Source organism: Chiloscyllium punctatum, chromosome 38, assembly GCF_047496795.1.
Source record: "Chiloscyllium punctatum isolate Juve2018m chromosome 38, sChiPun1.3, whole genome shotgun sequence".
NCBI classification, from domain to species: Eukaryota; Metazoa; Chordata; class Chondrichthyes; order Orectolobiformes; family Hemiscylliidae; genus Chiloscyllium; species Chiloscyllium punctatum.
The window spans coordinates 47,367,322-47,428,269 of NC_092776.1; the positions used below are offsets into that span (position 1 = coordinate 47,367,322).

Sequence of the window (60,948 nt, forward strand, 5' to 3'; positions counted from 1 at the left end):
CTTTCGGAGCGACGCTCCTTCATCAGGTGATAGTCACCTGATGAAGGAGCGTCGCTCCAAAAGCTCATGTGCTTCCAATTAAACCTGTTGGACTATAACCTGGTGTTGTGTGATTTTTAACCTTGAAAACAAAGGTCTTGTTGAAGGGTGGTGAGAGCTGGTCTTTGTAGGGAGAGTTCACCATGTCAGCATTAGCATGCGAGGGACTAGCTGGGATGGATTAGCATCAGAGTAAGTTAGGAAGGGCTTTTGGGTTCATGCATTGTAAAGAGACAGTGACAAGTGCCTTAATGAGCTTTTGGAGGAATCAAGGGGAGATACCAAGGCATAAAGTTCACCAAGGAGGAAGAAACCGATAACAAACTCGCATTCCTGGATGTCACAGTAGAAAGAAAGGACAACGGAGAACTACAAACCTCTGTATACAGAAAACCGACAAACACTGACCAAATACTTAACTACACCAGCAACCATCCCAACACACACAAACAAAGCTGTATCAGAACACTATTCCAACGAGCCACCACACATTGCAGCACAGATGAACTTCGGAAAACAGAGGAGAACCACCTATACAAGGTATAAAGAACAGATACTCAAAAAAAATACAGTGCGCAGATTCCTCAAGAACAAACCACGACAAGCAGACCAAACACAACCAGAAACCCTAACCACCTTACCATACATCAAAGAAGTTTCAGAAATGATAGCCAGACTACTGAGACCCCTCGGAATTCAGTACAACCCATGGACAAAACCAACGTCATCTACAAAATTCCATGCAAGGACTGCCACAAACACTACGTAGGACAAACAGGAAGAACATTAGCCACCAGGATACACGAACATCAGCTAGCCACAAAAAGACACGACCCTCTCTCCCTCGTAGCCCTACACACGGTTGAAAAAAAACACCATTTCGACTGGGACAACACATCTATCCTGGGACAGGCTAAGCAAAGACATGTCAGAGAATTCCTAGAGGCCTGGCACTCCAACCACAACGCCATAAACAAACACATAGATCTAGATGCCATCCATCAACCCCTCAGAAAATGAACAGGAAATGACATCACCACAAACCCCAGGAACCCCATTCAGGAGAAAGATATGAATAGAAAGCAGGAGACAACAGCTTTGCTTCACTTGGAGGTCGCCACTGATGATGTTACCTTGCCAGGTAATGAAACGTCTGGATATCAAACCTACAGCTCAGCGAGCAAACCTACACCCCCATCCCACAAAGGAAATCCTCAGTTTATATGTGGGATAGTCAGGTTGTCTAAATGTAAATGTAAACTTAGAAGGAGTTTTCATGATCTATATCAGAAATACATAGTGTTCTAATTGGGCTGGGCATTTCAACAATGGCAGCCCATACTAATGGAGTCCCATAGGAGTTGGTCAATTTGTTAATGATTTGGATGAAGAAAGTGAATGTACCAAGGCCGAGTTTGTAGGTGACACAACAATTGGTGGGTAGGCAAGTGGTGAGGATGACACAAGGAGTCTGCACAGTGATATAGACAGGTTAAGCAAGTGTGAAAAAACTGTAGATGGAAAACAAAGTGGCAGGAAGAACAGAGGAGCTGAATATTAATTAAATGGAAAGAAAAACATTACTGAAAGCTAAAAAACAGAGGGTTTTAGGTGGCCTTATGCATGAATCACAAAAAAAGACTAGCGTCCGAATTCAGTCGGTAATACAGAGAGCAAATTAAGTGCTGACCTTTATTTCAAAGGGTATGGAGCATAAAAGGGGCAGGGCTGGGGGTGGGGGGATGGGTCCTAATGAACTAATCATCCCACACTGGAGTTTGGATGAATAAAAGGTGATGTTACTGATCCATACAAGATTCTTTGGTGACTTCATAGGGTATATGCAGAAAATTTGTTACCCCTTGTAGGTAAGTCTAGGAACAAAGGGCATATTCTCAGAATTAGGGGTCCCACATTTGAGACAGAGAAGAACAAGAATTTATTCTCTGAAAGGGCAGAGAATCTATGGAATTCTTTCAGCAGATGGCTGCTGAAATCAGATTGTTAAGTATATTCAAGGCTGAGATAGACAAGTTTTAATCATTAAGGGAATCAAGGGTTATGGGGAAAAGGCAAGAAAGTGGAGTTGAGGATTATCTGATCAGCTATGATCACATTGGATGATGGTACAGACTCAGTGGACTGAATGTCTACTTTTTCTCTGACATCTTATTGTCTGAAACTAGCAAATGGAAAATGAGACATTTTTCTTTAATTTCATCTCTAACAGTAAGTTAATGGGCAACAGTACTTGAAGTGTTCTCAGTGCTAAAGTATTTGTTTCCTGCATAAAACTGGACAAGGTTATCAAAACTGAGCACCATTGTTCTAGCTGTTTGCTTTCTCACCCTTTCGGTATATTAAAATTGAGCCATTGCCAATTAAGGCCTCATCCAATTCTCTGTGCTGTGTCCTAACTTGTACCATGTCCACTTCAGTCCTTATCCCTTTTGCTCAGGAAATGCAATGTTTCACATACCCACAATATCTCGACTAAAAATGTTCTTGTGGTTTGAACATAGAAACTGAAACTCTGGTGATTGCTTTCATTTTGCATGTTCAGTTTCTATTAACACTGAGGAGTCAATAACCTGGAAATGAAACCATACTGAGTACTATTCTGGATCAACACAGCCAGTGAACTTTGAAAACAAAATCACCATATTTAACAATAATGATGAGGTACACATTCTTTTTCTAATGAATTATACTTAAGGGCTTTAATTCCCCAAAATCATTCACAATAGGTTACCAGTTGCCAAGCGAACAGGCATTTGGAGGGTGGTGGACAGGGGGTGAGAACTGACCTCCATTGGGCAGAGCCCATAGGCTCTGGATGGAGGTCAATGGATCAGAAAGGAAATTGGAAGGCAGGCAAGGGGAGGCAATGGCCCAGTGGCATTATCACTGGACGGTTGATCCAGAGACACAGGCAGCATTCTGAGAATCTAGTTTTGAATCCTGCCACGGCAGATGGTGGAATAAAAATATCTGGAATTAAAGATGACCATGAATCCATTGTAGGAAAAGCCCATCTGGTCCACTGATATCCTGTAGGGAAGGAAACTGTCATCCTTACCTGGCCTGGATGACACATGACCCACAGCAATGTGGTTGACTCTTAACTGCTCTCTGGGCAATAAATGGTGGCCTAACCAATGAGGCCTCATGCCATGAATGAAGTTAAGAAAAAAAGGGATGCCCCCAGTGAATGTTCTGCATAGGGAGTTCAGTAAGAGGGTAGGATGAGACTGTATAGGATGCTGCTTGTCAGATTGCCTTGTATCAAGAAGCCGTGACAATGGGCTGACTGAAAGGTGCCATGCAAGGCACAGCAGAAAGTTGTCAGTCAAGTAAGTCAAGGACAAGCAACAGAAAAAAGGAGAAGCTTTAAGCATAGCTGAGGGGCTGGAGCTGGGATTTGGAAAGATAGGGTGACCAAGTTGGATAATCTAAAGATAGCATGATAACAGAAGCAAAGGCTCCAGGAGAAATTTTTTATTTTAAAAGAAGAATAAAGTTGAGAGAAGAAGTTTATAAATGGTGAAGATATAGATTTCTGCCTTAACATGGATGGTCCAAATATCAGGAAGCGGGTGATCTTTTTCCACTGGCATCAAATCATTACAATCATGGAGCAAAACAAGGAAGTATTTACGAGGACTGAAGCTTCCCACCTATGCTGACAGTCATCTCCATGAAGGTGGAGAATTTCTGATCTTGGGCGTCCAACTTCTCCCAATTATCTGGATGGCCTGACCCTGCACTTCAAAGAAATACAATTGATGTTGTTCACACTCAAGCCTCTTCAGGTCCATCTGGATGTTTCCACTCCTCAATGTGTCCCCTACATGGACCTTCAGTGGCCTGTCCCTGGTCAGTTTAAAGGAGGACTCCAGGAGGATGATGCGATCAAGTGACTTTACAGAATCCAGGAGTATTGAAACCATGTCCTCTCCTTCAGCTTGCTTGTATTCATAAAACCTCTGTTGCCCCCAGAACCCTTACCATTACCTCAAAGACCCACTGCCATCTTCTTAGAACATCTGTATCTCTTCCCCCTATTTCCTAATGGACTTGTTCCATACAAATGTTCCATTACAACTGTTGCCTGATTCCTCACGTTGTGGTACCTAGATGTCATAACTGGCAGTGTCTCCTCAATTGCCAGATCAGCAAGTGTTTGTGGCTTTCCCCCCAAAATGTCTTACTCATTGACAAGTAGAATATCTGATCAGAAGGATAACCTTCCTCCTTCACAGAACCAAAGGAAAGTACATGGGAATCCTATGTCTGGGTTAGTTTGAAAAGTGGATTCCCCACGCCAACCCCGAGTCTCCCTCATGGATAATGCTAGTTTCAACTGCTTGACTGTTTTCTCCATGGTTTCTGCCATTACTTGATGCCTGTGCTATGAAATCCTGTCAACTACAATGAAATGTAACATGAGATTTTAACATGGCCCAAAGATCATGAATTAGGGATTCTCTATTCTACTGACAACAGGTCAGTACAAACATGAAAGGTTAAACAAGAAAGTATTTACTTGAAGTAAATCTGTGGTTGACATTTTTTGAGGAATCCTTTGTAGTTCTGCTCCTTCTATCCCAAATGCACCTTGTTTTCCAGAGACGGCCTGTTTGACTATTTTACTGATTGCATCTAGTTCTGGAGGTCCAGCCTGAACTGCTGGAGCTACCCTCCTTATTGCCCTCCCTCACAGTCGTCACTTGTTGATGGGAGTTTCATTACACAGTCCAGAAGAGTGGATTATTGGTCAGTGATCTCAGAGCAGCTACAGCTGGAAAATCAGGAAGTAATGATGAGGAAGACTCATTGGGTACGCATGATTAATGATGGTTCCTGTCAAATCCTGCCTTTTGGCCCCAAGGTCATCTCTGATTTTTCACAAACTTATTCCATGGAACATTCCTGACTCATGATCCAGCTTCCAATGGAGAATCCATCACTGTCGTCCTGCTTAGGCCTTCAGGCCAACACAGTATCAACCTCTCATTCTGGTCAGTGCACCACATCCCCATCACTGAATCCATTAACAGTCCTGAGCTTGCCTCTTCTGATTCTCTGCTTGCAGAAACCTCATTTGTCCAGCTGCACCAGCCCTGGGAGCAGAGCAAAAAACAGCGCAGCGATAGTGAACAGGTCCCAGTAATTACCATGACAGTCACAACTCCACCCCCACCGCCCCCTCCCCCCCCCCCCCTCCCCCCACCCCCACCCCCAGCCCCAGCTCACATCATGGCACTTAGTGTTCCTTGTAGACAATGTCTAATGACAGGATCAGCAGCTGCTGAAGGTATAGGCATGAGTGAGCTGGAGCCACGTGAGGTGGATCATTCATGTGACAGTGAGGCCGCTAACAGCTTCTGGTGTCGGGACTTGGTTGTCGATGTTAATGGGGTGATATATGAGTGAGCACTGATTACAATACTCACTGAGATGCTGCGTACATTTCCTGTCTCATGTCACTGTCAAGAAGCCTGCAGGAGTTCAGCGCCATATTGACAGAGGGGTTTCCGTGGGGTGTATGCCCCTGCACTGAAATGATCCGTGTCTCACAATCCCAGAGGGCACTGCCCCTGCTGCCCAATACCCGCTGCAGCCTGTAACTGAACAGCTGACCCGAGGGTCTGGCCTCCCTATGAGGATTCAGCAATACTTCCTGCTAAAGACAGAAAACCACCGTGACATCTCCAGAAAGATACCTCAGCGTTCACTGGGACTTGACTATAACACACGTTATTCTCAATCATCTAAACTCTGGCCATTTCAACATCACCAGAGCTGGGCCCTGTTTGAAATTGGATAAATGATCTTCAGGGGAGGGACAAGTGAACACGTGGAATGGTCCTGCCTGATTGGCGTTCACAAAAAAAGCAACCAATCAGCTGGAAGGGCTGAGCTCTGCCATGCCAGGATGAAGAGCAGAGGTTTCTGGCACTGCCCGGGATGGTCTTGGTGCAGGATGGGCTGTTACACAGGCCGTGCTGGATGTAACCGGAGAGGCAGCATGGCCCCATTACAGCATCACTGCTTCCCGATAGACCACCCACCCCCCATTCGTGTGACAGAGCCAGACTCTGTGCTCTGTCCAATCCTCATTCATAACAAACAGTAATCAGGGGAAGGCTCTTTTCATTGAGTGACACTGGAAACCTGAAACTGATGAATCACCTTTCAGTTTCATTTTCCTCAAATCTCTGCATTTCAGTAAAGATCACTGCATTCTGAATAATGTATGAGTTGTGGGTGGTGTGTATATATTTGTACCTTTGGAAACTGATCACCTTTCATTCTGATCATCCAGCTCCTCAGACAGCAGAAGGAAAAGTAAAGAAGCAGCCAGTGTATTCACTGAGATCACCATGGGGTAAGTGAGATCTTCATGTGCCCATACCGTGTACAGTATAATCAGCTGGAGCTCAGTGCTCTCCTTCTTGTCTCCAAATCATTGTGATGTGGGCTCGAATCATATTCCAATGATTTGGTCACACAATCCTATCCTTCTCTTAATGTAGTACTGAGGGAGTTCAACCCTGTCTGAGGTGCTGGCTTTCCGCTGAGACATAAAACAGAGACAATGAGAGATTCCCTGGTTGGGCTAGCATTTATTGTACACCTCTAATGGCTCTTAACAAGGTGGAGGTGGGCTGCCACCTTGAACCATCAGTTTATTTGGTGTAGATACACCCATAACCCCATTTAGGAGGGAGTTCCAGAATCTTCACCCAGCAAAACCATACTGCAGGAAACAGGCCTCACTCCTGCAAAAATGGAGCTGTCTGTTGCACTCTGACTTTAAATAGGTTTGGGTTTCCCATACGTGTGAATGGTGTAACCTAATAGACACACTAGCTTCTCCATCAAGAAGGAAACACTTTGGAGAAAGTAGAGCTGCAGGAGGAGGTGCAGGTTAAAGAGACCATTCATTGGGGCAGCTGGATGTGTTATGCACTGATTATCTCCTCCTTGATACTGGTCAGGATGATGGTCTGATTGTATTCCTGGAACATGAGATTGGAGTCTTGCACTCTGGGTGTGTGATCGTATGCCAGCTGGTGATGGAGAGGCTGTTGTGTCTATTAGCAGCACCAGTGGGAAGCGAAAGAGCTTTTAATAGGAGGAGCAGTGAGCAGCAGGAGGGTGAATGACAGCTCGGGTACCAGCCTAGCAGGTGCTGTGAGAGGAGCACCCATTGGGTAAAAACTGTTCAGGCTGGAGAGGAGGCACCCTGATTTATTGGCAGATCAGCAGACGGCTGGTTAGGCAAGGCCTCCCTCCCCAAGGTTACCAGCCAGCTGGAGTTGTGCCACAAAAGGTACAAAGGAGTGGGTAAACTTTAGCATTAAGGAAGGTGGTACTGCTGAGTGAGTGAGTGAGTGATGGGGAAGGGATAACTGGGACGAGGGGCTGCTGAGTGAGTGAGTGAGTGATGGGGAAGGGATAACTGGGACGAGGGGCTGCTGAGTGAGTGAGTGAGTGATGGGGAAGGGATAACTGGGACGAGGGGCTGCTGAGTGAGTGAGTGAGTGATGGGGAAGGGATAACTGGGACGAGGGGCTGCTGAGTGAAGCATTCTCTGGACTGGGAAGAGATGTCCTTTGATGTATCTATCAGCTAACAAATGCCTCCACTAGACATCGGCCAGAAGCTTCATCATTGCATTGTTTAAAAACATAGCTGGATGGCTTTTGTTTTCAAAAGTACCAATGAGAGACCAACAAAGACGGAGGAGAATTATGGGCACTGTTTGCATTCCATGATGCCAAACATGGCCCTTCAATTGGTGTTTGCCCTGATCAAACTATTTTAGACTGTAATACCTCCAAAAGAGTGGCCATGATCAGGTTAGTTTAAAAAGAAACCTCCAGTCAAGATACACAAAAAGATGGCAAATCTAAAGAGGACTGCCTGACTGGAAAGGTTTGGGATGCAGTGGTATAGCTACATGGCTTTTGATTGAGTTAAAATCTTGCCGATTTTGAAGGTTTATAAACAGGATACATTAGACAAGTAATATTAACTAATAATCATTTGTGGTTTCAACATTGAGAGACACCAGCAGAGTCCAATCGTGAGAATAAATGAAATCCTTTAGAATGATATAATATCATGTCATTCATAAATATCTTTAATCTGTCATCTAATTCTACCAAAGGCCAAGGTAAGAATTAATTCAAAGGACCAAAATAAAATGGAACATCTGCAGCTTCAGAAATAGAGATTGTAAAAGATTTTATTTTCTTGCAGGGACACACAGGAAGATTTGTTGAAAGTGAATCTCGATCAGCTTCAATGTCACTTCACATGGACTCCACAGGAAGAAACCATTAACTTGGATGATATGAAACACAGATTAGAAGATTCTATACTGCTTGGTGTGAAATATCAAGCCAGGTCTTACAACCATCTCGCCTTTATAAACTGTCTGCAAGGAAACTGTGAAGAGGCAATTCAGAATTTAAAGGAAGCTGAAAGGATTCTGAGGGAGAGACATGGAGAAGAATTTGAGGAAAGAATCTTGGGTCACCTATGGAAACTATGCCTGGGTTTATTACCACATGGACCGACTGGAGGAGGCTCAGTCCTACCTCGACAAGCTGGAGACAGTCTGTAAACTATTTCCTGAAGCCTCTCGGTTTACAGCAATGATACCTGAGGTTTACGGGGAGAAGGGCTGGTCACTGTTAACCACAGCCCCTCAATATTATGAAGAAGCAAAGGAATGTTTTACAAAGGCCCTGGAGGAAGATCCTGACAACATTGAGTGGAATGTTGGCTATGCCACTGCACTGTCCCGTCTGGAAGGACTTCCGGGTACCCAAGTGAGTCACAAACCCACTGAATCAATGAAACAGTTTAGACGTGTTCTGGAGCTAGATCCTGATCATGCTGAATCCATGGTGCTGTTAGCTTTAAAACTGCAAGAGTTCAATCAAAAGGAGGAAGCATCCACATTAGTTGAGCGAGCGCTACAGAAGTCCCCTGGTCAACCATATGTACTTCGATACGCAGCAAAGTTTTACAGGAAAGAAGGAGATGTAGAAAATGCTGTCAAGCTGTTAGAGAAAGCATTAAAAATTACACCAAGCTCATCATTTTTATACCATCAAATAGGTCAATGTTACATTGACAAACTATATGCACTGGGCACAGACCGATGCAGCAATGGGCCTGATGATCCTGCTTCTCAAGAGAAGGCCAGTTTGATTGAACAATGCAGACACTACTTCAGTGAGGCAGTTGCGCTCAAATCATCGTTTACAGCAGCAAAGCTGAAACTTGCAGACGTCCTCATCATAAATGAAGAAATTCATGAGGCTGAAACGATCTACAGCGACCTACTGAAATTGGAATATAGTTATCCAGAAGATAAGCAGTATATCACTTACAAGGCTGGGCAATTTCAACTGTATCAGAAAAGATCAGAACCAAATGCCATCACACATGTCCTGGAGGAGGGGTTTTCTATCAAAAGCAACTCAAAACAACAAAAACTCTGCCGCACCAGCTTGGAAAAGATCGCAAAGAGACGACTTCGAAATAACCCAGGTGACATAAAGGCTTTGTGCATTCTTGGGGCCATGTACCTGCTAGATGGGGAGGAGCCTGGAATTATGAAATGCTTTGTGAAGCTCAAACTCCAAGAGCTTTTCAATGAAGAATAAAGATCTACCGTCTTTGAATTACACCTTTCTACTGAGATCAACAATGACTTGCCAAGCAAACATTTGAAAGGGATGAATATTTTCTCAGAACTTCCGCTGGGGACCTTTTCATTTCTATTCTGCAAGCACTTCCTTTAAAATTAAGATATTATGCATGCATATATAACGCTTAAAGAATCATTCCAGTTAAAAATATTCCAAGTCCTGTTGCTTCTTAGTGGAATATTGCTCGCATGCGATCTAACCAAACATTATTTGATTTCTGCAACTTTAGAGGTTTAGTTGTGTGTGAGGAGAAACAAAATACAGTACAGTGGGTTTGGAATTTGAGTTGAGTGAATTGGATACAAATGCAATCATTATTCTGAATTTGAGAAGCTAACACAATAACAATAATGAATATGACACCAGATTGATTTTGTGCTATGAGGGCGGTTCAAAACATACCCTTTGATGTAAAAATCAGGCCAAGCATGTTTAAAGCCAGGCTAGTGGACTGGTGGAAATTTTGGCAGGGTTCCATTGTCTAGGAGGGGGAAAACATCGAGATTCTGGGATACTGGAGCCTTAACCCTTCAAAGTTGGGAACAGACTTCCTGGTCAAATGAATGTACAACTCTTCATCCTCCTGATATCCTGTTCCTCTTCAGAGCTGTTTCAGTGGGAAAAAAAAAGCAGTGCCCTCCTGCTCTAGATAGAGTTACCATCACAATCAGGGCTCGTGAATATCACCAAACCCCAGGCTCTGGATGTTATTGAGGATCCCACACAGCTTCACCCCATTTCCCGCAAGTCGCTTGGTTTAAACTCACCCCCATTGAGTTCTAGTGTGGTCTGGATCACAGTGAGTTTAACTGATACCCAAATATAGATGGAAATATGTGCTTTATCATGATGCTGAACACTTTATTATAGGAGCAGTACACTTTAGGTGAAAGCACCATTGGTCTCAGTGATAGTCTGAGCATGTGACTGCTCCTCTTTCGATGGTGATGATGGTGTGTTAACGATATCCAATCCAGCCTCTAGAGACTGGAATAAAACCCCTCTTCACTTGCTGCCTTTTCACAGAAAGGATCCCATTGGGTGAAAGAGTTCCCAAATGTGACAGTTGGGAGAGGGCCAACAATCACTGCAGACCCTTCAAATGAACCAACAGCTTAATTCTGTGTCCCTGAGGACTTACTGAGGGGTGATAGGACATCCCCTCCAGAATGTTCACTCAGATCTGAGCCTCTATCACTGGGAGTCTCCCTGTCCTGGAAGTTGTCAGCCTCACCAAGCCTTCAGCAAACCATCTGAGGCCCTGATTGGCCAATACAGAGCAGCTGGAACAATTCCTGAGGAAAGGCCATTTACTGCAGACTGTTGCTGTCTGGGAGAAGGGAAATGCAGGAATGGGGGGGGGTGGGGGGATGAATAGAAGATAGAAAAATGCATTTAAAAGAATATAACACAATGCTGCTGATATTGATTTGCCAAACAGAATGTTGTTGTAATTGTATTATCAGCAATTGCTTGCATTCCATTGTCGATGTGGGTGAATGAAAACAGTTAATCATGTTCACACTGCATTAACCCATAATGGGGATTAAATTAGAAAAAATCAGTTCTAGCAGTTTGTCATGTTTCCAGACAATTGTCGTCATTTGGAAAACTACCACAGTTCCTTCTGGTCAACACAGGGCAACTTGTCTAATTAGAGCCATCTTAGCCAAAGAGGACTCTGTAAAGGGACAAAAGCTGTGATGATCTAAAGGGTACAGAATCATTAAAACCTCACCATTACACACACTTATTCCATCAACACAAGTCCCACTTGTCAATGAGGCTCGTCTCCTGGAGCCTAGACTGCAATGATTTTCCACCAATGGAAATGGTTCCCAATTCTGTTTCTATCTTTGGCATTTCCTTAAAGACAAAGGGAAATTAACTGAAAATTTTTATTTCTCTCAGTAATAGATTCCCTGCTGCTGCTGAGGATTATGAAAATATAAAATTTGCACCAACTCCCAAATGGAAATAGAGAAGAATTTGACATAAAATTGAACCAATCTTCCTTCTTTTTCATTCAAAATATTAAAACAAAATGTTATCACATTATCAATGCCGCATAAAAGCAAATGCAGCAAACAGGTTGCCAAAAGGGGTGTGGAGTTCTCATCCATACTGATGGCTACTTCAGGTTTTTATGGGAAGTTTTGAGGAGATTTTACTACTTCCCTAGGTTTGGAAATCTGGGAAGTAGCTATGGTTGGCTGGTGGAGGATGAGGTTGGACAGTAGTGTGGTGTTGCATGTGGTTAAATAACCTACTACAGTCGCTGGTCTCTACATAAACAATCAAACTCTCAGTGAGAGACTGGTCTGAGTCCATTGCCTATGAGTTTGTGTCCAACCAGGGAGTCAATGTCTCCAGGATATAATTTCAGGTATCAGACAGACAGCAAGCACACCCCTAAGAAATCTAACAGCAGTGATTTTTAGGAAGACATACACTATTGAGCATATGTCCAAACATACCAGCAAGAGTTAAAGTTATTCACAATATGGTAACTATTCAACTCCTCAGCCAGTTAGTGTTTAGTTCTCAGGGCAATGGAATTCACTTGAAGCAAGAACACCCCAAATAGTTAGAGCCTCTTACCCTTATCTTTGTTTTAGTCATTCCCTCTCTTATTGTCAGGATTGACCGAATTGCATTACATTTTCATTTTAAATTCTCATTTCGTTTTTCACTTCAGTTTACTAAACTGAAGTATGCATCAAACAATTTATCCTTGGGGTTTAATGTCTTTCAGCCTTTGGAATCATTCTACATTCTTGGTCTTCATTACCATGGGGTGGAAGTGTTAACACAAAAATGTCATTCCCTACAAGACCAAATATCAGATGGACAGTCTTTGTGGATCTTTCCTTACTTGCCACGGTCTGGGTCACATGATTGCTGAAGGAAACTCCTTCTAACACTTCCGTTACCCTTTACCATTCTGTGATTGAGTTGATGTAGGTCTGCTCTCCCTGTCATACATTGTATGGCACTCACATGCATTTGCTGGTCTTGCTTTCAGTAAAATCGTTGCCTTCCTGTTCATCCTGAATGTTCTTTCAGGTTTTTGAACCATACAGGACAATAGAACATAGAACATAGAAATGTACAGCACAGAACAGGCCCTTTGGGTGTTTTTCTTTTCTCTGGGTTATATCTTTTGAGTTTTCACCCCTAAGGTAATTCTCCTGCCTAATACCAAAGCTGACAGAATGGCTGGAATTGTACCACTTTATTTGCCCCTTCCTGGAGGCATTCTTAATTTCACTGATGTCTAAATCTTTACATCTGAAATGGATAATTTTTTGTTAAGCGAAGATATGAAGGGATACAGGCCAAAGCCACAGATCTCATTGAATGGTGTAACAGGCTCGAGGGGCTGAATGGGCTACTCCTGTTCTAATGTTCCTATTTTTCCTGTGTTCCTCAGGCATTGACCAGATTATCCCACTTATTGTTTATCCATTTCTCCCACAGAGGGGCATGGTGGCTCAGGGGTTTGTCAGGGACCCGGGTTCAATTCCAGTCTGTGTGGAGTTTGAACGTTCTCCCTATGTCTTTGTGGGTTTCCTCTGGGCGTTCTGGTGTCCTCCCATGGTCCAAAGATGTGCAGGTTAGGTGAATTGGCTGTGCTAAATAGACCATAGTGTTCATGGATGTGTAAGTTAGGTGCATTATTCAGGGGTACATATAGGATAATACATTAGGGGAATGAGTGGGTTACCCTTCAGAGGGTCAGCATTGACTTGTTGGGCTGAAGGGCCTGTTTCTACACTGTAGGGATTCTTTGATTCCTTGAAAGTTAAAAAAAGGGGACAAACTGGGTTTGTGATGTCATTTCTGTTTTGATCTGGGGTGAGTTATCTCATGCGAGCACACGCCTCTCACCTCATTATCTTGTGAGTGAGATGATGAGTGCATCACTTGACTAATTGCCTGGAGACTGAGATGGAGAAATTGACAATGCCAGGACCTTTGGGTTTCCAAGGTCCTGCGTGTTCATGCATTTCAAGGCAAACAGTACAGCCTATGTCCTCTCTGAGCATTGAAAGGGTGTAGATCAGGAATTCCCCAAAAAGGAGATTCCTCAGGATTCAGTTCAATCCGGTGGCTCGTGTGAGGGATTGGTCTATGGATCACTCATGTCACATCCACATAGATGCTTTGACACATACATCATTTTTATGCCGGATTTTACTGTCTCTTCTGCTTTCGTGGTGATGTGGAGCAGATTTATGCATAACGATTGACATGTTCTCACTCTACATCTCCATCCGCCATGACCAGGGCCTCCAAGCCCTCCATTTCTTCCTCTCCCAACGTCCCCAACAGTAACCTTCCACTGACAGTCTTGTTCGTTTGGCTGAACTGGACGTCACCCTTAACAATTTCTCCTTCGAATCCTCCCACTTCCTCCAGACCAAAGGGGTAGCCATGGGCACACGTATGGGCCCCAGCTACGCCTGTCTCTTTGTTGGCTACATACAACAGTCCATCTTCTGTAATTACACCGGCACCACTCCCCACCTCTTCCTCCACTATGTTGACAACTGCATTGGCGCCACCTCGTGCTCCCGCAAAGAGGTTGAGCAATTCATCAACATCACTAACACATTCCACCCTGACCTTAAATTTACCTGGACTATCTCTGACACCTCCGTCCCTTTCCTGGACTTCTCCATCTCCATTAATGACAACCGACTTGACACCGACATTTTTTACAAACCCACCGACTCCCACAGCTACCTGAATTACACCTCTTCCCACCCTACCTCCTGCAAAAATGCCATCCAGTATTTCCAGTTCCTCCACCTCTGCCGTATCTGCTCCCAGGAGGAACAGTTCCAGCACAGAACACACCAGATGGCCTCCTTCTTTCGAGACCGCAATCTCCCTTCTCACGTGGTTAAAGATGCCCTCCAACGCATCTCGTCCACATCCCACACCTCCGCCCTCAGACCCCACCCCTCCAACCGTAACAAGGACAGAACCCCCCGGTGCTCACCTTCCACCCTACAAACCTTCGCATAAACCAAATCATCCGCCAACATTTCCGCCACCTCCAAACAGACCCCACCACCAGGGATATATTTCCTTTCTGCCTTCTGCAAAGACCGTTCCCACCGTGACTACCTGGTCAGGTCCACACCCCCCTACAACCCACCCTCCCATTCTGGCACTTTCCCCTGCCACCGCAGGAACTGTAAAACCTGCACCCACACCTCCTCTCTCACCTCCATCCAAGGTCCTAAAGGAGCCTTCCACATCCATCAAAGTTTTACCTGCACATCCACCAATATCATTTATTGTATCCGTTGCTCCCGAGGCAGTCTCCTCTACTTTGGGGAGACTGGGCACCTCCTAGCAGAGCGCTTTAGAGAACATCTCTGGGATGCCCGCACCAATCAACCACACTGCCCTGTGGCCCAACATTTCAACTCCCCCTCCCACTCAGCTGAGGACATGGAAGTCCTGGGCCTCCTTCACCGCCGCTCCCTCACCACCAGACGCCTGGATGAAGAACGCCTCATCTTCCGCCTCGGAACACTTCAACCCCAGGGCATCAATGTGGACTTCAACAGTTTCATCATTTCCCCTTCCCCCACCTCACCCCATTTCCAAACTTCCAGCTCAGCACTGTCCCCATGACTTGTCCTACCTGCCTATCTTCTTTTCCACCGATCCACTCCACCCTCCTCCCCCCCTCATCTATTGTACTCTATGCTACTTTCTCCTCACCCCCCATCCTCCTCTCATTTATCTCTCCACCCTTCAGGCACTCTGCCTGTATTCCTGATGAAGGGCTTTTGCCCGAAACGTCGATTTTACTGCTCCTTGGATGCTGCCTGAACTGCTGTGCTTTTCCAGCACCACTAATCCAGAATCTGGTTTCCAGCATCTGCAGTCATTGTTCAGGCAGTCTTAAAGCAGGTAGCAATAAGGTTATCTCTGGCCTCTCAGGCATTCTGAATTATTTCTTTGTCTTCCCCTGTCTTTCCCTCTTAGATCCTTCTTCTGATCGATGCTCTGAGGCTTAGTGTCATTCAAATCCTCAGTGGATTGCCCTTGCTCTCCCATTCCAACCATATCCAAGACATCCATTCTTTGTCAGCTCAAATTGTGAAATGCGCTGCATATCACAATGATGTCAGACACCCTGTCTGAGCTCTCCTGTTGGGCCCTGCAAGAATGGCCCAGGTGTTGAAATCTTGTCTTCAGGAGGTCTGTTCCACTATGGCCTGCCACAATGGCAGAGAATCTGAGGGAAATGTTACAGTATTTGGCTTTAAAGGATGCCTAAGCCCTCAGATCCTTAACAACCAAGCTCAATGTTCTGATCTCACATAGTGTTGCAACAATGTTCCTAAGGAGGTCATAGTCATGCTATGATAAGGATCTCTGAGTTATGTGTCCTTCCAAATACATGGTGGACGTGGTAGCTTAGTGGCTTGCATTGCTGCCTTAAAGCACCAAGAACCCATGTTTGATACAAACCTTTGTCAGATGTTTGCTGGAGTTTGCACCTTCTTCCGTGTCTGCATGGGAGTCCACTGGGTGCTCCGGTTTCCTCCCACAGTCCAAGATGTGCAGGTTGAGTGGCTAAACCATGCAAAATTTACCATAGTGTTCAGGGATGTGCAAGCTAGGTGGGTTGGCCATGGGAAATCTGGGATCTTGAGGGATAGAGTGGGGGAGTGCAGAGGTGAGTTTGTATGGCATGCTGTTTGGATGGTCAGTGTGGATTCAGTCGGCCAAATGACCACTTTCTCCACTTTTCTGTGATTTTGTGACAAGGAAACCATTTCAATTCTGTTGGAAGTAGAAATCTATCCCATGAAACATTCTCCACGTCATCAACCCCCTTCCACTTCACAGCTTACGTCCTTGTAGAATTAGTTTTCTGCGAGAGAATATGGCAGCAGTTTTCCAGTACTTGTTATAAATTGCTGGTGCCAATTGTTGGGGACATGAGGTTTTGCTTAATGAGCCTTGTCACAATAAGATTGGTCGAGTTCACATTACAAGGTGTCAGTGGGGAAAATATAATTCTTTGAATGCTCATAATTTGTTCTTTGCGTTCTTTGGCAATTCCTGACCTCTGGATCAAGTGAGAATTGATGGCAGATAGGTGTCATTGGTTAATGAGCGATGACATGGTTGCACCTTTGCCCCTTGTGGGGCCTCAAAAAATGTGTTGCATACTCCATTCCTGTAAAACAAGTGGCAGTAACTTACTCCTGGTATGGTCCCACTCATTTTGTGAAGTTATTGTGCAGTTGCTTCCAGATGATACATTTCCAACTTTCTGTTCCTGTGAGTGACTTGCAGGCTTTGCCTGTGACCTATGACTTTTCTTCCAGTCTTTATGTCCCCTTTCGGTGTGCTATCCCTGTTACTTTATTACTTTGCACCCAATCAGGTAACAACCTTTTCAGCTAAGCCTCTTTATATAACTGTGGGACTGAGTTATTATAAATTAGATTCTGCTTAATTTTGGTTATTTGTAAAACTATTTTTGCAAAGGAAAAATAACTATTTGGCTTGAGTCAAAACTAAAGGCATGCATTAATGGTTTTATGGCTGCTTTTATAACTTATGTTAATGTAACCCTTGTGCTAGAAATGTGAGAATGCTTTAAGGTAAAAGATACAAAGACCCAGCAATGTTTTACTCGATGATATGGAGGTGCCAGTGTTGGACTGGGTTGGAGATGCTGCCTGACCTGTTGCGCTTTTCCGGCAACACATTTTCAGCTTGGACTGGGATGGACAAGATCAGAAGTCACATGACACCAGGTTATAGTCCATCAGGTTTATTTGAAATCACAAGCTTTCGGAGTGCTGCTCATTCATTAGCTGATCCTAGCAGCATTCTGAAAGCTTGTGATTTCAAATAAACCTGTTGGACTATAATCTGGTGTCATGTGATGTCTGACCATGTATTTGATGGCTTAGCTTTGTAACTTTAAAATATGCAACAAACCTTTAAACATTAGGTTTTATGGTTATTTTGAGCTTTAGTTTGTTTTAGGAAGCTACATTTATTGTAGAGTCATCAAATCCGGTTCTTTGAGTTAAATGATATTAATAGGTTTTGAAGTGTATTAGATGCATCATTTATGGTTAATCACACTATACTCAAGTCATATTGTTCTACTTATCAATAAAGGTGGAAAATGTTGGTAGATTGATAAAGACAACCTGTTGCCAAAGGGATGATCTCAAAGTGGATAGCACATGAATGAATTGATCAGGAGACAATAGGAAGTGATATCAATAAGGTGACCTATATCTTCAAAGAAACTAGCTGGGAATTTGGTATACACATTTTAAGTAATCTGAGATTGATCATCTAATACCCATACATTGGCAATCTACTTAGAGTTAAGAATGTCTCTGACCTTACACAGGGCAAAATGGCTGACCAAGGTTATTAAATTATAATTCTAGATGTTTCATTGCACAAGAAAGGAAGAACAAAGACAGAAGGAGAACTCCAGTCAACACAATAGACCAATAGACATGTAACCAGTCAACAAATGTCTCCAGTTGGGATCATATCCCAATATGGATCAACTTATAGTTATGGACCGGACAAAATCTCCCACAAATATATCAAATAATTATCCTGGACCCTAGCTTTTATCTTATTTAAAGGCATATGTATGGTGCTGCGTTCCAGATGTAATTCAATTGGTCACACTACTAGGCTTTAAGCAAAACATACTTTATTCATACCATATAGTTAAAATACAAGCAAAAGACAGAAGAATTGGTCGAAATTTAACTCTAATGGAAAACTTATCAAAATAATCGATTATGTAAATACAAACAGCAACTGTTCCAATATAGTAACATCGCATATACACAGCCTTGGCAAAGGCAAATTCAGTAAAACAGATTATCCCACATGCAATTCTCGCTTGAGAGACAACCCCAGCTTTTCATTGTAACAGAGAGAGGAATAACAGCTTCCACATCCAGCTTCAAGACCCCAGCAACTGCTGAAAGCTAAGACTGAAATCCTTGTTCTGTGGGAGCCTGACTCCATCCATTCATGCTGTTTCTATTGTTTACTGGCTTGGAGCAGTCCACTCAGCATCTCTACCTCAGTCTCTCTTTATTAAAGAAAACAGGACAAAATACACCTCTTTAAGCGATAGCATCGTTATCTTACAAACCTCTATTTTTTGTAAGTGTAATTTTTTTGTACTTGTTTAGAGAAACTTAATCAATTTTGGAAGGCTTGTGTGAAAACATTCTTGTACGTTGAATGGGTCTTGAAACTAATCAGGGCTAGTAAACTGTAGATTGACCTATAAATCCCTTTGACAGATTCCTCTAAAATATCTCTCTGCATGCTGCACGTACTGAACATAGAATGGTGACACAAAAAGAGTCTTGGTTATTACCCAGAGCCTGATACCCGCAGCAAATAGAGAATTTTTCCATTAACACTGCTCCAAAACTTAACTGGATTTAAAATCCGGCCCAGCTACTATTTCTAATTGTTTTATAAAATTTCTATATTTTATATATATCTTTTGAGACTGTTTGATCAGTGCGATATATTCAAATTCCCCCAAACCCCTTTATTTTGTCTCTTTCCACACACAACAAAATGTCTAAGAATAAGGAAACAAATGCTACTGGGTGAATTCACCAGTGTGGTCAGCATTTCATGAACAAAGCATGAAAGTTTAGAATAACTGCAGCCAGATTACTGCATGAAAATTAAAAACACATGGATAAAATCCTTAATTGAAAAGTTCTAAGGAGAATGAAAGTAAGTGGGTACCAGAAGAATAGAGTATTAATTCCTCTTTAGTTTTATCTGGAAAGGTCACTGCTAAATTAAATGGAAGGACGTATTTCACTGGAATGGTTATTTCTGACCTCGATGGAAAGACATAATTCACAAAGAGCACTTGGATATTCTTCCTTGCCAGGATCAAACTCCAAGGCATTTTTCATGGTATTCAATAGCGTCATGATGCTTCCCATATACTTGAACCTGAGAAGACCAAAGGCCTTACTGTCTCTGGGATTCCAGCGAAATCAGTGTTCTGCTATCTGCTCCAAGATTCCTCGACACCTTTCCTTTTCCAGTGAATCATAGTTCACTTGCATTACTTCCTCAAAGTGGATGATAGCGTTTGGTTTGGATTTTTTTCACATTCAGCTCGAATAGCCCAACCTGTAAACGTATCGCTTGCTTCTGCTCGGGACGAATATCTTCCAATTTCAGTAGATCACTGTAGATCTTCTCTGCTTCTTGAAGCTCTTCATTTATTGAATATATTACTGCAAGATCCAGTTGTGGATTAATAAATGATTGCCTGAGCTTAACTGCTTTTTAAAAATAGTACTTGCATTGATTAATCAACTCCATTGGTAGAATTGTGAGGGTTATTTCTATTTGAAGCTTTGACCATGTGCAATAGCTTGCTTTTGTAACATAGACCTATTTGATGGTACAGGAAGGCAGCATTTGGGGTAATTGCAATTCTTTCCTCAGCAGCATTAATGATTTGTCTATATTACTGTCTTTTCTGTAAAACTTTGCTGCATAACGAAGTACATATGGATGACATGGGGACCTCTGCAACATTCACTCAACTAATATGGACGCTTCCTCCTCTTGATTGAACTCTTGCAGTTTTAAAGCTAACAGCACCATAGATTCAGCATGATCAGGATCTAGCTCCAGCACATGTCTAATTTTATTGAATCAGTGGATTTGTGACTCCGTGGGGTCCCAGAAAACCCTTCCAGACGGGACAGTGCAGTGGCATAGCCAACATTCCACTCAATGTTGTCAGGATCTTCCTCCAGGGCCTTTGTAAAACATTCCTTTGCCTCTTCATAATATTGAGCAGCTGTGGTCAACAGTGACCAGTCCTTCTCCCCGTAAACCTCAGGTATCATTGCTGTAAACCGAGAGGCTTCAGGAAATAGTTTACAGACTGTCTCCAGCTTGTCGAGGTAGGACTGAGCCTCCTCCAGTCGGTCCATGTGATAATAAACCCAGGCATAGTTTCCATAGGTGACCAAGATTCTTTCCTCAAATTCATCTTCATGTCTCTCCTTCAGAATCCTTTCAGCTTCCTTTAAATTCTGAATTGCCTCTTCACAGTTTCCTTGCAGACAGTTTATAAAGGCGAGATGGTTGTAAGACCTGGCTTGATATTTCACATCAAGTTGTATTGAATCTTCTAATCTTTGTTTCATATCATCCCAGTCGATGGTTTCTGTCTGTGGAGTTCACGTGAAGTGACATTGAAGCTGATCGAGATTCACTTTCAATGCATTCTTCTCTGTGTCATTGCAAGAAAATAAAATTAACCAAAAATTCATCTCTTTTCTCCCAACTTCTTTAGTGGTTGCTCCTGACTCCTGGGAATACTGATCATAGAAATCTTAGAAAGATCATCTCAACAAACAGCTCTGCATAACAAAGTCCTGGCTGTTCACACACTTCTCTCATTTTGCTTGCTGGTGTACTTACTATCTTCTCTGGCCATTTAATCTTCTTACTCAGTGTTCAGAAAAGCCTCAACCATATGAACTCTCAATGAGTTAAGGAAGTACAGTGGTACAAGTCAACAATCTGCCTCTCATTTACCCAGTGCCTCTGTGTCTCATGTTACATTCCATTCTGAAATGGAGTCCCCTCACTTAATCTACTCTGGCCATATAACCTTCTTACTCACCCCTCCTCCCTCATGCTAGTCCTGTATCTCTCTGTTAATCTGGACAATCAAGCTACTTTTCCACACAGACCTTGCTTCAAACATACCGAGAGAGAATGTATCTGCGAAACAGAAAGCTGATCAGAAAAAGCATTTCATTAACCAGTCAAAGAGGCTATTTTCCATGAACTGATTCTCATCCTGATGGAAACTTTCCACTATATCATTCTTGAGGTGATAGGAGACTGCTTTAGCTGGATATTAAAGATTGTATGCACTATTTAAATGTATGTGAAGCAGTTCAGAGGAGGGTCTCTCAACTGATACCTTGGATCAGGTGGTTATCTCCTGAGGAAAGATGCGTCAGGCTGGGCCTCCTTCCACTGGAGTTCAGAAGAATGGGAGGTGTTCTTATCAAGGTATGGGATCGGAGAGATTTGACAAGCCGGATGCTGGAAGGATGTCTCCCCTTAGGGCTCAAACTAAGATACACCTTTTTAGAAATGAATGTTCTCCCATTCATTTGCAGAAGGAGCATTTGCTTCTTCTGAATCATGAGCCTTTAGAATTTGATCACCCACAGAGCTGTCTGGGAAGTGGATGGGGGGAAGGTATCATCGAGTATCTTTTAAGGCAAAGACGTATATAGTTTTGACCAGCAGGGAGTAAATGGCTATTACAGGTAAATGGAAATTTGGATCGGAGACCCTAATTAGATCAGCTATAAATGGCAAAGTAGACTAAAGGAACTGAATGGAATACTTCTGTTCTTAACTTATATGCTCTTTGTTTGCACTAACATGTGGCAAATAATGTTTATAAACAAAATCAATGACTGTGTCCAACAAAAAAGAGTCTAACTATCTCCCTTTGATATTACTATCACTGAATCATTCACTATTAACATATCCAGAAGTTAGCATTAATGAGAAATGTAACTGGACCAACCATAGAAACTCTATGACTGCAGTGGCAATTAATTCACCTCCTGACTCCCCAAATACTGTCTGCCATCTGTAAGGCACAAGTCAGGAATACTTTCCAATCTGGTTGAGTGCGAGTTCCAATGATGCTCTGAACATTTGGGATAAAGCATCCCTCTTGATGGGCATTCCATCTAACAGTTTCAACATTCATACCCTCTGCCATTAGTACACAATGTGTACCATTTACAACATGTAGGGAAACGATACATCAAGGCTTCTTTAACAATCCCTTTCAAGCATGCAATCTGTTCCATCCAGAAGGATAATGGCATCAATAGCATTGGACCCCTCAAAATCACGCTAACTTAAAACTATACTGCCATTCCTTCCCTGTGGCCTAGCCAAAATCCTGGAACACCCTCCATAATAGCACTATGGGTGTAAAAGCACTATGGGTGTAACTACAGCACATAGCAGATAAAGAGGTGCTGTACCATCGCCACCACAATGGAAATTAAGAGGGGCAATAAATGTTTGCCCAGCCAATGATGCCAGCATCCCAAAAAGAAATCAAAATAACAATCCTAGCTCCGTGGAATTCAATTTCTCTGTAATGATTGCTGGCAGAAAACAAGCTCCTTATTCAATTGCCTCAATGTAAATTTAAGTACTATTGAAATTCTAACAATTCTACCTCATAACACAGATCGCCTGGAAACTTACTGAATTCCTTTCTTAACTTCAAATCAATTTCTAATGGTGAGTTGATTGATAAGAATGTGTGTCATTCTGTCTTACAGCGGATTTATGTTTTTCTGCCATGAATCACATGAAAATGCTTCCTGAATGTGCAAATGAGCCTGAAACTAGGAAAAGATACTCACAATTCAGAGGCAGGAGGGAGAACACTGAGTTCCAGCTGATTATAACATGCATGGTATGGACACATGAACATCTCACTTACCCCATTGTGATCTCGGAGGATACACCAGCTGTTTGTTTTTATTTCCTTCTATTGTCTGAGGAGCTGGATGATCAGAATAAAGGATACTCAGTTTCCAAAGCTACAAATATAAACACACCAACCACACCCTTCTCATCTGTCTGAGGAGCTGTATGTCCATACATATTTATATCTCTGATACACAGACACCAATCACACTCTTCACTTCTTTCAGATGCAGACTCCTTGATGTGACATGAGGCATGAAATGCACAACGACAGGGAATTGTAACTAAAAAGTGATTCAGCAATTGCAGGAATGCACCATGACAGCGTGGCACAGTGGCTAGCACTGCTGCCTTACAGCACCAGGGACCCAGGTTCGATTCTACCCTTAGGCATCTGTCTGTGTGGAGTTTGCATGTTCTCCCCGTGTCTGTGTGGGTTTCCTCTGGGTGCACAGGTTTCCTCCCATAATCCAAAGTCTGCGGGCCAGATGAATTGGTCATGCTAAATTTCCCATATTGTTCAGGGATGTGTAGGTTAGAGGAAAATGCAGAGTAATAGGGGAATGGGTCTGGATGTGGATTGTTGGGCCAAAGGGCCTATTTCCACACAGAAGGGGATTCGGTAAAGAAGGAGATTCATCAATTTCAGGCTTCCAGTGTCACTTAGATAAAAGAGCCTTCCCCTGATTACTGTTTGTTATGAATGAGGATTGGATAGAGCACAGAGTCTGGCTCTGTCACCCGAATGGGGGGGGTGGTCTATCGGGAAGCAGTGATGCTGTAATGGGGCCGTGCTGCCTCTCCGGTTACATCCAGCACGGCCTGTGTAACAGCCCATCCTGCACCAAGACCATCCCGGGCAGTGCCAGAAACCTCTGCTCTTCATCCTGGCATGGCAGAGCTCAGCCCTTCCAGCTGATTGGCTGCTTTTTTTGTGAACGTCAATCAGGCAGGACCATTCCACGTGTTCACTTGTCACTCCCTGAAGATCATTTATCCAATTTTAAACAGGGCCCAGCTCTGGTGATGTTGAAATGGCCAGAGTTTAGATGATTGAGAATAACGTGTGTTATAGTCACGTCCCAGTGAACACTGAGGTATCTTTCTGGAGATGTCACGGTGGTTTTCTGTCTTTAGCAGGAAGTATTGCTGAATCCTCATAGGGGGGCCAGACCCTCGGGTCAGCTGTTCAGTTACAGGCTGCAGCGGGTATTGGGCAGCAGGGGCAGTGCCCTCTGGGATTGTGAGACACGGATCATTTCAGTGCAGGGGCATACACCCCACGGAAACCCCTCTGTCAATATGGCGCTGAACTCCTGCAGGCTTCTTGACAGTGACATGAGACAGGAAATGTACGCAGCATCTCAGTGAGTATTGTAATCAGTGCTCACTCATATATCACCCCATTAACATCGACAACCAAGTCCCGACACCAGAAGCTGTTAGCGGCCTCACTGTCACATGAATGATCCACCTCACGTGGCTGCACTTTTTCAATATTATTTGCACTGATGACATTATAGTGTCTGTCCACACATGTTCACCAGCTTCCTAATTACGATCATGCTTTCCATTTTCCCAATACCAGCCTGAATATTACTGTCAGACAAGAGTCTGTACTCCAGAATTTGGTGATGTTCCCCTTGTCACCCAATTGGTGTCTACAGTCTGTCAGAAATCTGTTGACAAGGCCAAGATCCAGCATCAGTCAAGCCCTCATGTTCAGGTTGAAACCAATCTCCAGGGTAGTTGAGATGACTGCATTAACTTATTGCTCTTTTTCCAATTCACTCACTGGACGTAGCATCGCTAGCTGGGCCAGCATGTATTGACTATCTGAAGTTCTCCTTAAGAAGATGGTGGTGAGCTGCCTTCTTAAACCACTGTAGTCAATGTGCTGTAGGTAGACCCACAATGCCCTCAAGGAGGGGATTCCAGGATCTTCCAGTCAAAGTGAGGGAATGATGAAATGTTTCTAAGTCATGATGGAGAGTGGCTTAGAGGGAAACCTGCAGGTGGTGGTGTTCCCATTATTATGGACCAGGCCAGACCCCTCAAAATATTTCAAGAAGGTAGCCCTGACCCTAACTTTGCCATTTGATTTAAGCAAGTGGACAATGGATATTCCTGGAGAGAATCAGCTGCTCAAACCACTTCGTTTTAAACAGAACAGAATTTATTTACAAGATCACTGAATGAAACACAAAGAACAGAAATCAGAATACCGAATAACTTATCCTATATGAAATCCCAACAGACTGTCACAACTTAATGATGGTGTTCCAAAATACTTGCAACAATCCCTACTACTCTCTGAGTGAAAAAACTACCTCTGACATCTGTCCTATATCTATCACCCCTCAATTTAAAGCTATGCCAGCCATCACCATCCAAGGAAAAAGACTCTTACTGCCCACCCTAATGAACCGTCCGTTTATCTCACATCTCAATTAACTCAAATTTCAACCTTCTTCTCTGTAATGAAAACAGCGTCAAGTCCCTCCACCATTCCTCATAAGACCTTCCTTCCAGACCAGTCAACATCTGAGTAATTCAGGGATTTATGTATATGGACATCAAGATCTCTCTGCTCTTCTACACTACCAATAATCTTACTATTAGCCCAATACTCTTTATTCCTGTTGCTTCTTCCAAAGTGAATCACCTCACACTTTTCCTCATTAAACTCCATTTGCTACCTCTCAGCCCAGCTCTACAGCTTATCCGTGTCCCTTTTTTGGCCCTAATCTTTTTCTAGTCATTCTTTTATTCCTGATATACCTATAGAAAGCCTGAGGGTTTTCCTTGATCTTACCTGTCAACGTGTCTCATGCCCTCTCCTGGCTTTTCTTTGCTCTCTCTTTAGGTCTTTCCTGGCTAATTTGTAACTCTCAATTGCCCTAACTGAGCCTTCATGTCTCATCTTAACATAAGCCACCTTCTTCCTCTTGACAAAAGATTCAACTTCTTTAGTAAGCCACGGCTCCCTTGCTCGACCACTTCCTCCCTGCCTGACAGGTACATATTATCAAGGACACACAGTATCTGTACCTTGAATAAGCTCCACACTTCAATTATGCCCATCCCCTGAAGTTTAATTGCCCATCCTATGCATCTGAAAACTTGCCTAATTGCATCATAATTGCCTTTCTCCCAGCAATAACTCTTGCCCTGTGTTATATACCTATCCTTTTACATCGCGAAAGTAAACATAACAAAATTGTGGTCACTATCACCAAAGTGCTCACCTACCTCCAAATCTAACATGTGGCTGGGTTCATTACCCAGTACCAAATCCAATGTGGCCTCACCCCTTGTTGGCTTGTCTACATACTGTGTCAGTAAACCGTCCTGCACACAATGGACAAAAACTGACCCATTTAAAGTACTCGAACTATAGTATTTCCAGTCAATATCTGGAAAGTTGAAGACCCCATAACAATTACCTTGTTACTCTTGCTCTTATCCAGAATTATCTTTGCTATCCTTTCCTCTACATCTCTGGAATTATTCAGAGGCCCATACAAAACTCCCAACAAGGTGATCTCTCCTTTCCTGTTTTTAACCTCAGTCCATATTACCTCAGTAGACGATTCCTCAAACATCCTTTCTGCCACTGTAATACTGTCCCTGATCAACACTGCCACACCTTCCTCTCTTTTACCATCTTCTCTTTTCTTACTGAAACATCTAAATCCCAGAACCTGCAATAACCATTCCTGTCTCTTCTCTATCCAAGTGGGCAGCTTTGTCCTGGATGGTGTTAAGCTTCTTGAGTGTTCGAGGTGAGTGAGGAATATTCCATTACACTCCTGACTTGTGTCTTGTGGTTGGTGGACAAGCGTTGGGCAGCCAGGAGGTGAGTTACTCAATGTAATATTCCAAGCCTCTGACCTGCTGTTACAGCTGCTGTGTTTTTTAGGAACATCCTGTGGAGTTTCTAGTCAATTGTAGCTCCCAAATATTGATAATGGGGGATTCAGTAATGGTAACACCATTGAATGTCAAGGGGAGGTGGTTAGATTGTCTCTTATTGGAGATGGTCATGGCCTGGTAATTTGCGTGGCAACAGACTTTGTCCAGATCATGTTACTCATTTTTCAAGTTTGAACCAAGACTCTCATGAGTCAGTGTACTTATTGGAACTGTTCAGATCACAGGTGTACTATTTGTTTTGCATCTTCAAAACAATGTTTTATTTGTTTAGAATTTCTGGTGACAGTGGGACAAAGATCACTGAGCTGAATGTTTCTTGTTTTGTTTATAATTTTAGAGTGTATTAGAGACTAAATTGAGGAAATGAAACAAAGGAGCACTGGTGTGGTTTCGGCTTCCTGTCCAGATTAGAATTATGGACTCAAGGTGTGGCTGGAATAGTAATTTTTGACAAACTGCCCAATATAATGGGAACATTGTCAGTGAGACTGCTGTGGAATTGCCAGAATTCTGCAGGGATAGCAGGGAGAGAGGAACAGAAGTTTCTGGATTTGGAAAAACAATTTTCATCATGGAGTTAACTCCATAAGAAATAGGAATTGAAGTAGGCCATTCAGCCCCTCCAGCCATTTGATATGATCATTCTAATCCAACATTCCTCATGTCCACTTTTGTGCCCTTCGTCTCCGCCGCAGTTGCTCCCAGGAGGACCAGTTCCAATACCGGCAGCATCCAACGAGCAGCGAAATCAACGTTTCGGGCAAAAGCCCAGGGCTTTTGCCCGAAACGTTGATTTCGCTGCTTGTTGGATGCTGCCTGAACTGCTGTGCTCTTCCAGCACCACTAATCCAGTATTTGATTTTCAGCATCTGCAGTCATTGTTTTTACCCAGTTCCAATACCATACAACCCAGATGACCTCCTTCTTCAAAGACCGCAATTTCCCACCAGATGTGGTCGACGATGCCCTCCACCGCATCTCCTCCACTTCCCGCTCCTCCGCCCTTGAGCCCCGCCCCTCCAACCGCCACCAGGACAGAACCCCACCGGTCCTCACCTACCACCCCACCAAGCTCCATACCCAGCGTATCATCTGCCGTCATTTCCGCCACCTCCAAACAGACCCCACCACCAGGGATATATTTCCCTCCCCTCCCCTATCAGCGTTCCGAAAAGACCACTCTCTCCGTGACTCCCTCGTCAGGTCCACACACCCCACCAACTCAACCTCCACTCCCGGCACCTTCCCCTGCAACCTCAAGAAATGCAAACTTGTGTCCACACCTCCCCCCTTACTTCCCTCCAAGGCCCCAAGGGATCCTTCCATATCGGCCACAAATTCACCTGCACCTCCACACACATCATTTATTGCACCCGCTGCACCCGATGTGGCCTCTTACTTGCGGAACGTTTCAGAGAACACCTCTGGGACACCCAGACCAACCAACCCAACCACCCCGTGGCTCAACACTTCAACTCCCCCTCCCACTCCACCAAGGACATGCAGGTCCTTGGACTCCTCCATCGCCAGACCATAGCAACACGACGGCTGGAGGAAAAACGCCTCATCTTCCGCCTAGGAACCCTCCAACCACAAGGGATGAACTCAGATTTCTCCAGTTTCCTCATTTCCCCTCCCCCCACCTTGTCTCAATCAAATCTCTCGAACGCAGCACCGCCTTCCTAACCTGCAATCTTCTTCCTGACCTCTCTGTCCCCACCCCACTCCGGCCTATCACCCTCACCTTGACCTCCTTCCACCTATCGCATTTCCAACGCCCCTCCCCCAAGTCCCTCCTCCCTACCTTTTATCTTAGCCTGCTGGATACACTTTCCTCATTCCTGAAGAAAGGATCATGCCCGAAACGTCAATTCTCCTGCTCCTTGGATGCTGCCTGACCTGCTGCGCTTTTCCAGCAACACATTTTCAGCTCTGATATCAGCATCTGCAGTCCTCACTTTCTCCAATCCGTATTACTGTTCATCCTCATCCCACAACTGCTATTAGTTTGACATGATTGCTCTGAGTTGGCTCTTGGTCATCTGTCAATGGATTTTGTTCTATGTAAGAATTGTCTTCTCTGTGGTGACTGCTGTCTCTCTCTCTCTCTCTCTCTCTCTCTCTCTCTGTCTGTCTGGGGGCTGTTCAAAAGCACATGACAGCTACAGTCATTGGTGACTCTTCCTGTTGTCTACACAGCAAGTACAAGCGCAGGAAGAACTGCCGCATAATCCTCTGCTGTGCTCCTTTTCATTTCAACTCCACTCTCAGGCTGTCTGGGTGGAGATTGCATGCTCTCCCTGAGTCTGCTTGCGTTCCCACCGTGTGCTTTGGTTTTGTCACAACTCCAAACACGTGCAGGTTATGTGGATTAGCCTTGGTCAGCATAAGGGGACATAGCTTTAAAGTGAGGGGTGATTGATATAGGACAGATGTCAGAGGTAGGTTCTTTACTCAGAGAGTAGTAAGGGTGTGGAACGCACTGCCTGCAACAGTAATGGATTCGCCAACATTCAGGGCATTTAAATGGTTATTGGATAAATATATAGATGATAATGGAAAAGAGTAGGTTAGATGGTCTTCAGATTGGTTTCACAGGTCGGCACAACATCGAGGGCCGAAGGGCCTGTATTGTTCTATGTTATATGGTATATGTGGGCATGTGGGGATAGGGTGGGATGCTTTGCAGAGAGTTGGTACAGCCCTACTGGACAGAATGGTCTCTACCTGTATTGTAGAGATTCATTTGGAAAAGAAAAGAAAATGTTCTGAGCACTGTTCTCCATTAACTCATCCTTGGAATTAAAATTGAAGAAGAAATCAGTGGCATTTTCAATTGAATCAGTTCTGTTGCACTCGTCAATGAAAATCCTTTCTTTGGAATATTGGTCAAGGAGTTTGTTTATAGAAATAAACTCACATTTACAATAATTGAATTTCAAAGCTCCTATTTAGGCCTTGATTATAACTTGCTCATTTCACCACCTGACATAACCTGGGCTGGGAAGCTGTGAAAGGGGAGTGAGGGACTCACCCAATCCTTCCTTGTCCTGATCTGACTGCCTACAATTCCTAAATCAGAAAACCCACCAAAAGTTGGATCATGAGTCAGAAGGTTTCCATGAGATAAATTCATCAAAAAATAATTGATCATCCTGGGGCCCAGAGGCAGGATCTGACAAGAGCCGCCTTGTATCTTCCTTACACCCAAAGATCTTTCCTCATTGTTACGTCCTGATTTTCCAGCTTTAGCTGCTGTGCTGTCACTTGCCAATACTCCACTCTCTGGACTGTGTAATGAAACCTCCATCAGCAGGTGGCGATGGTGAGGGAGGGCACCGAGGAGGTGAGCTCAAGAAGTTCAGGCTGGACATCCAGATGTAGATGGCAATGGCAGCTGCAATGGTCAAATGGACCCACTCAGGAACCCTTCAGACACATCAGATTACCATACCAGGCTAAGATGATGCCACGCCAGGAGGCCGCTGCAATCGATGGGGAGGCCACTGCACCAGGCCGGGAGATTGCCATACCACGGCAGGAGGCCACTGCGCCAGGCTGAGAGTTGTCGTTGGAGGCTGAGGAATAAGATCTTTCTTTTAATAGAATTTAAATGATTAACATTGTACACCAAAAAAATGCATGTGTTTTTTTTGCCCATGTGACAGCCATTAAGTGCATTGCTTTTGGGTATTGTGTTTTTAAAATTGAATTGCACAATATTTATTTTGTAAATGTGGCGATGCAAATGTGGAGGCCATGAGAGAAGAAAGAAAAAAAGCACTATGAGGGAAAAAAAGAGAAGAAACGAAGGCAAAGAAGGGCACAGCGGATGAGCTCTGGCTGGACGGTCCTACTCTGCCACCATCTTGGACTGTTGATCTGGTCCTCTCCAAGGTAAGATTGAGTCCCAGTTGGAAAGTACAACACACAATCACAATCTTGGATACAGTCACAGGACAGCATTCTGAGATATGCCTGACCTGTCCAAACATCAAAAACATAACTTGAGTAGTCCAATTGTCCTCTGCACCACTTGATGCAGTACTGTATGAGTGATGCTATAATGTTCTTGCACCTTAATGATGGTCCTGTAAAATAGTATCATAAGCCATAATACCAAAAAGTCACTCCATAATTGCTGGTATAGAAATCATTGCCTGTTACATCCTTGAGTTTGATGAGATGAATGAATCATGTGTACTTCCCTGTACTTCTTGTATTCATGTCTAGAATCTGCATCACATACATTGATTACATTCAAAGAATGGAAACCTTCCCTGTTAATAAATGAAACAGCATACTGTGGTCGTGCCTTCAATGGAATCTGATTGTCAACAGTCGCATTCACCTTCAGGAAGCCTTCAATCCTTGTGGAAAGTGAGAGGTGTCTTCTTAATTTTCATACAGGACATATCAAAGTCAGTGAATCCCAAACCCTTCTGGAAGTTTGCCTCGGTCACCAGGTTAGTGCAGTAAACTGTGAGATATTGCACGCCACCAGTCCCACATTGAAATAAACTAGAAATGAAGAATTTCAGTGCTATATTGGCTTTTGCCACCACTGCTAAGTGTTTGGCATATCAAGTATGGCACCAAATCTTCATTCAACACCTCACAGAAGCATCCAATTATGTTCTGTTCTAATAAGAGTCACTGGACTCTAAAACGTTAACTCTGCTTTCTCCCCACAACTGCTGAGCTTCACCAGCATTTCTATTTTGCTTTCAGATCTCCAGCATCTGCAGTTCTTTGTTTTCGTTTCTCGCATTCAATTGCATCTTTGGCAAAGTGCCTCAGACATCGGACATCATTTCACAAGATGTTCTTAGTGTGTACACTCTCTGGAGTGGATGAACTGTCCTTTGCATACACAGTCGACAATGATGCAGGACCTTCCTTTGATGAGCCTTGTGTTATCAAGAATATCAACATGATGTCCAGCATGGAAACTTCACTAGAAAAAGGCATTTTGTAAACCTGCAGGTGATGGTAGCCAAATGTAAGAGAATTCTGTAATGACTGACTCAGAGTGAAATGTAATATTAGATACCACGTTGAAAGTTCATCTCAGCAATTCAGTAACATGTTTAATGCAGGCATTGGACTTTTTGCTACATCTCCAGAATTTTCACTTTGAACATTTAATCACCTTGTAATTGGAAAAGACTATTGAAAGCAATACATTAAAAATTCTCACCATGAGAAATAGAAGGATCTCTGTAACAGCTGATAGCCTTTTAAAACTGATAATAGCACTATTTCCTATATATGTTACAAAATTCATTACATTTGTATTGTTCAAGTACAGTTTAAACATTTAAACAACCGTTTTTAAAAGTTCTTCAAAATCAACATTTGCAAATGTGATTTTCAGGTTTCTCTTAAGCCACATAATTCATACTTTACTTTAATTCATATCTTCAGGGGATTGAGCCAGAGTTTATGACTTCTTATTAATTTGAACTGCAGCCCTTTGAATTTCAGTAAATGGTCAAGAATCATACATCCCCATGTAAAAACCTCAAAATATTACCTAGGCCTTTTCAAAAAATTTACTCAGGCTACAGACCTACATTCAGACTTGCCGGGAGATGGGGAATTATAAACATCCTCAACAATTCTTACAGAGTCACTCCATAAGGACTCCTGAGACATCTGATATGTCATTGCAATATGCACAGTCTCTAACTATAAAAAAACTGGCCAATCTGGTTCATTTTGTGTTTTTGCAGAACTCTGCAGAGCTTTCTGTAAACATAGAGCAATGTAGCAACAGAAAAAGATTATTCGACCCAATAACTCAACCTTTTTTGTTGATCTTAACTCTGCCTCCTCTGTGATTTGGTTGTTGTTTCTTGAAAATAAAATGTATTTGCTTCAATGAAGAGCGCGTTATTGTGGATCAGGGACAGCATGGTCACACTGCTCTGTGACAGTATCCCACTCAATCCTGAGGCAGATAGTACCTGCTGTCCCCAAAATCCCTTGTCCATACCTCAAGGAGTACTGTGGACTTCCTGGAACATCTTTACCACTTCCCAGTATTTCACAACTGGATTTCCTGCACAGATGTTCTAACATGAATGCCACCAATTCAATTGCATTGAGTCTCCGGATGTCACAACCCACTTTGTATCCTCACTCGCCCGGGCATCAGGTGTTTATGGTCTTTCTTGAATCTTTCTAGCTTCCTACCCATCAACAAGTAGAATGCCTGACAAGGAGTACAACTCCCTTCCTCTGTAGAATCAAGGAAGCGTACATGGGGATCCTGTACCCTAAATGTCCAATTGCCTATGCCAAAATCTGAGCTTCCAATGATCCCAGAACACCTTCACCTTCCCTCAGAGACTTCACCAGTTTCAAGTATTCTACCATCAGCATCAACCTGGACAGATGCCTTTCATCCTCATACACCGTGACTTGATCATGTCATACCTGACACATAGGAAGATGCCTTTGCTAATTGGACGTGCCTGCAGGTGTTCCTCAGGGTCATGGCCTCAGCCCAGTAGGCCCAAACATCTTCAGCCTTTTCATCAATGACCTTCCCTCCATCAGAAGTAGGGATGTTCTCTGATAAATACACAATGTTCAACACCATTCGTGACCCCTCATATATTGAAGCAGTCCGTGTTCTGGACAATATTCAGGCTTAGGTTAAAAACTGCCAAGTAATATTCATGCCACACAAACGCTAGGCAAATTCCACCTCCAATAGGAGACAATCGAATCACTATCCCTTGATATTCAATGGTGTTACCATTCTTGAAACCTCTACTATCAAATTCTGGGAGTTACTATTGACCAGAAACTTAACTAAACTAGCTACATAAAAACAGTGACTACAACAGCAGGTCAGAGGCTAGGAATACTGCAGCGAGTAATTCACCTTCTGACTCCCCAAAGCCTGTCTACTAACTATAAAACACAGGCCAGGAGTGTGAAGGAATACTCTCCACTTGCCTGGATGAATGCAACTCTAACAACACTCAAGAAGCTCAATACCATCCAAGACAAAGCAGCATGCTTGGAGTGCCACCATATCCACAAGCATTCACTCCCTCCACCACTGACGCTCAGTAACAGCAGTGTATACTATCTACAAGATGGACGTCAGCAATTCACAAAAGATCCTCAGACAGCACCTTCCAAACCTATGACCACTTTATCTAGAAGGACAAGGGTCGCAGATACATGGCAACACCACCACGGCCTACAACTTCCTCTCCAAGCCAATCACCATTCTTACTTAGAAATATATCACTATTCCTTCAGTATCATTAGGTCAAAATCCTTGAATTCCCTCCCTCACACCTATGTGGGTCTACCTAGGTGTGGCTAGGTGCCCTCCCACACAATGGAAGCAGTGAAGTATAATTAAACCTTGGTGGTGATAGGGTTGTGCAAGTGATGATTCCACTCAATGCTGCCACACGCAGCTGTTCCTGGTCTGCCAGCAAGTCACTGACCCACATGCTGTTCAATGCATAGTAACTGAGATCATTCCTGCACATGTTCATGTCAAGGACTCTGTGTTGGAAGACAATAAATACTAGGCACTTGCTCCAATTTTAACTTGTCCACTTCTATTTACTGGCTGGCCAATATCCTATTAGTTTTCCAAAAATGAACAAAGGCATGAATTGATGGCTATCAATACAGTGAAAGAAAATGAGTGGTTAGTTGGTTGTTTGTAGCATAAGTGTCTATGATATTTGTTTGTGAGAAGAAACACACGTGTGAATAAAAAGGACTGGAAAAGATGCGCTGGACAGTATGATATCATTTAGATGTATCTTAAAGCCATCTAACCCCATTGTCATCCACCATCCTCCCTGAAAATTACCCCAAGAGAGTCTCAGTGACACTCTGAAGGCTCAGAGAATGTGTAACAGGATATCTCACCCCTGGTTTAACTTGTAACCTGCAAGTCAGTTCCTCTAACAATATAGTCCTTTCTCAGTGCTCCCCACAACCCACAGACTCTGAGAGAGGTGTTACCAGTGAGGTTCAGTGAATGCATTAACTGCATATTTATTCCGAAATCTCTCTTAACTCAAGACAAGCAGAATAAAAAGAGTCAGCTTGTACTTCACTTTTAGATTAGATTCCCTACAGTGGGGAAACAGGGCTTTCGGTCCAACAAGTCCACACTGACCCTCCAAAGAGTGACCCATTTCCCTCTGGCTAACGCTATGGGCAATTTAACACAGCCAATTCACCTGACCTGCACATCTTTGGACTGTGGGAGGAAACTCACGCAGACACGGGGTGAATGGGCAAACTCCACACAACAGTTGCCTAAGGCTAGAATTGAACCTGGGACCCTGGTGCTGTGAGGCAGCAGTGCTAACCACTGAGCCACCGTGCTGCCCCCAATTACTTTATCAGCAACAAAAACAACATCATGTCGAGCTCTTTAAAACTATTTTTGTACTTCCCATAACTTTTGAGTTGAGGATTTTTCAGAATTGCTGTTGAGAGTGGAAACTGAAAGTATCTGATTACTTTTAACTGCAGAAAATATATTAAAGCCCATCACCAACAGAAAATAAAAATCAACTCCCCATGGGAATATTTTTCTCTTTGTGTTATTTAATATTTGGAACAGGTTAGTTCTGAACGGCACCTGTTGCACAACCATAACTGGACTTCCATTAAAAAATTCATTGTTTTGGGATTACAATGGAATCTTACCAATGAGATAATTTTTATGAGCTGCATACCACATATCCTGACACCAACTAAAATATACAACAGAGGAGAGAGGTATCAAATTCCTTGCGCTGAGTTTTATTGTCCCAACTCTCCTCAGGATCAGGATATTTAAGCTTCATTGGCAACCAGCTAAAACATGCTTAAGTATAAAATGTAATAAGGGAAACTCTGAGTGAAATGTCAATGGCTTTTGATAGGATTCAGAGAGGATAATTGTAGTAGCTGCCCGTTTAAGATAAATCATTGTGTTTTATAAAAATTAATCAGCAAGGCCAAGCTTTGAAATCATGACAAAAACGATTCCATCTAACGGAAGGATTTATATCCAAATAGCTCTCAATCAAATGTCACGGTAGGGATGTTAATGAGCACTATAAGGGAATACTTTGACAAAGCAAATTTTACCAGGAAATTAGCAACATATTAGATGGAGAAGGTGCGCAGGTGACAAACAGGAACATAGCCGAGAATGTGGTGCTAGAAAAGCACAGCAGATCAGGCAGCATCCAAAGAGCAGGAAAATCAACCTTTCAGGCATAAGCCCTGCATCAGGAACATACAGCACCTTAACAAAGAACACCAGGCAGAAATAGATGGAGGTTAAAAGAAAAGCTGACTAGCATCACATTAGAGAGTGAGTGTGTTAATATATAAGGGTTCTTGCAAATGAAATTGATGAATTACAAATGCAAATTTCCAAATGGGCTAATGATGTAGTGATTATAGACGAAACATGAGTAGGAATGAGATGTCAATCGATTCAAAATCGATAGGGAAAGGGAAAAAGAGAAGACAGAAGCTGGTGGTACAGGGAGTGGGGATGGTCAATATTTATCAATGATATTATTAAAGTTCCATAAAAGGACACTTAATGGATTCAAATATGAATGTATTTGGTTAGTTTTAAAGAACAGAAAGTAGCCTATTATGTTTAATTTGGATGCAAATAGTGAGAAGGAGATAGAAAAGCAACAGGGGTCAGTAAGTTTAATACTGTATTAAGAGCCAGGGACTTTCATTATTTTGAAAGAAGCTGGGAAAACCAGATAAAAGGACAGAGTGGATGAAGAATTCCTAAAATGTTGCAGAAGGTGTGCTTTATATTAATTTTGTAACCAGCCAATGAGAAAGGATCAGGTTCTGTTGAATAAAGGAAGGCAATCAAAGACAGATTTTATGCAGCCTCCTTGAGTTCACGGAGTGCATTCTGAAATTCCTCATTGTTGCGATCACACTCCAGGGCTCTCTGAAAGTATCCAATGGCTTCGGATTTCTTGCCATCCAATTGGTGCAAAAATCCCAATATGCCAAAGGCAACACTGTCTCTTGAATATTCGTCCAATCGATCTTCAGCAATTCCTTCTAATTCTGCTCGGCATTTCATCGACAGCCCTCCCCATGTCTTGATTTTTAAGCATTCTTTAAAATAATGAATAGCATTAGGCTGTGATCTTTTCCCGTATAGCTGGTATATTCCATAGTTCCCAAATATTAAGTGTCTATTTATGTAGTTGCAATCTTTATTTCTGATCATGTTTTCGTAGATCTCATCAATCTTGGAATATTCTTTAGTTTCTTTAAGGATTTCTATCAAATCAAGCATTGCAAAAATAAGTGATGGTTTCTGATCAAATGCTGTTTGGAAATGATATTTGCAAAGTTCAATCAAGTTTTTTCTTTCTTCATGAGCAAGATATTTATAAGGTGTCTTTTGCTGTTCAGACAACTTCTTTTTGTAGCATAAACCGATCTGGTGGTGAAGGAGTCCAGAGTTTGGTCTTAACATCAGTGCCTTTTTCAACATCTCGAGGGATTGTTCAACAGATCCTTCGATTCTTAAAGCTTTGGCCGCATATTGAATTAAATAGGGATCATTAGGAGAATTCAGAAGCACATCTTCTAACAATCTGTGAGATTCCTCTTTCTGTTGGAAATATTGTAGTCTTAGAGCCAGCGTGACCTTGAGAAAAGAGTCCTTTGGGTTCAGTTCCAATGCCCGATGTAACTGTTTCACTACTTTGCAGTGCTCAGGACTCTGAGGGACTTCAATATTTTGTTTAAGTCGGAACAGAGAGATTGCGTGAGCTGTATTCCACTCAATGTTATCAGGATCTGCTTCCAGAGCCTTCTCAATACACTCATTTGCCTCTTCATAATATTTCCAGCCAAATCTCAACAGGGACCAACCCTTCTCCCCGTATACTTCAGGAGTCATTGCTGTAAAGCGAGAGGCATCAGGGAACTGTTGGCAGATCCTCTCCAGCTTGTTGAGGTAGGCCTGAGCCTCTGCCACTTCTCCCACGTGGTAATAGACCCAGGCTGCATTTCCGTAGGTGACGATGCTCCACTTTTCAACATTCGACTTGTGATCCTTCCTCAGAATCTCCTCAGCTTCCCACAAATTATCGAATGCCTCCTCATGTTTACCTCGTACACAGTTGACAAAAGTAAGTAGATTGTAAGGCATGACTTTATATTGCACAACGTCAGCCTCAATTGTGTAATTTAATCGTTCCTGCAAATCATCCCACTCCTCATCCTCTACTTGCAGGGTCCACGTGAAGTGACATTGTAGCTGAAGCAGTTTCTCTTTCAGAGAATCCTTTGCGGTGTCACTGTAAGAAACAGGTGGAAAGATTTATTGTTTTTATTCAACCTTCAGCAAGAAATTAGCAATCTATTTCACACATGCAACCTGAATCTCAGCAAAGCCAATAAGTGGCTCAAAAACTCAAATAACAACCAGAATCTGAAACATGCGGATAGAACAAAATGAACAGACAGCACATATTAGTGGACAGGGAAAATGCTGAAAATAATCATCATGAATGATCCTGTTAAACAGAATCACAGCCTTCCTGAACATTAACACAGGAGGGTTCCAATGAAGATCTTGAAGGCTTGAGCAGTTGATACGAGGCTGCTTGAAACTCTGAGTTAATTTGTGACTTGAAAGTTAACAGATCCTACAGGGCAGTCCACTCCCAGTGCTCCCCATATTGGATTCATTAATTTGAAACAGTGAGGTCGCAAGAGCTGTATTCCACTCAATGTTATCAGGATTCTCCTCCAGCGCCTTCTCAATGCATTGATTTGCCCCTTCGTAATATTTCCAGCCAAATCTCAGAGGAGGTTCGGAGGCAGCATGTTCCTGATGGAACGAAAGGTGAGGCTGGTAGGAGTAGGCAGCCCTAGATAACAAGAGTTTTTGACGCCTTTGCTCAAGTAAACGAAGCAGGCATATTATATGAATAGGAGACAGTGATGTTTGCAGATGCTGGAGGTCAGAGTTGAGAGTGTGTTGCTGGAAAAGCACAGCAGGTCAGGCAGCATAATATGTAAAGGCAGCTGGGATCAAGTGAATTCTATGAGAAGTGAACAGGGTGTCAGAATACACTTAAAAGATGTATCAGGAGGGTTAACAGACGACACAGATGCTCGGGAACTTGGGGAAATAAACTGTGATGTAGTGAAGAGAACCACATTACAGAAGAGGAGGTGCTGGAATTCTTATAAAGCTTTAAGGTCGATAAATCCCCAGGACCTGATGAAGTGGGACTTTGTGGGAGGTTACAAATGAAGTTGTGGTGCTCCTAGCGAAAATATTTCTATCATCGACAGCCACAGAAGCAAAGCCTGAAGATTGGAGGGTGGCTAAGGTTGTGTCATTATTTAAGGAAGGCTGTAGGGAAATGCCTGGGAACCACAGGCTGGTGAACCTAATGTCCATGGTGGGTAAATCATGAGACCGGATTCTGAGAAACAGGATCTACAGGTATTTGGAGAGACAAGAACACATTTGGGATAGTCAGCACGGATTTGTGCATGGGAAATCAAGGTGTTGCCTTTTGATAGGTCAAACCAAGGCAGGATTTACACAGTCGATGTAGGGTCATGGGAAGTGTTATAGAACAAGGAGATCTAGGGGTACTGGTTCAATGTGAAAGTGTCCTTGAAAGTGGAGTCACAGGTCGACAGGGCGGCCAAAGAAGGCTTTTAGCATTCTGGCTTTCGTCGGTCAGAGCATTGAGTATAGGTTTGGGGATGTCTTGTTGCAGCTGTATAAGACCTTGGTAAGGCATAGTTGGAGTACTGCATGCAGTTTTGGTCACCCTACTATAGCGAGGATATTGTTCAACTAGAAAAAGTGCAGAAAAGATTTACTAGCATGCTACGTGGATTGGAAGGTTTCAGTTATAAGGAGAGGTTGGATACGCTGGGACTTTTCTCCCTGGAGCGTAGGAGACTAAGGGGGTGACCTAACAGAGGTCTATAAAATCATGAGAGGCATAGATATGGCATAGATAGCCAACAGCTTTTCCTCATGGTAGGGGAGTCTAAAACTCGAGGACATAAGTTGAAAGGGAGGGATACAAAAGGGTCCAGATGGGCAACTTTTTTCGCACAGTAGGTGTTAAGTATTTGGAACAGAGGTAGTCATGGAGGCAAGTACAACTTTGTTATTCAAGAAACATTTGGACAGGTACAAGGCTTGGATAGGTATGGAGGGAAATGGACCAAACGCAGCCAAATGGGACGAGATTAATTGTAAAAACTGGGCGGCATGGCCAAGTTGGGCCGAACTCTATGAGAGGGACCAATCCTTCCCCAAATCCTACAGATTAATCTGAGAAAGGTGTTGCCACAGAGCTACAGCTGACACTTCACCGCACCTGCTCTTTACACATAAAAATCTCTCTTACTTCATGATGAACACAGTAAAGACGGTCAGCTGCGGCTTCACTTCTGCTTCCCTTAATCAGCAGCAAAGGTAGAATCAGGTCTGCTTAGCTCTTCACAGCTACTTCCATACTCCTCACAACTTACACAGTATTCAGATTTTTCACAATTGAAATCGAGAATGGAAACTTAAAGCAGCGCGTTGTTGAGAATCTGCAGAAAATGTGTTAAAGCCCAGCTCAAATACAAAATATCAACTCGCCCCCACCCACCAACCGGGTTTATTATTTTCTTCTTGTTATGTGAAACTTGCTGCATGTTCACTCTGTTGATATTCTCACCTGTTGCACAGCAACAAAAACTGGACTTCCATAAAGAATTAATTGCTTTGTTATTACGATGGAGAGTGAACAATGAAAGACTTTCCATGGGCTATAAGCCACATACACCACATGCGGTGTGATTGAGGAGAATCACAGAGCCCACTTCTGCAGAAACACAACCTCCACTCAAAGCATCACATTTCCAACCTTGGCTCCCAGTGCCACACGTGTGCCTGTGGATAATGATACGCAGGCATCCCTGACAACCACCTGGAGTGTGAAAAGTTCAGGAAAGGTCTTCCTGAAATGTTTAAAATGCTGATAAGTTTCAATAGGATTTTGAGAGGGAATCTATTGACCTGATGTAAAAATCTGTAATTGAACAGAATTTGATTCAACATCACGATAGGGCAAATAATGACAGCATAGAGGAGAACTTGAATAATTAGACAGTGAGAGAGGTACTAGGGAGTAACAATCAAAGAGAGGGAGAACATGTGCAGAAGGTAATGGAGACAAACAGTAACAGAGCAAAGAATAGTAGGAAATGACATTAAATGAAGGTTCAAAACAAAGCTGTGTCAGAATGTAAACATGCTCATGTAAGGAACATTACATCTAAAATTGGTGAGTTACAAGAGAAAGTTTCCACATGGCGTTATGATGTAGTGACTATACAGAGTCCTGACTGAGCCATGAGTAGGTGTGGGAGCTAAACATTTCCGTCATCAATGAATTCAAGGAGGGATTAGAGAAGGAAAATGAAATAAGAGCAAAGGGTTTGGAGGGTGGGGATGTCAATATTAATCAAAGCTATTCCAGGTTGCTATTCTACAGAGAGATGCCAATGTAATGGATTCAAAGACTGAATACATTTGGTTTGAGGTAAGGAAAGGAGCTGTTGCCTATTGTAAATTCCAAATAGTAGGTAGGATGTAGAAGAGTGATTTGTCAGCAAACTTCAGAAAGATGCAAAAAGAATAGAACAATAAGAATCCGAAGTTTAATTATGTAATAAAATGTCAGAATAAGCAGAGGAAGGAGCTAGAAGGGTGAAGAATCTTAAAACACATGCAAGAGATGTGCCTTAAGTTAATGCATTTCTCACACCATGAGAGGATCACTCAGTCGGGATCTGGGCAATTCAAGCATTATGACGAAGGGTCACTGATCTCAAAACATTAACCCTGCTTCTCTGTCCACAGATGCTGCCAGACCAGCTGAGTTTCTCCAGCAATTCAAGCATCTTGAAGGAAGAGAGTATCTTGGATCATTGTGATGATAGTGTAAGGAAGTTTAAAACAATTATTGGAAGAGACAAAGAAGAATCAAAAGTGATTGCACAACTAGGTGAAATTCTATTTCAGGTATTTTAGTAATGGATCTAGCTCATGTGGACTGGAAACTAAACTGGTTAAGGAAGTCATTAATGGGAAATTGGCAGTTGTCAAAATGAAGATATTTCAAGTCCAAAATTAAACAAGGCAACGTAAAGTATTTTAGTAATGTAAATCAAAGTAGTAGCATTGCGTAGCACCAGCAAGATAGACTGAAGAAATTCACTAAAGTTCCTTAGCCAGCACTTTCCAAGCTCCTAACAATTTTCACCAAGAATAGAACAATAAGAATCAGAAGTTTAATTATGTAATAAAATGTCAGAAGAAGCAGAGGAAGGAGCTAGAAGGGTGAAGAATCTTAAGCTGATACATGGAAACATGATTACCTACCAGTTCCCTTCTCAACCACTCACCATTCTGACTTAGAAACAAATCTCTGTTCCTAATGCCTAAGATTTCACCTTAGCACTGGCATCTCAGAACTCAATTCTTCAGCTAACATCATCTCTTAAAAATTGCACAGTGGCAGAAAGGACTGTAACCGCATACATGGTTCAAAAGAGGATCAATTACTTTCCAGTGAGCTGCTGACTAATTTTTGCTGGATGTTGGTGCAACAGGGATCTGTTGCATTGATCTGTTGCAAATCTGCATTGATTTGACACAAGTCTCAGCGACGGGTGCAGCAGAATATATTCCACTAGGACAGCAACATGACAAGGAGACTGAACAGAGGTGACAAGGAGCATGAAGAGGAAGAGCTGTGTGAATAGGCTTCTCATCATGAAGCAACATCCAACCAGAGTCTCCAGGGAGCAATTCATCTTCCTCAGCATCAGTAAGGAACAGTGTGTTTCTATAAGGGCGTGCTTGCTGAAATCTGCTTCCTGCTGCAGCCATAACAGCATCCTCAGCACAGAGCAAGCATGCACCAGCTTCCTGCCAGGCTCAAATAGGTGGCATTTACAATATCTCCCATCTCTTCAGTTTCAGTATTGTTACTGATAACAGCCTTAGATAATGATGGTGAGCTCTAATGATAGTTCATGCACATTCCACATCAGCGAGCTTCTGCAGTCTTCAGTCTTAAATAAGACATTTACTGCCAATGCTTTCCATGTTTTATTGCACCCTCTAATCACTATTTTGATAAAGTGTTGTGCTGGAAAGAGCACAGCAGTTCAGGCAGCATCTGAAGAGCAAAAGAGTCAACGTTTCGGGTTTAAACCTAAGACAACAATTCTCTTGCAAGTCCTGATGAAGGATTAAGCATAAAACATTAACTTGCTCGCTCCTCGAATGCTGCTTGACCTGCTGGACTTTTTCCAGCCTCACACTTTATTGACTCTAACTTTTCCAGCAACAGCACTGCTCACTAACTTCTAATCACTATTTGCCCTATTCTGATTTCTGAAACCCAGATTTATTTTAATGGTTTCATTAAATTATAAACAGGATTTGTACCCCTGTCAATTGCAAATTGCCAGAAACTGCTGAACTATTTGTGGAAATGGGTATTTTGGATATAACTTCTAGTGATTTCCTAATTTGCTGCATTTGCAAATTAATGGCCCATCAAATTTGCCACAGAAAATTAAGTCTGATAGTTAATAATGTAAGTACAATTTTTGCAACGGGATAATTGGTAATAACTCCTAATCACGCTCACTCATCAAGAAAGTTAACAATTACAGGTGTGGAATTTGTTCCTTCGGGCAGCACAGTATTGGGGAATTTATTAGTGTATATATGCAAATGTTTAGAGTTTCTAAATGTTACTTTCATTCTCATTTTATCTACTATAAACCAATGTCATCTGTTACTTCAAACAAGTTAGTCAAACATGATTTACTTTAATAACCCCATGTCATCTGTCACCTAATTTTCCCAATGAAAGTTATTATTTTCTCAAATGAATATGTCTAAAATGTCACCAGTTCTGAGGTTAGGCTGCCTGCTGGATCATTGTAAGTCATAGAGTCATCAAGATGTACAGCATGGAAACAGACCCTTTGGTCCAACTTGTCCACGCTGACTAGATATTCTAAATAAATCTAGTCCCATTTGCCAGCATTCGGCCATTTCCCTCTAAACCTTCCTATTCAAAGATCCATCCCACCCTGGCGATGTTTTTCTACAGCCTCCACCACCAGGGAGATGGTACAGAAGTCTGAACACACGCACCAGCTGGTTTCAGAACAGTTTCTACCAGACTGTTGTTGCAATACTGAATGGTCTCACAAACTCTTACCATTTGCCTATACCTGTGTTTTTGTTTTTGCCACTGTTTACCTATTATTTACTATCTATGCTACTTAACTCTGTGATTTGCCTGTACTGCTCACAAGACAAAGCCTTTCACTGTGCCTCGGTACACGTGACAATAAATTCAAATCAATTCAATTCAATTCATATAACCATCCAGATGCCTTTTAAATGTTGTAATTGTACCAGCCTCCACCACTTCCTCTGGCAGCTCATTCCACACACGTACCAACCTCTGCGTGAAAGAGTTGCCCCTTAGGTCCCTTTTAAATCTTTGCCCTCTCACCCTAAACCTATGCCCTCTGGTTCTGGACTCCCCCACTCCAGGAAGAAGACCTTGTCTGTTTATCCTATCCATGCCCCTCATGATTTTATAAACCTCTATAAGGTCATCTCTCAGCCTCCAATGCTCCAGAGAAAATAACACAAGATAATTTGATCTTTCCCTATAGCTCAAACCCTCCAACTCTGGCAACATTCTTGTAAATCTTTTCTGAACCCTTTCAAGCTTCAAAACATCCTTCCTGTAGCAGGGCAACCAAAATTGCACACAATATTCCAAAAGTGGCCTAACCAATGTCCTATAGAGCCACAGTGTGACCTCCCAATTCCGATACTCAATGCACTAACTAAGGCAAACACCTTCTTCACTATCCTATCTATCTGTTACTCCACTTTCAAGGAGCTATGAACCTGCACTCTAAGGCCTCTTTGTTCAGCAACACTCCCCAGGACCTTACTATTAGGTGTCTAAGTCCTGCCTTGATATGCCTTTTCCAGGTTTATCATTCCCGCCTTTTTGAAATTGCTGTGACACTTGCGATATACTAGTTCTCTGGAACCACTCTCATATCGAAGGTGATTTTTTTTCCAAAAATATACTTTATTCATAAAAAAATGTTCATACACATCCATAGCCACTAGAGCAGTTTAAATCTGAACAATCTTTACATATTTTTGATTAGATAATTAAAGTGTGGAAATAGGCCCTTTGGCCCAGCAAGTCCACACCAACCCGCTGAAGAACAACCCATCCAGGCCCATTCCCTTACATTTAGCCCTTCACCTAACACTACGGGCAATTTAGCACAGCCAATTCACCTAACCTGCACATTTTTGGACTGTGGGAGGAAACCAGAGCACCCGAAGGAAATCCACGCAGAGACGGGGAGAATGTGCAAACTCCACACAGACAGTTGCCTGAGGCGGGAATTGAACCTGGGTCTCTGGTGCTGTGAGGCAGCAATTCTAACCACTGTGCCACCAAGAACAAACAAATCCAAGACATTTTTTACTTATACAAGACTGTATTTACATCCATTTGAGGCACTAGGAGGGCCTGATAATTGAGTGAGCTCCCATTGTCCTCAGACAGTGGTCTGTCCCCACTACACCTTGACGGCAGCTACCTCAAGTGTTAGTGCGCCCCTCAGCACATAGTCCTGGACCTTGGAATGTGCCAGTCTGCAACACTTAGTTGAGGTCAACTCTTTACATCGGAAGACCAACAGATTTCAGGCAGACCAAAGAGCATCTTTCACTGAGTTGACGGTCTTCCTGGTGTGGTCAATGTTTGTCTTGGTGTGCGTAGCGGGGAACTGACTGTAGAACTCAGAGTGCTGTGTCACTGAGCTGCTCAGGACCAACCTCAGCGAAAACCACTGCATCTTTCTCCAGATTTCCTTCGCTCAGGCACATTCCAGGAGGAGACATGTGACAGTCTCTACCACCCCCCTCCCAACAACTGCTTTGAGGGCAGTGTGCAGCAGGTCAGAGAGTCTGAGCACACATGAAGGATCTCACAGGTTGTACCCTTCTCAATACTAGCCAAGTGATGTCTTGGTCCTTGTTGGAAAGCTCTGGTGATGAGACATTCTGCTAAATGACTTTGACAGTCTGCTCAGTGAACAATGTGACAGGATCCACCCTCTCCTTTTCCCATCTAATCTTGAGGACATTACATGCTGACTACTTTTTGATGGACTTGTGGTCAAAGGTATTTTTCACTGCAAATCACTCCATGAAGGTCAGGTGATATGGAAGGGCCCGACTTCTTGGAGCGTTCCACGGCAACAAGGCCAGTCCCATTCTTCACAGCTCCAGGGAATTGGAGATACAACCAATGTCTCCATGGTCTCCAAACTCATTTGCCTCAGCAACTTGAGATGCAGCCTACCCAGATCTGGTAACTCTAGTGTGCTTCAACCTTTTAATTAAGTCTTTACAAAAACTTGCTTTTTATCCTTGAAAGGGAGTATGTAAACAGTACAGGTTTACTGGTAATTGCGAAGTTCTTATGAACAGTTTGAAGTGTGAATATGTCATGATATGATTGGATAATATAGTCATATGTTTTAGTGAGAATGTGATTGGACAATGTAGTCCATGTGTCCTAACTTGGAATGTGAATTTAGTGAATCTGGTTGGTTGGAGTAGTGGGTGAGTAAACGTGTAACCTGCAATTGGAAACTTTTTATCTGTAAAAATAGGTTAAAACCTTAATTCTTGCAATAAAATTTGAACTGTACGCCATTTTCTTGATGTGTCTATTGTGGCATTTCTGTATCTTTAAGAGGGTATTTTGTCTTGGTTTCTTTTAAGGGAGAGATTGAACGAGAGGTGATGAGCTGGCTACTGAAGATCACTGGAGTAAACAGTTTGGGAGGCCGTTTGTTAATGCAACCTGAATGGGTGTGGCCAGCTTTCATAGATCAGGATTTCTGAGTAGCATAAGAAGCTATTGGTGTCTCAACAGAGTGGCAAAATTCAGTAAATGTCTCCTGGCTGCTACTCTGTCTGAATTTTCTTATTCTTCTGCTAAGGCCTTTCTCTCCCTTTCTTTCTCCTATGCTTTTAATCATAATTCAAACTGTTTCATTTCCTTTTCTCTTTCTTATGTCTCTAATTCAAGTTACTTCATTTGCAATTGAATTTTAGCCAATTCCAGAGATTCAGATGGCATCTGCGGCAATTTGAAATGCTGCGCAGTTGCCACGGCTACCACCCCTTTCCTCACAGATGCAGGCAACCCAAACACCAGCTTGTTTGCCAATTCTGAAAGCTTTCTTTTCCTCATTTCACTCCCAAAGTCACTTCTTCAACTCCCAGAAATTTCTTACTGATTGGAAGAGCCATTACTACACAAGGCACACCCTGTTTGAACCAACTGAATTCAACACCTGAAAAACGACATCAACAATTACCATGCTCAGTGTTTGAGTCCAACAATCCGAAACCCATGGGGTGACCTGGTGGCTCAGTGGTTAGCACTGCTGCCTCACAGCACCAGGGATCCAGGTTCGATTCCAACCTTGGGCAGCTGTCTGTATGGAGTTTGCACATTCTCCCCTCTGTCCGTGTGGGTTTGCTCCAGTTTCCTCCCACAGTCCAATGATGTACAGGTCAGGTGAATTGGCCATACTAAATTGCCCATAGTATGCAGGAATGTACATTTTGGGTGCATTGATCTGGGGAAATTTAGGGTGGGGAGGTGAGTATCTCTTCAGAGGGTCGCTGTGGATTATTGGGCCTGTTTCCGCCCTATAGGAATTCTAATTCCAACTTGGAATTATGATTTTTGATTCTGAAAAGAGCCCCCAACTTGTTATGGAGCAGACCGGATCACCTCAAAATATTTTAAGAAGGTAGGCTAGACCCTAACTTTTTCTTATTTTCAAGGTAAATGTAATGCAACAATTCAAACTACTCAACGTTAACATAACACAATTTATTTAAACACTGTAGTTTAAACACAACCAAAGGAAGAGGAATTCAGAATAACTTAACTCTACTGGAAATTTGACAAAATAACAGATACAGTAACTGTTACTAATTAACTGTTTCAAAATAGTAACATCCCAGAAACACACCTCTTGCCAAAAAATAAAGAAAAATTCAGACATAGATTCTTACATGCAGTTCGGAGAAAGTGAGGAGTGCAGATGCTGGAGATCAAAGCTGAAAAATGTGTTGCTGGAAAAGCGCAGCAGGTCAGGCAGCGTCAAAGAAGCAGGAGAATCGACATTTCGGGCATAAGCCCTTCTTCATGATCCCTCCTCATTCCTGAAGAAGGGCTTGTGCCCGAAACGTCGATTCTCCTGCTCCTTTGATGCTGTCTGACCTACTGCGCTTTTCCAGCAACACATTTTTCAGCTCTTACATGCAGTTCTCCAATCCAGGAGGAAAAGAGAAAATTAAGAGAGAGTAGCAGCCAGGAGACATTCACTGAAGCTGCCAACTCTGTAGAGACCCCAATAGCTTCTGATGCTGCTCAGAAATCCTGATCTGTGAGAGTTGCCCAAATCCATTCAGGCTGCATTAACAAAAACCGAAGGCCTCCCAAGCCTCAGTGATGTTCAGTAGCCAGTTCAGTCCTTCTCGTTCAATCTCCCTCTTAAAAGAAACCAGAACTAAATAACCTCTTAAAGCTGCAGCATTTTCACACTATCTCCCGTGCATGGATAAATAAACATTTAAACAAAGAAACCTCTGCTATCTCTTTCTGTTTGTGTTGCTACTTATTCAGAAAGAATGAAAAATATTTGCATTTTCCCTTTCATATCATCAAAACATTACACTGGTGTAATGATTATAATGTAATCACAATCAGTGGTTTTGTTTAAAGGCCTTTAACTCATGGATAATTTTTATTGCATATTATCTTTTTTAAATTGTCTGCTCTGTATGGAAACTCTGTTTAGTTTTTGCAACAATATTGTCTTGTATGAGTGATTTAGAAGTGCTGGTGTTGGACTGGGGTGGACAAAGTTAAAAATCACACAACATCAGGTTATAGTCCAACAGGCTTATTTGGAAGCACTAGCTTTTGGAGCACTGCTCCTTCATCAGGTGGTTGTGGAGCAGAATCATAAGACACAGGATTGTAGTGTCATGGAATGTAATATTAAACATATTTAGCTTAAGTCTTTCACCTTTTGGAATGACAATGTTAGTTTTAGTTCCTTCATATGTAAATCCAGAACTTTTTTAAAGTTACGTTCTCAAGATAGCTTTTAACAATAGGTGTCATCTCAGCTCAGATAATGCATTGAAGGTATGAAATTAAAGTCTGCCTGTGTCCCAATTTTATGTCAAATTGATTCTATTTCTAAAATGTGATTTACAGAATCTTACACAGATTTATGCAGTTTTTGAGCAAAATAAAATGTAAACTTCACCCCACAAACCTGTGTGTGTGTGTGTGTGCAGAGGAGACTGAGTGAGAATGTGCATGTTGGTGTGTGTGGGGGGATGAGTGCCTGTGAGAGAGTGTGTGTCTGTGCGTGAATGTAATGGGGTATAAGTCTGTGAGAGTGTGTGTGTATGCGTGTGTGTGTGTGCGTGTGTGTGAGAGAGAGAGAGAGAGAGAGAGAGAGACAGAGAGAGAGAGCAAGGTCCCGGTTGAGGCCATCCCCATGGGTACCATGGATAGCCAAGTTTGGTACCTATGGGGATGGCCTCGTCACACTGCAGGTGACATCAGTCCACTATACACACTCACACACACACACACTCCTCCAGACCCACACACTCACGCAGACGCTCTCTCATACACAAGCTCTCTCTCATATGCTCACACACACAAACCCCCACACACACTCACAGGCACTCACACTCCACCCCTGCCCCATACGCACCCACATGCACACTCTCACTTGGTCTCCCCTGCGCGCGCGCGCACACACACACCTATAGGTTTGTGAGGTGAATTTGTACTTGCAGACTTACATTTTATTTTGCTCAAAACTGCATAAATCTGTATAAGATTCTGTAAATCCCACTTTAAAAATAGAATCAGTCTGACCTAACATTGGGACACAGACAGACTTCACACCTTCAGTGCATTATCGGAGCTGAGATGACACCTATTGTTAAAAACTATCAAAAGCTAGTGACTCCAATTAAACCTATTGGGCTATAGCCTAGTGTTGTGGGATTTTTAACTTTGTCCTGTATGAGAATATGGATCTGTCACAAGCTGGCATGGTTCATCAATGTTGAACTTCATGAGCAGGATGATGAGCTTACAAATCATTTAATTGATCCTGCATCAAGTGAAGGATAAATGAACTTTTATTATACAAATACTAATATATCAGAAGAATGATTAATTGAGAAAATAATGAAATGAATTAGTAAACAGATCAACTAATAAAGCATTAATTGAGATCTTTACATGAGCTCATTAACTGATTGGGAATGGATAAAGGTTTATAAGGGTAAGTTTAGCGAGAGAAAATCAGGTGCAGTTTATTTTTTACTCTAATGTATTTTTTAAGATTTTGTGTTATTTTCAATAGAAGCAAATATGATGTGAAAGAAAACTTTCTTCACACAGTGAGTATTTAGGGTCTGGAATGCTCGGGCTAAAAGCATTTTGGAGGCAGGTTTAACTGAGGCATTCAGGATGGCTTTGGATGATTATTTGAATGGAAACAGCATGCAGAGGTATACAGAAGTGGCAAGAAAATTATAAATTATAATACTCACTTGGAGTGCCAGTGTATCCATTATGGGCCAAAGGTCTCCAGTGTTATAACAATTCTGTGATTTGAGATTCAAAGAAGTACATTTTCCTGCATTTGATAGCTCTCGTGAAAAGTAAATCCGAGCACAAAAGAGTCCTTTCAATTTTATGTGCACATTGATTTTATTCACTAACATAGAGGAGACTCTATCCATCTGTCAGGCCTCTTCAAAGAAATATTTTTGGTGCAAAACACAGACAGAAAAATAAAAGCAATGAGCCAGGAGTTCAAATTCAACTGAAAAAGTAATAGTTATTATAGAGCACTGGCTCCAAATTGGACTTGAATAGGAGCAAAGTATTCCAGGTTAGAGATGTTTGAAAAGGACTGGGAAATGGAAATAACATAAGATCTAAGATTTGTTTTGCATTAATTACAAGGCTTAGGTCAAAAATCACACAACACCAGGTTATAGTCCAACAGGTTTAATTGGAAGCACACTAGCTTTCGGAGAGACGCTCCTTCATCAGGTGATAGGAGCGTCGCTCCGAAAGCTAGTGTGTTTCCAATTAAACCTGTTGGACTATAACCTGGTGTTGTGTGATTTTTAACTTTGTACACCCCAGTCCAACACTGGCATCTCCAAATCAAGGCTTAAGTCAGTTGCAAATGCAAGCTAAGTTGAGAGAGCAGATCGATAACAGACCTCCAACTCAGGTTAGCTCTACACAGGTACGGAAGTGATTTTACATTTCACAGATGTTATTAAGCTTCCCATAAGAAGCACAATTTGGCTCTGGTCAATAGTTGAGTTCACAATAGAACACCAGTCCTCAACCTCCAACTGACTGAATGTTTTATCTCTTGTTTAAAGTCTATCTTCTGTTTTCTTTTTAATGATGTTGCATACTTTAATATTCCATATCTTTATGTTGTAAGCTATCCCCAGCTTGGCCCTGCACTATTTTAAATTAACCCCGTTATTGTCCAACTGGTTGGTCAATCAATATCTAACTGCCCTTTCATGATGGCACCATGACCTTGATTTAGATCATTACCATTTAGGGGCTCCAGATTCTTGCTTCCTTGTCATTTATTCATCAATAATAATCATTTAATGAGATAAATGGACTCTTGTCCCATTTCACAGCATTATGTGGAGATATGTTTAATATGAACTACTTAAAACCATAACTACTACCCTGAGTTAACCACGTTCTCACAAATTTGAAAGGAGAACCTCTGAATCAGTCCTTTTCATCACTTCTTGACATGTCGTGATTTGTAGAGAGGTGCAGCTAATGTCATATTGAGATTATCCTCCATACCCAAAATGACCTCACAGAGGCCGGTATCCTGTCAACAAGTCACCCTTTATTTACACATGTAAAGTCCTTGACACCAATCCAGCTACTGAACCAGCTTTCAGAGTGAGCAGAACCTCTGACACTCCTGTTTATATCTGTCAGTCAGGATCAGACTAACAGCCCCAATCAGGGAACTCATATTCTATGAGATCCACCTGGTCGACCTCATCACAATCAGCACTATAACTGTGTGGTCATGTTACATGTAGAATAACATTTTAAATGTACTTCAGAATATGTTGATTAAGTGCTAATAGCACAACAATAAAACAATCTTTGTGGTACAACAAGAAAAGGACAGCCATATTAATGAAAGATTTTCTTACAGCAGTAGAAAGAAAGGACTTTAGTGAGAGTGATCAGGCAGTCAAAATATTTTGGGTATAATTAAGGAATAGCAGTGGAAAAGACAGAAATATGTTACATAATACTTCCATGGCTACAGGATGTCACAAAGTATTTTATAGCCAATGAACTACCTTTTGAACTGTTATAATGTGCCAACTCTAGCAGCAATGTAATAGTGAAAAGATAACACACGTGTGAGATATTTACTGAGGGGCAAATACAAACCAGGACTCAGGATCACTCCCCTCTTGTTCTCTGACATAGTGATATGAAATCATATGCATCCACCAGAAAAGGCAGATGAATATTTCATCTAAAGGACAATAACTGCAGTATTGTAGTACTCTCTCAGTAATGCAGTAGAGTGGTAACCTTGGATTTTGAGCTCAAGTCCTGGAGTAGGACCATCATCTTTGATTCCTGATTATCATATGGTCATGGATAATGTATATATGATCGCACTAGTAAGAGACAAATTAAGAAAATAGGAAAGAGGTGAAGGAGGTAAGCAAGGAAGTGGGGAGAACGAAGGAAAATTCTAAAGGTAGTGATATAAATTAATAACTCAAAAAGGGGAATGAATTTTTATTTCATGAACTTGAGTTGACAATGTTAAATGAGGCTGATGCAGAACAAAATCCTCTCATATTTGATTTGACAATGAATTTTTGCTTGGTACCAAAATGTAGTGAAGAGGAACTGGAGATGCATTTTGGGGTTTTGAGAGAATTGACTTGAATCTGATTTGAATTTAGTTGATTTGATTTGATTTATTATTGTCATGTGTACCTAGGTACAGTGAAAAGTTTTTTGTGTGTGCAGTATGGGCAGGTTATAACATACAAAGTGCATAAGGGTAATAGAACAGAGTGAGGAATACAATGTAATGTCTGCAGAGAAGGTGCGCAGAGAGCGAGATCAACATCAAATTTAAAATTTGAGAGGTCCATTTAGAAGTCTAATCACAGTGGGGAAGAAGCTGTTCTTGAATCTGTTCATTAATGTTTTTAAGCTTTTATATCTTTAGGCCAATGGAAGAGATTGGAAGAGATTATAACCAGGGAGGGTGGGGTCTTTTGATGATGTTGGCTGACTATCTGAGGAAACAAGAAGTGTAGATGGAGTCAATGGATGGAAGGTTGGCTTGTGTGATGGACTGGACTATGTTAACAGTTCTGTTTCACAGAGCAGTTGCCATACCAAGGCGTGATTCATCTGGGTAAAATGCATTCTGTGGTGCAGCTATAAAAATCTATAAAAAAAAGAGTTTTTATGGACATGCCAAATTTCCTCAGCATCCCAAGGAAGTAGAAGCGTTGTTGTGCTTTCTTGACAGTTGCATCAATGTGGGTGAATCAAAACAGACTGTTGGTGGTCAACATTCCCAATACTTGATGCTCTCAACCATGTCCACCTCAGCTCCATTGATGCAGTCAGAGGGCGTGCCCTTCACCTTGCTTCCTGAAGTCAATGACGATCTCATTCATTCTGCTGATGTTGAGGGAGGGATTGTCATCTTCACACCATGCCACCAAGCACTCTCTTTCTTGTACTTTATCTTGTCATTATTTGAGATCCACATACAAGGGTAGTGTGATCAGTGAACTTGCAGATGGAATTAGCGTGAAAGTTGGCCACACAGTCATGAGTGTACAAGGAGTATAGTAAAAGGCTGATAACATAACTTCACAGGGTGCCGGTGTTGAGGGTCATTGTGAAGGAGGCACTGTTGCCTATTCTCACTGATTGCAGTCTACGGGTCAGGAAACTGAGGATCCAGTTGCAGAGGCTGAAGCAGAGTCCAAGGTTTCAGGGTTTTGGAGGTAAGTTTAGGTGGAATTATAGTGCTGAAGGTGAAGCTGCAGTCAATCAGTAGGAGCCTGACGTAGGTATCCTTGTTATCCTGATGTTCCCGGAATGACTGCTGTTGGCTTAAAAATCAATAGGTTGTGCTGCTATGAAGTGTTTATTCAAAGAAGATTACTTACCTCTTACTGGATCCAAGTGAGTGCTTGGGAGTAAAGATATTCATCCCCAAAGCTTTCAAGTTAGGGTTAGAATTAAATCAGTCTTATTTACCTGTTGGTAACGATTTAAATCCTATGAGCATGATCTACAATGTCAGGTTAATTCAATAACATGCCTTTACAGCACTCAACTACAGTTTTTAACTGTGACTATTTCAGCCTCAGTCATTGCAATTAGTTAATTAATTAAGAACAAAACCTGTTAACTTAAAAATCAAAGGCTATAATCAGTGTCACCTTAGCAAATGGAAACACAAAATCAATAGTGAACTAAAGTAATTACAAAGATGGGGAGTTTAAGTTTCTGTCACAGACCCTCAGCATCAGGATCAAAAAGGGAGACCACAACTCCTTACTCAGCAGCAGAGGAATCCATTCAGTTACTTTCTTGGAGATGCCTTCTAATCAGTGGCACCCCAGTTTGTCATCCACAATGATGTTAGTGATGTTAGTGCTGTCAGGCCGGTCAGAGATCCGTTAGCCCCAGAGCCTGCCCAGCCTCACTGGGAGAGCTGTGCACTGCTGAGGTAGACAGGGGATTGTGAGGGGTTCTTGAAGGTAAAAATCAATAGGTTGTGCTGCTATGAAGTGTTTATTCAAAGAAGATTACTTACCTCTTACTGGATCCAAGTGAGTACTTGGGAGTAAAGATATTCTTCAATGAGAGGTACCTTGAAGAAGAACACATTTAAATTCAAATTGGTAAGGTGGTGGTTGCCCACATATGTCAGTTAGCCCACATGTAAGATGGAGGAGGGATTTATTAGTGAGGGCATCACTATTTTCCAATGCCGCCCCCACAATTCCTCTTCACTTCTGCCCGAAATCTGGAAAATCTTGACTGGTCAATATGTCAATCATTTTTGAATTAGGTTTGAACCATTTCTTACAAATGCAGATTCATATTCCAGTGAATCAAAGACAAAATTTATGCAGCCTCCTTCAGATCCTGGAGAGCATTCTGAAATTCCTCATTGTTGCGATCACATTCCAGGGGTCTCTGAAATGATCCAATGGCTTCGGATTTCTTGCCATCCAATTGGTGCAAAAATCCCAATATGCCAAAGGCAACACTGTCTCTTGAATACTCGTTCAATCAATCTTCAGCAATTTCTTTCAGTTTTGCTTGACATTTCACAAACTGGCTTCTTTTCACTCTGATTTTTAAGCAGTCTTTAAAATAAACAATTGCATTGGGCTGGGATCTCTTCACATACAGTTGGTACAATCCATAATTCCAAAGTAATAACTGTCTATTCAAATGGTTGCAGCTATTGTTTCTGATCAGGTCTTCATACATGTCATCGATCTCGGAATATTATTTACATTCCTATAAAATTTCTGCCAGATCAAGCATTGCAAAAATAAGTGATGGTTTATGATCAAATGCTGTTTGAAAATGGTATTTGCAAAGTTCAATCAGTTTTTTTCCTTTCCTCATAAGCATTATATTTATAAGATGTTTTCTTCAGTGTAAACAGTTTCTTTTTGTAGCATAAACCGATCTGATGGTGAAGGAGTTCACAGTTTGGTTTTTCCATCAGTACCTTTTTCAACATCTCTAAGGATTGTTCAACAGATCCTTCCATTCTTAAAGCTTTGGCCGCATATTGAATTAAATAGGGATCATCAGGAGAATTCAGGAGCACATCTTCTAACAATCTGTGAGATTCCTCTTTCTGTTTGAAATATTGTAGTCTTAGAGCCAGCGTGACCTTGAGAAAAGAGTCCTTTGGGTTCAGTTCCAATGCCCGATGTAACTGTTTCACTACTTTGCAGTGCTCAGGACTCTGAGGGACTTCAATATTTTCTTTAATTCGGAACAGAGAGGTTGCGTGAGCTGTATTCCACTCAATGTTATCAGGATCTGCTTCCAGAGTCTTCTCAATACACTCATTTGCCTCTTCATAATATTTCCAGCCAAATCTCAACAGGGACCAACCCTTCTCCCCGTATACTTCAGGGGTCATTGCTGTAAAGCGAGAGGCATCAGGGAACTGTTGACAGATCCTCTCCAGCTTGTTGAGGTAGGCCTGAGCCTCTGCCACTTCTCCCACGTGGTAATAGACCCAGGCTGCATTTCCGTAGGTGACGATGCTCCACTTTTCAACATTCGACTTGTGATCCTTCCTCAGAATCTCCTCAGCTTCCCACAAATTATCGAATGCCTCCTCATGTTTACCTCGTACACAGTTGACAAAAGTAAGTAGATTGTAAGGCATGACTTTATATTGCACAATGTCAGCCTCAACTGTATAATTTAATCGTTCCTGCAAATCATCCCACTCCTCATCCTCTACTTGCAGGGTCCGTGTGAAGTGACATTGTAGCTGAAGCAGTTTCTCTTTCAGAGAATCCTTTGCGGTGTCACTGTAAGAAACTGGTGGAAAGATTTATTGTTTTTTTTCTAATCATTCATGGGCATTTTCGACACAATGCACTTTAACACCACAATCCCAGGTACCTCGAGCATCCAGCCTTACATTCTCTTCAGCATTGACACAAGAAGGGCTCAGGGAAAATCCTGAGGCCTCAAGCAGCTGAAACCAGTATATTCGAGGCCCTGGTGTAACACCAAATGTGAAAGTTAATTTCTCCAACAGTAACAGTGTGTTTGTGCTGCCACAACCCACAGATTCTGAAAAAGGAGTGTTTCCAAAGAGCTACAGCAGATACTATTACTATCCCTGTTATTTACAATGAGAATCTTTCTTACCACATGATCTGAATAAAGGGAAGGCTTCTGTGTCTTCCACCTCTGTTCACTGATTAACTGCAAGCACAAAACTAGGTGAGTTAAGCTGCTCAAAGAGATTTTATACCCTCAATATCTTTTAGTTTTTTTCAGGTAACTTTTTAGAATTCTATTCGAGAGATGAAAACTGAAACAGCAGATTGCTTATAATTTACCCCAAAAGCAACAAAACACATCACAATACAAAATATCAACTCCTCCTGGGATTATTTTTTTCTTTGTGTTATTTAGAATTGGCTGCATGCTTGCTTTTGCTGCATTGGAATAATAATGACTTCATAAAACTGTATGTTAATTGTTTTGGAATTACTATGAAAATTAAACAACTCTTATGGAATGTACAGTGCACCAAATAAAGACTCAGTGATTTTTTTAAAAAAGTATTCATTTTTGGAAGATGTGGCCATCGCTGGCTGGGCCAGCATTTATTGCCAATCCCTAGTTGTCCTTGAGAAGGAGCTGCTTGTTGAACTGTTGGAGCCCACTTGCTGTGAGTTGCCTCACAACGCTATTAGAGAGGAAATTCCAGGATTTTGACCTAGCGCCAGTGAAGGAACGGCAATATATTTCCAAGTCAGGATGGTGAGTGGCTTGGAGGCGAACCTGAAGATGGTCGTCTTCCCATGTAGCTACTGCCCTTGTCCTTCTGGTTGGAAATGGTCGTGGGTTTGGAAGGTGCTGTTTGAGAATCTTTGATGAATTTCTGCAGCGCATCGTGTGGATGATACATACTGCTGCTACTGATTGTCAGTGGTGGAGGGAGTGGATGCTTATGGCTGTGGTGGCATTCCAAGCATGCTGGCTTATCCTGGATGGTGTCAAGTTTCTTGAGTTTTCTTGGGTCTGTACTCATCCAGGCCAGTGGAGAGTATGCCATCACACTCCTGACTTGTGCCTTGTAGATAGTGAACAGGCTTTGAGGAGTCGGGAGATGAGTTACTCGATGCAGTATTCCTAGCCTCTGACTGTTTCTTGTAGCCACTGTGTTTATGTGGTGAGTCCAGTTGAGTTTCTGAACATCCTCCTGACACAAATAGATAACACATTCTCAGCACTCTCCTATGGTCTGGTGGGAAATATAACAGGAAGCAATGGAGCCCTTGTTTTGTGGTTTTTGTCTGGCTCATGTCGGACAGTCTGTTTAGAAGCTCTCCTATCTGTTTGCTAATTCCTGGTTTGATCTTGAGCTCTACTTTAATGATGCTCAGGTACCCTTGAGTCAAAAAGCGGAATAACGAGTCTGCATCGTTACCATACAGAGGCAAACCTTTTCTGTTAATTAAATCAAACACCCAGAAAAACTCGTAATGTTAAAATATGAGTGACAGAGAATTCCTAAATTCCACTATTTAAAGAAAATAACATCAATTTATCTTCTTACTCTAAAAGCAAACATTAAATACAAAAAAAACTATTCACAAATCTAAGCCCCCCTTTCTCTTAAATGCTTACTCTCTGACTCTATCTCTACAATGATACACTGTTCCAATACGACACTTACTAAAATTACATTAGCTTAACCTCAAAATCACAGTTTTTGTCTTCAATTTTCCTGCTGCTGATCTCCCTGGGTCATCTTATTTCTTTTTACTGCGATTACATTTCACATGAAAAGCTACTTTTGATTGAGAGTGTTTTCTAACTTATTTGAAAGCAAGATGTTAGATGGGCAATCAGCTGTCCAGCAGCTTCTCTCTTCTATGCAAGTTACTCTCTGGGAGAAAGTGAGGACTGCAGATGCTGGAGATCAGAGTCAAAAAGTGTAGTGCTGGAAAAGCGCAGCCAGTCAGGCAGCATCCGAGGAGCAGGAGAGTCAACATTTTGAGCATGAGCACTTCATCAGGCAGTTGCTGTTTGGCCAAATTTCAAAATGTCCCCATATTTCCCCCCCAACATCAGATCATCTCATTGACTCAATGTTGGCAAAACAATAAATTCAACCTCGATTGGGTCTTAGTATCCTGGGGCATAATTTAAACCAATTGGTTAAATTTGAATTGTTGTCAAAACAGCAACCAAAACTCAGGCATCCATTTCACAGCCAAATGTTAAATATTTTCAATTTTCCAGTACACTCTGGGATTGCCATCCAGTTATGTAGACAGGTGCTTGTAATCTCTCAGTTCAGAACAGCATTTTCTCTCTCTTAAAGGTACATTACATGCCTTCAACTTCATAAAAGCATCCAAAACCAATAAGCTGTTAACAATAGTAAAATATTGACTATGTTCAAAACAAGAGCTTGAATGGTGCTTTGCTGAAAGACGTTTCATTTCAAGTTGCACTTCTCAGGAGTACGACCTTGATTTTAAGTGAGAACACCCTGTATTGGTTTTCCGTATCCTTTTGGTTATCACTAGAAGAGAGTAGCTCTAATATGGGTGATATCTGCAGTAATAATATTCAGGAGTGATGAATTGCAAAGGGCCAAGATGTAAGTGGAAGTCAGAATGTCTTTGATCTGCTTCTTGTGAGTCCCATGAGTAAACATTTCAAGATCTTGGTGATAATTGCCAAGTTTTGCTAACTGGTTTGCCACTCCCATAGATCTTTGTAAGTTATGTACTGCCTTTACAGTAGGAGATATTTTACTGCCGTTGTTTCTTGGGGATCTGATTTTATACTATCATTGTCATTGTAATATTCCAGAATTGAATAGAGTGCTTGGCTGGGAAGCCATGTTGCCTGCTGACATTTCCACACAGCATGTATTGTATAGTCATGAACTTCTGTCACTTCTACATTGCTCATCATCCAAAACAACAAATAACTCAGTTCAACCCTTGAGAATGTTGGTCATGTTCTATTGGATGATCACTGGAGAGGAAGCAGTTGCAAATTTGTTGAAGCAATACCTCCCACATGGAGTAGACATTCCAGATTTTTCCCATAATGAACCGGCCTGAATCCACTGTTGGCATCAGGTTAAGTAAAGATCTTGCTTTTACAGCATTTGGAAAAGTTCTCATCTCCAATAGATTTAGGGTGGATTTCTCCTACCACAGCCTTGTTGAGTTGTCTAAGGTCTGCAGATGCTGGAGAACAGAGTTGGAATGTGTTCCTGATGAAGAGTTTATGCTTGAAAAGTTGACTTTCCTACTCCTCAGATGCTGCTTGGCCAGCTGTGCTTTTCCAGCACCACACTTTTTGACATATTCTGATAGAACCATCAGGTTTTGGTACAATGACCATGCCTGAATACCAATCCTTTGACGTGCCACTTGTGAAATGACACCCATTTTGGACAACTTCTGTAATTACTTTTGCTTGCTTCTCATATTAAAGAATGAGGAATTTTCCTAGGTCTATACAGGTTTAGGCACATTATATTATAACCTAAGATTATATTCTGATAAACATTTGCTGAAATTTAG

At 42.2% G+C, this 60,948-nt stretch overlaps 2 protein-coding genes and 2 pseudogenes across 2 annotated transcripts; 1 reads left to right on the plus strand and 3 right to left on the minus strand.

Annotated features, from left to right (window-relative positions):
• LOC140463598 (interferon-induced protein with tetratricopeptide repeats 1-like) overlaps nucleotides 1-11,117 on the plus strand; it is a 20,518-nt pseudogene extending 9,401 nt beyond the window's left edge.
• An 8,717-nt stretch (nucleotides 11,118-19,834) lies between these two features.
• Nucleotides 19,835-21,133, minus strand: LOC140463274 (interferon-induced protein with tetratricopeptide repeats 1-like; annotated as a pseudogene).
• A 15,695-nt stretch (nucleotides 21,134-36,828) lies between these two features.
• LOC140463275 (interferon-induced protein with tetratricopeptide repeats 5-like) lies at nucleotides 36,829-54,824 on the minus strand. The gene is made up of 2 exons (XM_072557031.1): nucleotides 54,781-54,824; nucleotides 36,829-38,620 (listed from the first exon to the last, which is right to left on the minus strand). Exons 1-2 carry the CDS (start codon nucleotides 54,822-54,824, stop codon nucleotides 37,180-37,182), a joined length of 1,485 nt encoding a protein of 494 aa, XP_072413132.1. The 3' UTR covers nucleotides 36,829-37,179.
• Nucleotides 54,825-56,149: 1,325 nt separating this feature from the next.
• LOC140463276 (interferon-induced protein with tetratricopeptide repeats 1-like) lies at nucleotides 56,150-60,728 on the minus strand. Its single transcript, XM_072557032.1, is given in 3 exon segments — nucleotides 56,150-56,248; nucleotides 56,250-57,176; nucleotides 60,714-60,728. Coding segments are annotated over 3 exon segments (1,041 nt in total).
• Between the last annotated feature and the right edge of the window lie 220 nt (nucleotides 60,729-60,948).

Excerpts from the sequence above, each read along its gene's own strand:
- LOC140463275 (XM_072557031.1), bottom strand. The coding sequence starts at position 54,824 with ATGAATATCTTTACTCCCAAGCACTCACTTGGATCCAGTAAGAG. Across the intron at positions 38,621-54,780 it reads TCACTTGGATCCAGTAAGAG|TGACACCGCAAAGGATTCTC; the intron begins GTAAGTAATCTT and ends TGTTTCTTACAG.